Source organism: Macaca fascicularis, chromosome 7 (assembly GCF_037993035.2).
Source record: "Macaca fascicularis isolate 582-1 chromosome 7, T2T-MFA8v1.1".
Classification (NCBI taxonomy): Eukaryota; Metazoa; Chordata; class Mammalia; order Primates; family Cercopithecidae; genus Macaca; species Macaca fascicularis.
The window spans coordinates 175,623,408-175,695,496 of NC_088381.1; the positions used below are offsets into that span (position 1 = coordinate 175,623,408).

At 42.4% G+C, this 72,089-nt stretch overlaps 2 long non-coding RNA genes, 1 pseudogene and 3 gene segments (V, D, J or C); 1 reads left to right on the forward strand and 5 right to left on the reverse strand.

The window, feature by feature from the left end:
* Positions 1–20,823: 20,823 nt before the first annotated feature.
* On the reverse strand, positions 20,824–21,382 carry LOC141407378 (immunoglobulin heavy variable 2-5-like). The segment is given in 2 exon segments: positions 20,824–21,233; positions 21,320–21,382. Coding segments are annotated over 2 exon segments (456 nt in total).
* A 4,618-nt stretch (positions 21,383–26,000) lies between these two features.
* LOC135964467 (immunoglobulin heavy variable 3-49-like) lies at positions 26,001–28,254 on the reverse strand. The segment is given in 2 exon segments: positions 26,001–28,023; positions 28,130–28,254. Coding segments are annotated over 2 exon segments (468 nt in total).
* A 1,090-nt stretch (positions 28,255–29,344) lies between these two features.
* Positions 29,345–38,524, reverse strand: LOC135964471 (uncharacterized). Its single transcript, XR_010576978.1, has 3 exons — positions 38,390–38,524; positions 34,392–34,563; positions 29,345–33,641 (listed from the first exon to the last, which is right to left on the reverse strand). It is a non-coding gene; the product is annotated as an uncharacterized lncRNA (long non-coding RNA).
* A 2,511-nt stretch (positions 38,525–41,035) lies between these two features.
* Positions 41,036–41,708, reverse strand: LOC135964469 (immunoglobulin heavy variable 1-24-like). The segment is given in 2 exon segments: positions 41,036–41,517; positions 41,603–41,708. Coding segments are annotated over 2 exon segments (363 nt in total).
* On the forward strand, positions 41,243–45,746 carry LOC135964470 (uncharacterized). The gene is made up of 2 exons (XR_010576977.1): positions 41,243–44,887; positions 45,547–45,746. It is a non-coding gene; the product is annotated as an uncharacterized lncRNA (long non-coding RNA).
* Positions 45,747–59,626: 13,880 nt separating this feature from the next.
* Positions 59,627–62,377, reverse strand: LOC135964468 (homer protein homolog 2 pseudogene; annotated as a pseudogene).
* Between the last annotated feature and the right edge of the window lie 9,712 nt (positions 62,378–72,089).

The following is a 72,089-nucleotide window of genomic DNA, read 5'->3' on the forward strand; positions in this document are numbered from 1 at the left end:
TGTCTCCATTTCAGAGAGGGCAGGGTCAAAGGATTCCTGGGTCTGGATGCACAGGGTTAATCTGCCCATCACTCTTTCTCAGTCTCTAATGTGGACACTGTCCAGGTATCTTCATTGCAGAAGACATTATCGACCAATAAAACCAGTAAGAACATAAGAAATACATTTTCAGAGAAAACAGACATCTGTCTGTAATCAGTACATTTAGAGCTGCAAACCACTGTTCCTGACAATGAGGCAAAGTTAAGTTAAAATGAAAAAAAAAATGTGTGTCTACATCTTGTCAGGAAGGAGTTTTATAATTATCATTGTATTGATATCATTTTGCCACAAAATTATTCAACATTGGATATATGTGCTTGTGTCAGGAAACAGTCAATGTGGAAATGTGTGTACTTATCCGAGTGAAGAGTTCTCTTGGAGACATGTTTGTTTGTCTGAGACAAGAGTTCACATGAGGAAACGTCTGTTTTCTGAGGAAAGAGTAATTGTAAGGACATATGTGGTGGTCTGAGGGAAGAGTCCATGTGGGGACATGTGTGTTTGTCTGAGGGAATAATCCACATGAGGAAAGGTGTGTTTATCTGACAGAAGAGCCCGCATGCTGACAGGTGTGTGTACCCATCTGAGGGTACATGCCCATTCATGGATAGTGTATGTCTGAACTGAGCTGAACTTTGGGGAAAACTTTTCTCAAACAAGGAAAGAAAAGAATGTTTGGGGTTGTTTCCTTGTCAGGAAGAAAAAGCCTGGGCCACGTAGAAAATTGATTTTGTCTTAATTAAAGGTCTTCATTGAATGGAAACATCATATATGCAAGTCAGGAAAATTACTTCATTCTTTGCTGCATGTATCTCATAACATTCCCACACTCCCAAATACGTTATTAGATAATTTTATAGAGTGTATGTTTAATCCAGGGGTTAATGAACTGCTAAATATATTTTAATTGTATATATTTAGGTTTATATTTTCCATCACAAAATTATGAGCTTAGACAAATTAATTGTGTCACGTCTCAACCATTGCATATCACTAGAATATTCTTACTCTTCTTAAACAGAGCCTGTTTTACTCATTTTACACCCACCCTCTAAATTCCTGGAATATCCTGTTTACTTGACTATAGTTTTGGCTTTTACAGAATTTCAAACAAATGAAACGATACCGTGTAATTGAAATGACTTCACAAAAGAAAGTGGAAAATGAAGTTGCTGACCTAAGTAACTATGAAAGTGAGGAGATTCTGTAAGTTTTAATTGTAAACAAACCAAACATAAGCACTCTATTGTAGTAGATAAATATGTTTCTTACAAGGGTACGACTTTACATTTCTGATGCCACTCTGCATGTATCCTGAAATTGTGCAGCTAAGTAATAAAATGGCATGTGGTGGGATGGGGTTCCTCACTTTGCAGTGGGTGGTTATAGACAGTCAAGGAAGGAAGACTAGAAAGGTCCATGTTGTAGCATAGTTGGGTGGAGAGTCCAGTGTCTTCTCATTTTTAATGTAATCAAATTACAGAAGATTAGATACATAAACAGTTTTGAAGTGTCCATAAACATGGTTCATATAAACATGCACATTTACTAGGCCAATTGGTTGAGAGGTCCTAGAAGTACTTACACCACATCAACAACACACATATCCAGTATCACAATATTTTATTTTAATATTATTCTTTAAAATCAGAAACAAGCAACCTTTATAAAAATGGCTAATTCTATGTATGAAAAAGGTAATATAGAAAATGAGCTTAGAAATTATTATAACATCCAGGAAACAGGGAAGTGTTCAAAAACAAAAGGATGAACTGTGCCGTAAGGATGCAGGATCCAAACTAAATCAGCGCCCAGCACCTAATAAAGCTGTGGCAATTTGAACAATAAAATGAATAATGTAGCATGGATCTTTTTCAGAGTATGAAATAGACAACCATATACCAATACGGATATTAATAGATGATTAAATAAATAAACAATGGGAAGAAGAACGCATCTCCTTACAGAAGTGTTCCAAATATCTCAAGCGGAGAGTCCTTCAATCAATAGGTGAAGACTAAACACTCATGCGTTGATTGTGGCCTGAGATTAGAGACATGGAAAAAAAAATCACTAATAGTATATTTCATAGTGCGACTTCACATATAATGGCAAATACATGATCTATGAATGAATTTTTTTTTATTTTTTTGGTCTAAATTTGTGCAAACACACACAGGCACACATTTTTCCGCAATACCCACTGACAAAGGCAACCACAGACTGGGAGAAAATACTTCCAAGTCACATATTTGTTAAATCATTTCATTTGTTTTTGTTTTATGTTTGTTTGTTTGGAGATGGAGTCTCACTCAGTCGCGCAGGCTGGAGTACAGTGGCGCGATCTCGGTTCATTGCAAGCTCCGTCTCCTGGGTTCACGCGATTCACCTGCCTCATCCTCTGGAGTAGCTGGGAATACAGGCGCCCGCCACTACACCTGGCTTATATATATATATATATATATATATATATATATATATATATATATATATATATAGTATTTTTAGCAGAGAAGGGGTTTCACCGTGTTAGCCAGTTTGGTTTTGATCTCCTAACCTCGTGATCCTCCCGTCTCGGCCTCCCAAACTGCTGGGATTACAGCTGTGAGCCACAGACCCCAGCCAATTCTTTTAATTTGTTAAATGACTTTTATAATCAATATGCAAGAAAACTTACAACTAATCAAAAGAAAACAATGCAGTTAAAAATGAACCAAATATCAGGAGAGGCATCTCACCAAAAATTATATAAAAACCGTTAAATATATAGGCCGGGCGCAGTGGCTCACGCCTGTAATCCCAGCACTTTGGGAGGCCGAGGCGGGTGGATCACCTGAGGTCGGGAGTTCGAGACCAGCCTGACCAACATGGAGAAACCCCGACTCCACTAAAAATACAAAATTAGCTGGGCATGGTGGCACATGCCTATAATCCCAGCTACTAGGGAGGCTGAGGCAGGAGAATTGCTTGAACCTGGGATGCGGAGATTGCGGTGAGCTGAGATCATGCCATTGCACTCCAGCCTGGGCAACAAGAGTGAAACTCCGCCTCAAAAAAAGAAAATTGTTAAATATGAATTTTTTATTAAGAACATGTGCATTTAAATAAAAATTAGATACCATTACTCACCTATTAGCATGGTTAAAACTCACAATTCTCATGATGATAAATGGCAATATGAATGTGGAAAAACAAGAAATATCATGCATTGATGGTAGGAATTCAAAATGTCACATGCACAAAATGAGATTTTTTGGCATTTTTTAAGTAGAAACAAAAATAGAGTTAAAATGTGAACTTGTGTTTGGGTTCCAAAATATTTACAACATTGATTCAGAGATTGATATTTACAAAGATCAATTCAGAGGAAGTTCTGTATCAGATTTCTTAATTTGATTCATTCGACTATACCTGAAATTTGCTTACAGAATAAATGTTATATGAAACAACTCTCAGATAACTAAAATCCCGTCCACTCAAGCCCTTGTCCAAGGTTCTGTCGCACCCAGTGCATAACATAGCTGGTAAAGGTGTATCTGGAAGCCTTCCAGGAGACCTTCACTGAGGACCCAGGCTTCTTCACCTCAGCCCCAGACTGCACCAGCTGCACCTGGGAGTGGGCACCTGTGGGGTGGACACAGGAATGGATGAAAGCCCACTTGACTGAACTCAATCCCCTTCTCATCACTGGGACTTGGGAACCCTTACATGTGGCTGCTGCCACCAAGAAGAGGATCCTCCAGGTCCGGTCCATAATGAGGAGCTGTGCTCTCAGGGGCTTCTCTGGGGGAGGGATATGGTTATTGGGTGATGCTCTCAGGGCCCAGACATGTCCATATTTACCTCCATGGATCTCAGGTTATTTGTATATTCAGGAGACAGAGCATTTCATAGCTCAAGACCTGATCCAGGATAAGAAACGGGAGATGCATGACAGATCAGCCTTACATGAGTGGGATTCTGATGGTCCAAGCCCTAATCCTGCTTGAAGAAATGGATGCCCTGCTCCATTTACAAACTTTTTGTGGCCAGACACCCTTTCACTGAAAAGCAAACACCCAGAGGACATGCTCCTCACTGTGAACCCACATTTGAGTAGCATGAAGACCATATGGATGATTTCTGGAACCATCATTCTTCATGACACTGACCAGGTGCTGTGACCCCATCCTGGTCGAATCAGGCACCAGCCACAGCTCATTGGTGACTCTGAGAAAGTGAGTGCTCATGTCCCACGTGAGTGTCCAGCAGGTCCTTCTGAGATGTGCTGTGTGTTCCTAAGACAGAGTCTCCAGCACCTGCCTGGCTTCCTGATCCATCCAGATCTTCAATAGAACCACCCTTGATTTACAGATTTGCCTGTGATTCATAATTAGAGTTGATTTTCTCATCTCACGGACAATAGGAATCAAAAGATGGAAGAGAACTTTGGAGTTCTTTATGAATTCGGTACTCCAAAAATAATTGTCAAGGAATTCGTGTTTTGAATAAGTCTGGGTTTCATTTCCTACTCCATTTAATAGAATTTCATGAAGTTTTTATGTACTTTCAGTTCATATTCATAGATCCTCATCTTTACATATTGGTTTCTGACTCACTGGGTCTGTGTACCTGCCACACTCTCAGATCCATCACTGCCCTGTCAAATGCACAATGTGGGCAACATTACCTAACACTGAAATCTGGCATTTTTATTCATGGGAATAGAGTGACTCCCACAATTCTGTATCCATTCAATTAGTAAAACTATTCCTATCCTTTATATCATCACTATTAAGATATTTATAGTCCTGGAAACTCACTTTAGAAAATAGTTCTCATTACCTTAAATTATATGAATGGTTCTGATATAACAGGATATTTAAAGGCACATCAGCAACTTGTTGAACACATAGTTTTTGTTGTTGTTGTTGTTGTTGTTGTCGACAAAGGAAGATACCTGAGAGGAAACTTCCTCCCCATCCTTTTGTACACCTGCTCTGGGGTTGGAACCTGTGCTTGGTGGCTCCTGAGTGCCCCCTCCAGCCCAGCCTTGCCTTGCAGTGAGGTTTCTGCAGTGGCTGTGACCTTGACCAGGCATCTCCAGGGGAAAAGCTCAACTTTCGTCTTTACTGCCTTTTGTGGTTTCAGTGCCCCTGGACTATTTTCTTACATCTTAACCTGGATTATCTTACATCTTACCTGGACTATTTACCTGGATTTGCTTACATCTTACCTGGATTAACTATTTGTTTACATCTTACCTAGGCTATTTGCTTACGTTTTACCTGGATTATTTGCTTACATCTTACCTGGACTATTTGCTTACATCTTACCTGGACTATTTGCTTACATCTTACCTGTCTATGGACTATTTGCTTACATCTTCATACAATCATGGAAGAATGGGGGAGGGATCTGGAATGGCAGATTTGTCTTTCTTCACATAGGACAAGGTGCTGGAAAAATTCTTCCCTGTAGGATCTTTTGGAGAAGGCTCTTGGCATATTTTTCAGGAATTATAACTCCCCCACTTCTGACCCATAGGAAATATATTTGGATTGTATTTTTTTGGAAACCGGAGGTTTCTGGAGGGAAAGTCCAGAAGACCGAGGAGTGTACGGCCCTCTGGAACTTTCACTTCACCCTAGTCTATATCTGTCTTGCAGACGTCTATAGTGCTTACCATGTAAGTGCCCTTTATGTACATATATGTGTGTGTGTATATATACACACAAAAGTGCAGCTTTTGTTCCAGCAAAGCAAGTGTCAACTGCCATTCTGGACACACTTGTCTCTCCAGTTTTGCGAGTGGGCAATTTTTGATTGGAATTTCATTCCTTTGATGAATTCCCGAAGGCACTGAAGATCAGATTGTGCAGACGCCTCTTGACATAGGAATGAGGTGATGACTTTTGTAATCTTTACATTTTGGAGAAAAGACCAAAAGTACAACCAAAGGTCCTCTTCATGTGTTATTGGAGGCAGGATTCTAACCTGATTACATAGATGTGGCACCTGGTTGGACATAAATGAACAGGCAAGGAAACAGAAAAAGGACATGGCACAACGTTTATGAAAAAGTCTCAGCAATTTTAATTTTCTTCTGAGGAAGCTGAAATTGTGAAAGTAAAACAGTGTGACTGGACATGTCTCAGGTGAAGTTGTGCTCTGGAAAGTATCTGCAGTCCTGGGCTGGATCCAGTAGGTGCACTCAGGCCCCAAATCCTAAAGCAGGGACTTGTATTCCTTAAACAGATGATATTCCAAAGAGAAAGCTGTTCTCAGGTGAGCTGAAGAGCAGGGAGGAGGAGATGGAGGTGTCCTTGGCTTCCCAGAATTGCTGAAACTTGAAGACCAAGGCCACCTCCTCATAGCTGGAGCAGAGATCCACCTATGAGTACATCACGTCGGCTCTGTCTTCAGGAATCTTGGGCTGTGGGGGAGGTGAAGGAATGTGATTTATTCCTTTCTGCTAACGCAGTGTGCTTCAGAGAAAATGAATTGAAAATTTAATAAACATGCTTTTTGCCATAGTAAGGGAGAGAATATGAATAATTCATGGCAATGCAAGTGGTCACTTCAGAGCTGGCAGAAGGAGCAAGTACACAACTGAGAGAAGGAAGCGCCTTGCCCCAGGAAGCAGGTGCACTAAGACCATCCCCTGAGAACTGCCCTCCAGATGCCACGTGTCAGTGGAACCTGGGCCCGTGCCTGGGATTTGCAGGTAGTGTGGAGAGCAGAGCACAGCTCCATTCCTCCTCACTGTGTGACCTAGGATGTGACCTCTTCCTCTGAGCTTCATTCTAACTAGGTGTTAAAATCAAATAACAGCAGTAACTTTACTTGTAAACTTTCCGGTAAGAGCCAGTGATGATCAGAATTGTTATCACTGTTGTTGCCCAAACCCTCAAATATAAAAATACCTGTGTGACCCCTCGTCTCAGACCTCAGATGACCACCTCGCAGAGAGCACACCTGCTTTGTTTCTGTCACAAACGTGGTATTAGAACTGGAAAGCATGTGTACCTTGTTATAGAATTTCTATCTTAGTTATGTTACACTGGATGAAGTTAGAATTAGTGAGAGTTAGAAATTTGGCTGATGGGATGTCTAAGCAAACTGTCTATGGTGTGTCTTCATTTCTCCCTGCTTATTATAGATAATGTGAGAGGAGGGAGAAAAATTAAAGAGGAAACTATTGACCAATAGTCAGGTGTTTGATAAACAAAGGAGGTTTTCACATCTTCTGTAAACCCCATTAAATTAAATAAATTAACGAACATTAAGACATTTTTCTGCATTTTGGATGCATGTCTAATACAGACTTAGATTTAAATCCAAAAAGAGATAACACAGAAAATGGAAATTCGGCAGCAGATCATTTTGCCGAAAGGTAGATTTAAACTAGTTTGTAATTTTACCTAGATATTCAAAGAATAAACCCCAGATTCAAATAAGAAATGATAAAATTTCAATGATTAATGACTGGTTGAGAGAAGCTTGAACTAACAATATTTTGATGAATCATACATCAATAATAAAACTTTATCCAGTGGTCCAAATTTTCAAGGGGTTGCTTGAGTAAATAGTTTCTTTTCTTTTTCCATTTTATTTATTTATTTATTATTATTATTATACTTTAAGTTCTAGGGTACATGTGCATAACGTGCAGGTTTGTTACATATGTATACTTGTGCCATGTTGCTGTGCTGCACCCATCAACTCGTCGGCACCCACCAACTCGTCATTTACATCAGGTATAACTCCCAATGCAATCCCTCCCCCCTCCCCCCTCCGCATGATAGGCCCCGGTGTGTGATGTTCCCCTTCCTGAGTCCAAGTGATCTCATTGTTCAGTTCCCACCTATGAGTGAGAACATGCGGTGTTTGGTTTTCTGTTCTTGTGATAGTTTGCTAAGAATGATGGTTTCCAGCTGCATCCATGTCCCTACAAAGGACACGAACTCATCCTTTTTTATGGCTGCATAGTATTCCATGGTGTATATGTGCCACATTTTCTTAATCCAGTCTGTCACTGATGGACATTTGGGTTGATTCCAAGTCTTTGCTATTGTGAATAGTGCCGCAATAAATATACATGTGCATGTGTCTTTATAGCAGCATGATTTATAATCCTTTGGCTATATACCCAGTAATGGGATGGCTGGGTCACATGGTATATCTAGTTCTAGATCCTTGAGGAATCGCCATACTGTTTTCCACAATGGTTGAACTAGTTTACAATCCCACCAACAGTGTAAAAGTGTTCCTATTTCTCCACATCCTCTCCAGCACCTGTTGTTTCCTGACTTTTTAATGATCACCATTCTAACTGGTGTGAGATGGTATCTCATTGTGGTTTTGATTTGCATTTCTCTGATGGCCAGTGATGATGAGCATTTTTTCATGTGTCTGTTGGCTGTATGAATGTCTTCTTTTGAGAAGTGTCTGTTCATATCCTTTGCCCACTTTTTGATGAGGTTGTTTGTTTTTTTCTTGTAAGTAGTTTCTACCTCCCCTACCTGTGATTTCTGGCAGAATCTATCATCCTCTAAAACCCAGGGACCATTAAGAACAGAGACAGAAGCTTGAATACTACGAAGTTTTGAGACACCCAAATTGCTGCCTGGACTGATTAGTGAGGATGATCTCTATAAGCCTCGTCTTTGAAGAGTGTATGGTGGTTTTGTTATAACGAACAGGTAGCAACAAAGACAGTCAAGGAAAATGAAGGAGGAGGGGAACATGGTCTAAACAGAAGAACAACATAAAGATCCAGAAACTGACATCAGTGAAAAGGAAGCATATGGATTACCTGGAAGAAAATTAAGTAAATATTAGAAACATGTTCAATGAGCTAGTGGCATCATGCAAGAACAATGTGAGAATTTTAATACAGATAAAACATTTAAAAGATGACTAGGCAAAAATATTGATACTGAAGAATACAATAAGTCAGACCAAGATTTTTTAGAGGATTTTAGACCAGACTAGATTAAGTAATAGAAGAAACAGTAAACTCAAAGAAAGATCATTTGAAATAGTAGAGACAGAGAAGAAAAATTTAAATGAAAGAAATAAAAAAGAGTTAAAGACTTATGAGTCAGAAAGCACAGTGAAAATGAAATTATGCATTGAGGAGTTACGCAAAGATAAGACAAAAGCAGTAGTGAAGGAAGAGGGTGAGAGAGAGACAGAGAGAGAGAGACAGAGCAAGAGAGGCAGAAAGGTTTTTAAAGAAGGAATAGCATAGAAACTTTCTAAATCTGGAGAAGCAAATATTTGTCCACATCCATGAAGCTCTATACATTTTAAATAAGGTAAACCAAATGAGAAAAATCAGAGATAGTTTGAAACCACATTGCTAAAGGAAAGGTTTTTGAAAACGGAAAGAAAAAGAGCAGATTTAGCAGAATTTTTCAGTTCAGAATGGAGAGGAATTATACTCTATAATGTATGGTTTATTGATTGAGATCATTTCTGAGAAATGTATTTCTACTCAGTGTCATCATTGTGCAGGCATCATAGGGAGAACTTACACAAACCTACAAGGAATATCCTACTGCACATAGAATATGTGGAATAGCACAATGTTTCCAGACAACTAACCTGTACAGCATGTTACTGCACCGAACACTGCAGGGAACTGAAACACCATGGTAAGTATCTCTCTATCTCTAACACATCTAAATATGGAACATCCTTAGTGAAAATATGGTATTACAATGTTATGTGGCCACAAACATATATGCGGTCTATTGTTGACAGAAACATTGTTAGGTGGCCCATGACTGTATTCCAATTGCTGAAAAACAAAGAAAACTCTGCCAACCAAGAAACTTTACCATGTAAATCTTTTTGTAAAATAAAGGATAGGTAAGACCTTTCCCAGAGAAGCAAAAACTAAAGGAGTTCTTCAACTCTGGGCATGCCTTAAACACCAAAGGGTCTCAATTAGGTCTGCACAAAAATGACATTGCTGCATCAGCTCCATTCTGGCCTCTGCCATGTGACAGTTTTGTGTGAATTTTCTTTCTGCTCTCTCAGGACTTTTTTTCTCTCTCAACTTCTAACTCCATTCTCCTTTTAATTCTCAGTTTGTTGAAATGATTCATATTTAACTAAGAACACTAAAAACTTTGGAAAAAAATTCCATCTTAAACTCAATAAATTTAATTACCTGTCTTCACGGATGCCCATCTGTTCTTTTCTTGTTTTCCTATGGTATGTGGCCCTTGTTTCTACTTCAGTCCAGTCCTTATTTCCATATGCATGATGCGTCCAACCGTCACACACCCAGGACCATCTTGGAGGAAGGGACCCTACCATCTGCCTCGTCAGCCTTCAGGTGCACAGCGGCCATTCCTTCAGCTGTTGTATGTGCTTTAGGGCTTTTCATTTAAAAGTGTGTTTCACTATCTCCCAAATAAAGTTCCTGGACCTTAAAAAGTGATGTGGTGTTGGGGGCATTGACAACCTAATTTCATTGAATGTCTCTTCTGCCCTTGGTAATAGAAGAAGACTGGGAAGAACGGAACAAAACTCAGACCTCATGTAGCTCCTCATTTAGCAATACATTCAGTGCAAATTTAGAAAGTTGAAGACATTGAGTAATGTTGGTGTGGTTTTCTGTGGCATGCTAAGGAGACAGCAGAAGATGGTCAGTGGTCAGTCTCCATCCAGCTGGTACCCATTGTCCATTAGTTAGGTCGTAATAAAAGATAAAAGACAACTTTTGTGACAAAGCCCCAAGGGCTTCATTAAAACACTTTGCCCAGAAATTGGTCAACAGGGACATGACAAGTTTTTATATCACAGCTACTATTTTTTGCCTACTTTATGTAGAAATCTGAGAGATGTAACCAGCCTCAGGGTCTGATTCTCCATCCAGGGGACAGCACTAACAGAGTTATGAGTTATGTGGTATTAGTCTGTCTGGGTCTTCATAAGAAGACAACACTGAGTGGGTGGCTTAAACAACAAATATTGATTTTTTTACAATTCTAAAGTCTGAATGTTGAAGATCAAGGTGCTGGCAAGGTTGGTTCTTGGTGCGGCTTCTTCCTGGCATGCACTGGGGCACCTTCTAATACACTGCGTGTCCACATGGCCTCTTCTCTGCGTGCACGTGAAAAGTGAGAGGTCTCTGGAGTCTCTTCCTCTTCTTATAAAGACAGCACGTCTATTGCATTAGGTTCTCACACTTCTGAACACATTTAACCTTAATTGTATCATTAAAATTCCAATATAGATCCATTGAATTTAAGGTTTCAGCATATGAATTTCAAAGAGGGCACAATTCAATTGATGACACAAACCAAGAGATGGTGAGAAGCATTAGAATAGATATTTTTTTAATCACTAAGGAATAATGGGCCATGCAGGAACTTGTAGGAAAGTTCCTAGTAATCGGTGAAACCTCAATTGTAAGAGGAAAATGTGCCTTCCTCCTTTCTTTTCTGGCAGAAGAATGTGAGGAAGCAGAACCACAGATATCAAAGAAAGAGGAGCCCTGGGGACAGCTGAGGTGCTGGTGAGGAGGGAGAGCACTGAGCAGATGAGGAAGCCCCGCCCTCCCTGCACCTGCTCCTGACCCGGCCTCCTGCTCTGTGGGCCCCGCGCTCCCCCTGCTGGTCCTGAGCGGCACCTGCGCCCGCCCCCTCCGCCTCCCTGCAGGGAGGTTTGTGTCTGGGCTCACACTCACCTCCCCTCACTGTGTCTCTCGCACAGTAATACACGGCCGTGTCCGCGGCGGTCACAGAGCTCAGCTTCAGGGAGAACTGGTTCTTGGACGTGTCTATTGAAATGGTGACTCGACTCTTGAGGGAGGGGTTGTAGTCGGTGCTCCCACCACTACCATAGATACGTCCAATCCACTCCAGTCCCTTCCCTGGGGACTGGCGGATCCAGCTCCAGTAGCTACTGCTGATAGAGCCACCAGAGACAGCGCAGGTGAGGGACAGGGTCTCCGAAGGCTTCACCAGTCCTGGGCCCGACTCCTGCAGCTGCACCTGGGACAGGACCCCTGTGAACAGAGAGACCCACAGTGAGCCCTGGGATCAGAGACAGCCTCCCATATCGTCATATCTGCATCCCCGAGACACTCACATCTGGGAGCTGCCACCAGGAGGAGGAAGAACCACAGGTGCTTCATGTTCTTGCACAGGATGTCCGTGACTCTCAGAGAGCATTTCCCATGTGAGCTGGACCCTGAATTTAAGGAAATGTCTGGTGGTTTCATGTGGGTGCCTAAGTGAAGATTTGCATGTGGGTGGTGCCTTTGTATGGAGAGGTGAAAAGGGATGAGGGAGGCCCCAGTCTTTCCTACAAACACAACGTAGGAAATATTACTTATCTCTGAAGTCTGAATAACTTTTTCATAGGGATATAGTGTCTCCCCTAGTTATGTGCCCATTGAATTAAAAAACCATCCATATCCTTCATATTCTCACTATTCAGATATTTATTATCTTATAATCCCACTGATAAATACTGTTCTCATTGATTTTTGAGGTATATAAGTGGTCTATATGAATTAGAATATTTAAATGATTATCAGCAACTCGTTGAACACTTAATTTAGAATGACTTGTTGAATAAGGAAGACTCAAGCCCGGGAAGAATATTTCCTTTTATTTATCTCCAACAAATAAGTGAGAACATAAATATCTGGTTTTCCATTCCTGAATTAGTTTGCTAAGAGTAATGACTGCCAGTTCCATCATATTCCTACAAAGGACATAATTTCATTCTTTTCTTAGCTGCATAGTATTCCATGGTTGTATGTAGCACACTTTTCTCTATCCATTCTGCCAGTAATGGGGATTTAGGTAATTCCATGTCTATGCTATTGTGAATAGCGCTGCAATGAACCTACTTGTTTATATTCCTTTAGGTATCTGTCCAGTTGTAGGATTGTTGGGTCAAATGAAACTCCTGTTTTAGATTATTTGAGGCATCACCACACTGCTTTCCACAATGGTTGAACTAATGTATATTCCCACCAGAAGTGTATACATTTCCCCTTTTTTCTACAGTCTTAAAAGTCTGTTTTTTTTTTAAGATTAACCATTCTAACTGATGTGAGATGGTACCTCATTGTGGTTTTGATATGTATTTCTCTAATGATAGTGATATTCAGCATTTTTGCCTATGCTTGTTGGCCACATGTAGGTCTTTTTTGAAGTGTCTTTTCATGTCCCTTGGTCACTTTTTATTTCTTGAATGTTTGTTAAAGTTCCATGTATATATTGATATTGGACCTTTGTCAGATGTATAGGTTGTAAATATTTTATTTCCCATTCTATAGGTTGCCTGTTTACTCTGTTGATGGGATTTTTGCTATACAGAAGCTCTTTAATTGACTTAGGTCCCATTTGTCAATTTTCGATTTTGTTGCAACTGCTTCTAGCATTTTCATTATAAAGCATTTGTCAGTTCTTATGTCCTAAACTGTATTTCCTATGTTATTATCCAGAGTTTTTATAGTTTTAGGTTTTACGCTTAGATCTTTAATCCACTTATAATATTGTTTCAGTTGATGTTGAAAACGCATTTGATGAAACTCAACATCCTTTCATGAAAAAAAACATAAAAAATGGGTATAGAAAGAACACATCTCGACATAATAAAAAGCTGTGTTCCAGAGACTTTCAGGTAGTATTATAATGAATGAGAAATAACTAAAAGTCTTTTCTCTAAGATCTGGAACGTGACAAATTTCCCACTTTAACCACTGGTAAAGCATAAATCCTTCTGCAGCCCCCATAGCCGGCTCTTACCTGCACGCGCCACCTACTGGCCTGGTGTTCAAACTGCATGACCTAATACAAAGCCGCTACCACCAGCGTACAGCAGGTGAAAATGAGATTAGCTTCTCAATACTTCTGTGATTCCAGCTCCGCAAAAGACCACGGGTCTGCTCACATGCCCAGTGTGTTACTACTAAAGCTGGAATTTGAAAAAGCCACCACACTAAAGCTCTTAATAACAAAATAAATCACACTGAGTAGATGCCTCTCACCTGGCCATTTCCATCAAGGCTGGTGCTTTTGCTTGCCAGGCTCGGTGGCTCGTGTGTGTCCAGCTTGGTGCCCTTCTCAGGGCCTAAGCAGGGAACTCAGGTCACTGTGCATTTCATAGATCAGTCCATCGCCTGAGGCAACAGAGAGCTTCTCCTTGTGCACAGATATCAAGTGTTTACTCATCTGCTTCTCCCGCAGTCGGCTCAAATCTGTAAGGCCACCTAGTAACATGAAAGGTGAACTTAACCCAACACAAATCTCAGAAACAAATGCATCCCAAATGAGAAACAGTTCCTGAGGCCTCCACTATCTAGGACCTGCAGGAGGCAGTGAGTCTACTCACAGGTCCAGTACATTGGTACTAAAACCACCATTTCAGAAAGCCACTAAATAAAACCACCATTTCAGAAAGCCACTAAATAATGCCTATCTAGCCGGGCGCGGTGGCTCAAGCCTGTAATCCCAGCACTTTGGGAGGCCGAGACGGGCGGATCAAGAGGTCAGGAGATCGAGACCATCCTGGCTAACACAGTGAAACCCCGTTTCTACTAAAAAATACAAAAAAATAGCCGGGCGAGGTGGCGGGCGCCTGTAGTCCCAGCTACTCGGGAGGCTGAGGCAGGAGAATGGCGTAAACCCGGGAGGCGGAGCTTGCAGTGAGCTGAGATCCAGCCACTGCACTCCAGCCTGGGCGACGGAGCCAGACTCCGTCTCAAAATAAATAAATAAATAAATAAATAAATAAATAAATAAATAAATGAATAATGCCTATCTATAGACAACGAACTCTTACAGAGTCATTGCCACTGAGTGAACAAGAACCAAAATCCAAAGACCCACACAATGTACATTATATTCACATTCTGAAGGGAATGAAATATTCATCAAAATCAGAATGAATTCAAAAATAATAAGAAGAGACAGGTTAGCTAAAGAAAAGGAACCAGAGAAGCAATTATGGAAGTATGAAAAAACAGAGTTACAAACACCCAAATATTACATTAACTCTCCAGCAATAGAATCTAAACAACATGACATATTAGAAATGTCTGATAAATAATTCAAAATGTTGATTTTAAAGAAGCTCAATTAAACCTTTTTCTCTAGTGGCTCAGTACGCACTGGCACTGAGACAAGCACTGTGAGGACAATTGCAGCCCATCCCCTGATGAACTGACCCCTGTTCCACAAGCCGTAATCCCAGCTTTGATTGAACATTTGATATGAGGAACTTTCTCCTGATGAGAGACCACTCACCATGGCCTGGCTCTGGCCGTTTACAGAGGCTGCACACTGAGTGCCTCTGTGTCTCTGCTTCTGCTATTTGCACATAGGGCCTGTCTGTAATGAATTTAAATGCTCAGTCACCACTGGTGAGTGAACAGGGCTCATATGCTACATGCATGTTTGTTCAGTATGCATGTGTCAGCACCACCTCCGTGAACATCAGTAGCCCCTCCTGTAACCTGTGGATTATGTCTGTTTAGCCAACACGTTCAGCATAAAGCTTCTGCCCAACCCCTTCTTGGGAGTGCCAGTCTCTCATCTTTACCCAAACTATGCTTTCCAGCCTGTGGGATGGCTGTAACCCTTGATAAAAATATAGTCTCAGTTTCCTAATTTGTAGATGGTGTTATTTTTAAATATTTAACACAACTGAAGATTAAATTCAGAACTTCATCTAATTACGAGACTACTTTTGTAAAGTATGACAAACTATGGATATCCTATAAGGATTTTTATATACCCGATAAGGACCAGTGACATTTTGAAGCAAGAAGCTGACCTGAGACCTTCAGAATAAACTGATGACTGTAGATATTGAAAAGGCTCCCCCAGGACATTGATTCAGCACCCCTGCCTGTCTCATTCCTTCTTCTCTTTCTTTTTATTATATGCTTATCACGATAAAAAATTATTTTCTTTAGGTCTGTTTGCTTTTCACACATACTGGACCCTTATGTCTCTTTTTCACCTATTTTCTTTTTTATTATTATTAATACTATACTTTGAGTTCTAGGGTACATGTGCATAACGTGCAGGTTTGTTACATATGTATACTTGTGCCATGTTGATGTGCTGCAACCATCAACTCGTCAGCACCCATCAACTCGTCATTTACATCAGGTATAACTCCCAACTCATTTTCTTAAGCTGCTAGAGAGAATAAAGTGTCAACTCCCTTATCTGATGCCAGTGTGAAGTTTAAATCACACAAACTCCTTCTCCTGAGTAGAAACGCCCCCATCCCACCCCCGACACCACCACCAAATCATTTTAAAGCCCTGATCCAGCCTGCTTTCCTGTTCCATTGAGGAAATTCCAGCTTGGAATGTCTTGAGAGGCCTGTGCTGCTCTCAGCAGACAATAACAGTGTTGGTAAATCTTTCCATGATCACCTGAGATGTGAGTGTGGCACTGTCAGACTTGACACCCACACTAATCATTGGTGGGGTCTCTCTTCCTTGGCATAGGGTCACCTACAATTGGAACTGTGGGCTTGGAGCCCTGACAGTGACCACCAAGGGGGCTTTTCTTCTCTTGCACTGGATGCGAACTCCCTCTGCCCCAAAGCCCGGCATGCACTTTATCCTGCCTGCTGCCCACTGGCCCTTGGAGTTCTGTTGAGCTGGGCTGCAGTGTTGAGTTAAACACCGCACCTTTTCTAGACTTAGCTGACTAAATTCAGAAGCTTTGATAACTTACTGACACTGAGAAACAGGAGTTAAGTGACTGGGTGACTCTGCCTTTGGTGCGTGTGAGAAAATTTTTCTCTTGTTATGATAAATATTTCTTCTTTACAGACTTCACAGGAAGAACAGGATAAGGAATCCAGAGAACTGCCCCAGAGGAAACTGTTTCATGGAGAGGAAGCCACAGGGCTGACAGGAAACCAGACCTTAACCCCCATCTGCGCCTGCCCTGAGTCTGGCTCTTGTGCTCAGTGGATCCTGAGCGCCCTCAGGTGGCTCTGTTCCCCCTCCAGGGATACTTGTTTCTGGATTAACACTTACATTTTTTTTTCTAATTGTGTACCCAAAATGGAGACAGAGTAAACCGTGAATCCGTGCATCTCAGAGAACACAGAACAGCAGAATAATACGCTCTGTTCCCGCCCCCCCACCCCCTCCACCCACACACACATTTAGCTAAATATTATTAAAACTGCTGAAAACCAAATGGAAATAGAAATACACACAGGCAAGTGGAGGTGAGTAGAGCGGGCGTTCCTTCCCAAAGAACAGAAAAGATGACGACAGCGTTCTTCTATTTAAACCTTACAAGCAACAGGAAAATTGATGGTATCTGCAAAGTGTTGGACGAAAAGTCAACTCATTGTTTTATAACCCACAGATGTTCTCTAAAAAGTGAAAAAAAATTGTATTTCTCTTTGACAGCATGAGGGGCTCAATGAATCCATGTCCCCATGAGACCAGTGAAAATTATTTTGAAACTTTTGAAAAATTACAGGGTTTGGAAAGGCTCTAACAGCATAAAGTAAGTGAAGAAATATTTATTCAAGAAAATCTATAAAACTCAGTAAGTCCAGTCATCGTATTTCATCTAAGATGCTCTTACTTCCTTCCACATCCCAGCTCAGCATGACGTAAACTCCACTGTAGACAGATGCATCCAGGAAGACAGGACACCTTCTTCCAGCTCCCACCAGAGGAAACTCTTCCCCAGGGGCCAGGACATTGGCCCTCTGACCCTGCCCACAGCACGTGATGCTGAGGCTCAGTTCTGGACAAGAGCTACTGAGAGCCAGAGACTCACTTCTTCCATGGAGCCCCACTCATGGATGGAGGCTCTGCCTGGGTCCAGTGCCACTGGAAACATTGGGTCCCTGATTTCTAGCTCTGTCCTTTGGCAGAGGTTCTGCTCCACCATAACCAAAGTGTTGGGAAGGTGGGAAGCTTCTGCCCGACCCTCCACTTAGAGCTCAGTTCCTATGCTGAGGAAGGAAAAAGCTCAACTATATCTCCACCTGCAGAAACTTGGTTGTGCGTGGTGTCCCAGGGGAAAGGGAGTGCTGGCATTCAGTTATAACGTATGATCCTTAATTTGGTCCTAAACATCCTAACTTCAATAACAGCAGAATATGGGAAAGTTCAAAGCCTGCCAGTGCTCTCAAAAACAGTGGAGGGTGTGGTGGAAGGCCCTTGGAACGAGATGGGTGGATGCATGGGAGATGCAGGCTAAACTACAGGGCTGCTGGTTTGCAGGAGAGAAGTGAGGAGCGGGAGAGCTGGGTGAAGTTCTCTTGTGGTTGGAAAATATGCCGGACACTGTTCAAATTAGCCTTTGTTTGTTTGGTTAAGTCTGTGAAGCAATTCAAACCTCAGAGCATGATTGAAAATAGTAGGATTTTTCATCTGCATGTGGCGGAGCTCAACATCTGGGCCTGGTCAGGAAAGAGGCAGAGAAAGCCCAGCCCAAACCACTGACACCTGAGGATGACCATGGTGCTGACAGCTGTGTCCCTTTGATCTTTGCGACTGATTTCTCTCACTTAGCATCATGTCTGGAGTTCACCGGTAATGGTTTATGTTTCGGTCACTTGTTATTTTTTTATTGCTGATGGTGTTCAATTGATAGATGCTTCCTAGTTACTTCACCTATTCAAATTTTTAGACATTTATGTTATTTTTAGTTTCTAACACACACACCCCCACACACACAATATCTTGAATATTTGAATAGAAGTTATGTGTGAATGTAAGATTGTATTTCTCTGAAGCAAATATTCAGGAGTGGGATCTTAGGGTCAGGTGTTAAGGGCATGTTTGATTTTAGAGAAAACTAAAACTTATTTTCCTGAGTATCTGCTTCATTTTGCATTCCTGTTAGCAATGATTTAAACTCTAGCAACCTGGTATGCTCACTGGCATTGGTGTTATCTGTATTTCCTCTTCATTTCAGTCATTTTAAAAAGTGTGTGGTGGTGTCTCATTGTGGGCTTGGTTTGAATTTCTCTAATGGAAAATCCTGTTGAGAGCCTGTTTATGTGCTTCTGTGTCGTCTGCACATCGTCTTTGATGAAATGTCTGTACAAACCCTTTTCTAATTTATCCATTGGTTGTTTCCTTTTTATTCACAGTTGAGTTCTGAGGTTCTTATTATAATTACATTGGTGGTTATATGACTTGCAAACAGTTTCTCATCTGTAACCTGGCATTCATTTTCTTATAGTCACGTGAGTAGAAAAAGTTTTTAAATTTAATGAAGTCAACCAATATCAATTTCATTTATTGATCATATGTTACATTTCAATTTTAAAATCATTGGTCTGAAAGGAATGAGACACATCCCCCATATATCTCCCAACTTCCTGAGCCCAGCACAAACACATTCCTCCATATTTCTTTCAAACTTCAGAAAAACACCACCTGGGAAATCTCCGATAAGGACGCAGCGGGAACCAATAAAAAATGCTAAATGTATAATATTAACCAATTGTAATGCTGTAACCGAGAGAATTCCCTTGTTCCCCTGTAACTTTACATATCCTGTTTACCTCGGGCTATAAAAAGCAAGCACTCGCATTGTTCGAAGCCCTCTTGTATGCTGTGGGATGGAGGGACCAAGTTCGAACTTGCAGTAAAGATCCTTGCCGCTTGGCTTTGACTCTGGACTCTGGTGGTCTTCTTTGGGGAACAAACAGTCTGGGCATAACAGGTCAACTCTTAATTATTGTATATTGTGCCCATTATGTCATGTCTCATCATGCTCCTACCTTCTGCCCTCCCATCCTTCTAAGTCTCCAATGTCTATAATTCCTCTCTACATATCCTTGTGTACACACTGTTTACTTCCCTCTTATAAGTAATAACGTGTGACATGTGACATTCTGTTTGTTAGGTAGTTCACTAATTATATTGTCCCCTAGTTTTATGCATCTTGCTGCAAAAGACACAGTTTTATTCCTTATTGTGGCTGACGAGTATTGAATTGTGCATACATGCTATATTCTTTTATTAAATCATCCGTTGGCAGATACTCTGTTTGACACATGTGCTATTGGGAATAGTTTTATGGTAAGCATAGAAGTGTGGGTACCTTTTGAAATAACGGTTTATTTTCCTTTGGGTAGTTACCCAGCAGTGGGATTGTTGGACCAAATGGCAGGTCTATTTCTAGTTTTCTGGGAAATCTCCATACCATTCTCCATAGAGGTTGTCCTCGTCCACACCCTGATCAACAGTGTCTGAGAGTTGCCTTTATTTTCCATCCTCACCAACATCTGATATTTTTGAGTTTTTAGTAATAGTCATTGCAACTGGTGGAAGATGATATCTTATTGTGGTTTTAATTTGCATTTCCCTGATAGTCAGTGATGTTGAGCCTTGTTTATATATTTATTATCATTTCTATGTGTTCTTTTGAAAATGTCTACTCATGTCCTTTGCTCATTTTAGTGGGGTTATTTGGTTCTTGTTGCTGTTGTTGTTGTAGAGTTGTTTGAGTTCCTTGCAAATACTTCACATTAGTTCCCTGTCACAGGCAAAGTGTGCAAAATTTTTCTGTCATTCTGCAAATTGCCTATTCACTCTGTGGTTATGAAAAAAATTCTTTAGGTTAATTAAGTCTCCTCTGTCTTTTTTGGGGGGTAACAGGAACCTTTCATGCTGAACTTTTGTCAGACAGGTTACAGCTTCTGCTTGCATGAACCACTAGCAGGGGACATGCCATTTATTAGTAAAGAAGAGGGAGGAAGACAAGGGTCTGAGTCAGGTGGGGATAAGAAACCCAGGCCCTGGCAGGAAAAGGCATCTCAGCCACTCTTTCCTGTTCTGTAGAGGTGGGGAGGGAGCATCACTGAGAAGCAGCCTGGGTTCTTGTACAGGAGGTGCCCTGGGCTGTGTCTCTGTGCTCCCCGTGCACAGTAATATGTGGCTGTGTCCACAGGGTCCATGTTGGTCATTGTAAGGACAACCTGGTTCTTGGAGGTGTCCTTGGAGATGGTGAGCCTGCTCTTCAGAGATGTGCTGTAGCGCTTATCATCATCCCAATAAATGAGTGCCAGCCACTCCAGGGCCTTCCCTGGGGGCTGACGGATCCAGCCCACACCCATTCCACTAGTGGTGAGTGAGAACCCAGAGAAGGTGCAGGTCAGCGTGAGGGTCTGTGTGGGTTTCACCAGCGCAGGACCAGACTCCTTCAAGGTCACCTGGGACAAGACCCCTGTGGAGAAAGCATAAGAAGATGAAGCCCACAAAAAAAAGAGCAGATATTTCACCCCTGAAGTAGTGCTTGACCACAGCACTCACAGGACGGGATGGTCAGCAGCAGGAGCGTGGAGCAAAGCGTGTCCATGGTGGGGCACAGGAGTCACTGAGCCAGTCCCGGTGCTCGGCTTTTCAACCCAGAGGAGGGTGGAGCTGGTGGAGATTTGCATCCCTCATCTGAGCCCTACTCTATGGGGTGCACTCAGGTCTCAGGACTCAGTAGGGGAGTGCATCTGTGGTGAGGCGCAGTGAGCCCTCAGGTGTGGGCGTCCACGTGTGCTCTCCATGGAGGACACCGTCTCATTTCAGGACCATGGTTCTCAGTCAAGGCTGTGACACTCCTGTTTCCACAGACAGGATCTTCTTGGATGCTCACGCAGGGGACATGCAACCTTCTGGTTTCAGTCCTAGAGGATTAGAGTAGAAATCAAGAGAGCTAGTGTTCTTCTTCCCTTCAAGAGAAATGAAGGTGGGCATCTGGGAGAGCAGGGGGCTCCCCACAAGAATTCCGATCAAAATCCTCTTTGATTAGGGGGAAAGTGATGAATTTTTTTAAAAAAAGTTGGAGAGAATAAATTTTAAAAAATCCAAATAATTATGTAAAGAAGTGTGTGCTTATCAGTGTGTCTGCACACAGCTGCATTCCTACAGGCAAGTTCCAAGAATAATCGATATTGTCCTTGTGCCCTGTCAGCTCTATGGAGAGAGTAGGCTGCAGGCGTGACTTCCCTTTTCTCAGCCCATGAATGAGCAGACGCTTTGGACAAGGGAACTGGAAGACTTTTGAGGGAGCAGCTGGCTGACTGGTGCAGCCTTGGTCTGCACCTGCACTGGGTGTGGTCTCTGCGCTCACAAGGCCGTGGACACTCATCAATGCAGGTTCAAGGAGTTAACTGCAGAGTTATATTCACTTGTGGTTTTCCTTGTAACAACAAACTTATAGTTAGAGATGATACAGTGAGTGGTCTCCTTAGGGTTGGATGCTGTCAAGTCAAAGAAGACAACCCTAGATTATAGTCAAAGGTTCTCCGGCTGGTTCTTTGCCGCACCTGCTCCTAAATGGTGATCTGTCTTGGCTGAGTTCTAAGCTGCTCCTGTGCGCCCTCTGCTGTCCATGCAGCCCAGATAAAAGAGGGCTGGGGGATCTGCTTCTGAGATGCCCAGTCCTACATCTCGTTCCAGGTCAGGAGCTCAGACAGTCCTGGGGGCTGAACCTTGGATGTCTCCTGTGAGACCTCACCTGTGCACTGAGCTTCCTCAAAGCAATGTGACAGGGTCAGCTTCATGGACCTTACTGCAGGCGATTTTCCACAAACATAATTGTATTTCATCTATATAATTAAGGAACCATGTTCATCGGGGTGTAAGTGACTGACATACACACACACGCACACGCACACACGGACACAAACATAAACAGTATGGAAATTCATTTACATTTCCCAAAAACTGGACACATTTTGTATTATTCCTGATGAGTTTATACAAACCTGAGGTTTGAATCAGAAACTAAAAGATAACATTTTGTATAACCAAAGTTACAAATCAATAAGATGAGAAAATGGGGTCAGAATAATCAAGATTGAGTTATTACCTGCAGTCTAATGGTGATAAGTGACATAATGGAGCTGTGATGAAATGGGCTTCCAAGTGCTCTAATTGTTAACTTCTCGATTACAGCTGACCAGCAATCTCTGGCAGTAGGGAAGCTAGATTTTCCGCACATGGGATAGCCCTCTGACTCCATAAAACTTCACTGGGCTTCTCTGTAGGCTCAGAGGTGTGCAGACTCCTACCCCAGATTCTACAGTCAGACAAATCTCTGCTTTTTCCGTAGGGACACAAGAGATAGTGTGGAAGAGGGCCAGATGTACTCTACTCAAGGTCTCTGCACATGGAGAAAAACCAGTGAATGTGGAAAATGCATGGTCTCGATCCTTTGAACAATCCCTGCGAAAAACTCAACTCTGTGACAAGATGTCATGCAGAATTAAGAAATAATGCAACTTGTAAATTTGTTTGAGTTCTTTGTAGGTTCTGGATATTAGCCCTTTGTCAGATGAGTAGATTGCAAAAATTTTCTCCCATTCTGTAGGTTGCCTGTTCACTCTGATGGTAGTTTCTTTTGCTGTGCAGAAGCTCTTTAGTTTAATTAGATCCCATTTGTCAATTTTAGTTTTTGTTGCCGTTGCTTTTGGTGTTTTAGACATGAAGTCCTTTCCCATGCCTATGTCCTGAATGGTACTACCTAGGTTTTCCTCTAGGGTTTTTATGGTATTAGGTCTAACATTTAAGTCTCTAATCCATCTTGAATTAATTTTTGTATAAGGAGTAAGGAAAGGATCCAGTTTCAGCTTTCTACTTATGGCTGGCCAATTTTCCCAGCACCATTTATTAAATAGGGAATCCTTTCCCCATTTCTTGTTTCTCTCAGGTTTGTCAAAGATCAGATGGCTGTAGATGTGTGGTATTATTTCTGAGGACTCGGTTCTGTTCCATTGGTCTATATCTCTGTTTTGGTACCAGTACCATGCTGTTTTGGTTACTGTAGCCTTGTAGTATAGTTTGAAGTCAGGTAGCATGATGCCTCCAGCTTTGTTCTTTTGACTTAGGATTGTCTTGGAGATGCGGGCTCTTTTTTGGTTCCATATGCACTTTAAAGCAGTTTTTCCAATTCTGTGAAGAAAGTCATTGGTAGCTTGATGGGGATGGCATTGAAACTATAAATAACCTTGGGCAGTATGGCCATTTTCACGATATTGATTCTTCCTATCCATGAGCACGGTATGTTCTTCCATTTGTGTGTGTCCTCTTTTATTTCACTGAGCAGTGGTTTGTAGTTCTCCTTGAAGAAGTCCTTTACATCCCTTGTAAGTTGGATTCCTAGGTATTTTATTCTCTTTGAAGCAATTGTGAATGGAAGTTCATTCATGATTTGGCTCTCTGTTTGTCCGTTACTGGTGTAAAACAAACAAGCCCATCAAAAACTGGGCAAAGGATATGAACAGACGTTTCTCAAAAGAAGACATTCATACAGCCAACAGATACAGGAAAAAATGTTCATCATCACTGGCCATCAGAGAAATGCAAATCAAAACCACAATGAGGTACCATCTCACAACAGTTAGAATGGCGATCATTAAAAAGTCAGGAAACAACAGGTGCTGGAGAGGATGTGGAGAAATAGGAACACTTTTACACTGTTGGTGGGATTGTAAACTAGTTCAACCATTATGGAAAACAGTATGGCGATTCCTCAAGGATCTAGAACTAGATGTACCATATGACCCAGCCATCCCATTACTGGATATATACCCAAAGGATTATAAATCATGCTGCTATAAAGACACATGCACACGTATGTTTATTGCGGCACTATTCACAATAGCAAAGACTTGGAATCAACCCAAATGTCCATCAGTGACAGACTGGATTAAGAAAATGTGGCACATATACACCATGGAATACTATGTAGCCATAAAAAAGGATGAGTTCGTGTCCTTTGTAGGGACATGGATGCAGCTGGAAACCATCATTCTTAGCAAACTATCACAAGAACAGAAAACCAAACACCGCATGTTCTCACTCATAGGTGGGAACTGAACAATGAGATCACTTGGACTCAGGAAGGGGAACATCACACACCGGGGCCTATCATGGGGAGGGGGGAGGGAGGGATTGCATTGGGAGTTATACCTGATGTAAATAACGAGTTGATGGGTGCTGACGAGTCGATGGGTGCAGCACAGCAACATGGCACAAGTATACATATGTAACAAACCTGCACGTTGTGCACATGTACCCTAGAACTTAAAGTATAATAATAATAATAATAAATATAAAAAATAAAAAAAAGAAATAATGCAACTGAAGTAAATGTGAAAATTACAATTGTGTGCAGGTGCACACTTTTTCATATATTTTCCAATAAAATACAGTAAAAGCAGGTGTTCTCTATAAAAATTCACAAATGGTGTGTTGACCCTGAGAATGGTGACCCTCCCTCCCTCCACATACAGGCAGCAAAATGCAGGTGGATCAGGTTCCCAGCCGCTGCTTTCTGACATCTGTGGCATGGCGTGTGCTGAGGCCCATGCCCTGTGGTCTACTCTAATGAAAGGACTGACTGCACAGTGATTCCTAAGGAGAGCCCTCTCTTGGAGTCATAGGGATCCCCTGAGAGGTAACCCTGACTTTCACGAGACTCAGTTACCTTTTGCAGCTTCCTTGCATAGCACAAAAATATAGGAACCTTCCACCCAATCCTCCCTCACTGTCTCCTTCACTCAGGGACGGGCTTCCATCATATGCCATCAGCTTCCCAGTCTCATTCCACCCCTGGTGCATTTTCACTCAAGGGGGTGAATGTACTTCTTATAACAAGGCAGGGAAACGTCATTCCATCTTGGAGCTTTCTGCTTGGAACAGGAATAATTGCACAAATGTTAGCAGAAAGGGGTCCCAATTCGGGGAAAATCCACAGAGTAAAACAAGTTTATTACATAAGTAAAATAATGAGACTGGCTGCTCCAGAGGCAGAGCAGCAGTGTGGGCTGCTGATTGCCGAAGTTACGGTTATTTCTTCATTATATGTTAAACAAGGGATGGATTACTCATGAGTCCCCATGGCAATTCCTGAAGCTGAGTGTCCCTCCCCACCCCCTGCCGGCCCACCCCGTCCTTCTTAGACCACACAGGGAAACTTCCTGATGTTGTCTGGACATTTGTAAACTGTCTTGGAGCTGGAGGGAGTGTCTTTTAGCATGTTAACGCATTATAATTAGAGTATAATGAACACTGAGGACAAACTGAGGTCACTTCAGCCACTGTCTTGGTTTTGGAGGGCTTCGGCCAGCTTCTTTACTGTAAGATTTATCAGCAAGGTCTTTATGACCTGTATCTTGTGTAGACATCCTATCTCATCCTGTGACTAACTTACTGCCTTAACTTACTAGGAATCCAGCCCGGCAGGTCTCAGTCTTATTTTCCCTAGCCCCTATTCAAGATGCAGTTGTTCCAGTTCCAAAGCCTCTGACACACAAAAAAAGTAGCAAAAGTATTTATGAGCACGATTATATTGCCAAATAAAAAATAAAATATCATAATGACAACTATCAATTTTACCTGTCATCTTGACTAGACCACAGTCTCATCTACTGAATCACACACTAGCTTAGGTGTTGCTCCCATGGCATAACACAGGTGTTAGGAGAGCCTGCCATTATGTTTTCTTCAGTCATGAAGAGTGTTCTAGATATTCGAGGTGGGGCTGATTCAATCACAGCATAACAGAAGACGATGGGGCTCGTGGTGGATGGCAGATGCAGGTCTTCCCAGGAATTCCAGCTTGTCTTTCCTGAGGGCCAGCAGTATTGACCTGAGGCTGCCTAGGCAGACCCTACAATTACTGTTACCCAGAGTTCACATCCTCAGCTCTCCTCAAAGTCACGCGTGAGAGTCCCAACTCTGTGACAGTGTGAGAAGCACAAGTTCAGCTCTACATCAGTATCCCATTGGAGAAAACTAGTATTATTCCCTTCATGACTAAAGTCCACTTCATTTCCCAAATGCCTCCATGCACAGAAGACAACAGAAGTGTCCAGGGAATAGCAAGTGAGAAAGTCCCCTCAGCCTACCCAGGTTCTGCAGACCCGAGGCCTGGGATTTTGACTACAGAAAACACATAGTCTGTTTTTAAGGCAGCGAAGAAGAAAGGGAACTGTGAGAATCAAGTCTGCAGAGAAGGAAAATGGATTAGCAGAAAGAGGGTGAACTGAATCTGTCTGAGTCAGATGTGCCCAGTTTTACAAGACAAGGGGGGATAGCTGTGAAAACCATCAGGTTTCAAGGACCCCGACCCTGGGCGAGCATCTCTCTTGGCTCCTATCAGAACTCAAAGCCTGTTCTAATCAGAGATTCCCATGGAGGTCTCTGCCCTGGGTCTGACTGGAAAACACTCTCCAGATTTCCCTGGATTCCTCAGGACTCTCGTCCTGTTGACCACGAAAGGATTATTTCTGCCCCCAAAGTGACACCCTGGCTTCTGTGGAGGTGAGGATGTGTCCTCCTGTTACAGAAACAAAGAAACAAAAAGGACAAAAAAAATATTGCATTTACAGACATGAACTGTTAGTACAGATTGTAAATCTGGAGACGTTCCCTGGGGAAATTTGACAATGAGGCGGCCGCAGACCATGACAGGAAGCCAGGCCTTAGCAGCACCGGCTCCTGCCCTGGAGACAGCCCCGAGCTCAGTGTCCGGGCGCCCCCTGGTGGTCACGGGGACCCCTGCAGGGAGGTTTGTGTCCGGGCGCCCCCTGGTGGTCACGGGGACCCCTGCAGGGAGGTTTGTGTCCCGGGCGCCCCCTGGTGGCCCCGCGCGCCCCTGCAGGGGGGTTTGCGTCTGGGCTCACACTGACCTCCCCTCACTGTGTCTCTAGTACAGTAATACACGGCCGTGTCCTCGGTTTTCAGGCTGCTCATTTGCAGATACGCCGTGTTCTTTGAATCATCTCTGGAGATGGTGAATCTGCCTTTCACAGACGCGGCGTATTCTGCTGTCCCACCATAAGCTTTGCTTCTAATGAAACCTACCCACTCCAGCCCCTTTCCTGGAGCCTGGCGGACCCAGTCCATAGCATAATCACTGAAGGTGAATCCAGAGGCTGCACAGGAGAGTCTCAGGGACCCGCCAGGCTGGACCAAGCCTCCCCCGGACTCCACCAGCTGCACCTCACACTGGACACCTGCAAACAAAAAGACACCACGCTGGTCAGAAACTGCCACTCATATCCACAGTTAGCCTCACTCATGTCTCCTCACACTCAATTTTTCTACTTCTCCATGAATCACCTTTCCAAATAGCAACAAGGAAAACCCAGCTCAGCCCAAACTCCATGGCTGGTGGTCTGTGTTCAGTGCTGATCACCAAGTGGAAACTCCTGGGAATCCCAGGCTGGGTCTCCTCTCCCAGAGCTGCAGAGTCAGGGCTGGGCTGGTTTTCATCAGCAGAGGGAGGACGGTATTTGCATGTGTCCTGCTATATAGCAAGCTCTGGGGTGGGACGCCTGAGGAGAAGGCAGTACCCGGATAATATGACTGTGCCTTGCAGGAATTTGGTGACAATGGTGGTACTTGGAAAATATGCTGTCTTATTATAAAATTATGCTGTGATAAACTCTTTGAACTGATAACCCTATTTTATTTTTACACATTTGTGTAAATTATGTTTTGTCGGAGTCAATGGTTTCTCCATGAAGTAAACCACACATGGAAAAAGGGCAAAGTATGTGTCTAAGAGCTCCTGTCTGGGATGAGTAAGCCCAGGTATCTGAGGCTGTGCTCCTCATCACTGGCCACGATTACCCCCTGAACCAACTCCAGGACACAGCTGCGGGTGCCTCGTGTGGTTGTGGAGCCCACTTTCTGTAGTGAGAACATGTGTGATTTTGCTGTATTCTAGCATTCATCTAAAATACGGTGAGAACTAGGGTTAAGGTAGATAAGTTCTTAAGTATTTCTGAAATTTAATATACATTTTTCTGTCTTTCTATCACGCCTTCGGTGTCTAAATTTCCATTTGTTTGCTTGTAATAAATTTTGTAAGTTTTAGTTTACAGATAATAAACTTTCACATATTTAAATTGCACAATTGATAAATATGATGTAACCATCATTGTTATCAAGGTGGACGAGAGAATTCTCAGCATTTCCTTTTGTTCTTCTACACTGGCAAATCCTGATCTATACATTGCTGCCAAGTCATTTAGTTTATTAGAATGTATAGAAATGACATAACGCAGTATATATTCTTATTTGCTTGGCTTATTTTACTTAACATATATTATTCTATATTTTACCTTGTAGTTGGATATAGCAGACGTTTATTTATTACAAATTTTGGGTAACATTCTAGCAAACAAATGTACCACAATTTGTTTTTCTATCAAGCAGCTGAACAATATTTGAATGTTTTATTATTCTGGGTCTTACTAAAAATCTGCTACTAAGCTTGGAAATGCACATAGAAAGGGAATATATTCTTATTTTTTACAACTGCATCAACAATAACATAAACACAGAAGATGGAACTTTGCAAATTTTCTTTAATGCTTTCAATAATTAATGTTTCAAAACACACAAGTCTGAAGTTCAGAGAGAAGCAAGTTCTTATAGAGAGTAACAAGAAATTTGTCAGCCTACGCAGTTTGTCAGCCTAGCTTGTCTTTCTTCACTCTCTGCTAAAATAGGCTAGAGACATTAAGATTAATATGTAACAAATTTGAAAATTAGAACAAGTCCCAAGTGAAGTCAAAGTTACTGTGTGGTTAATAATGTGGTAGACAGGAGTCATGGCTGGATACTAAAAGAGTGTTCACATCTATTTTATCTAGATTAGTAAAATATCTTGCATATCCATTAGGTAATAGCCCCACTGAGAGCCTTGATTTAACATTATTTCTTGACGAATAACACCTTGATAATAGAAGTGGTGGTTATTAACTAATAATTTATATTATTAGTACAAACTTCATTTAGGATAAATTCCTCTATCTGATGGAAAATCAGCCCAGAAGGCAGAAGTTATTGCACTTGTTAGAGATTGTCAGTTAACTGAAGACCAGGATTAAATACAGAATTTTAGACTGTGCTGCAGGCAGAGGAGGTTGTTAAATCTTCTGGAAGCCCCATCGAAATGGACCACAAGAAAAGACACTTTTAAATAAATTCTTACATTCTAGAGACCTCACATATAAATTTGAAATGGAATGCAAGCAAAGAGAAAAAAAACTAGTATGGAAACTAGAATAATGTTATGGCGCATCATTTCTACAAATTTTCAATCTTAACCTGGTGTGTAGTATTATCTAAACGTAGACGGCATTGCCATTGTTCATATCATACAGGATCAATCCCACTCACAATATTCTTAATATGTTGAAAAAATGGCATCACTAAATTGAAAAAACATAACAACTTTAATAAAATATGGAAACTCTCTTGGCCAAGAGTTATCCCACTAGCATATGGCATCAGGGTCCCTCCCTCAGGACACAACAGTTACTACCCTATAACTCGGGAGCTGGAAGATTCAAACATTTAGAAATTTTACCCTCATTGCTCCCCTTCATCCTATTGCATGCATGTGTTACACAATATTGAAAGTAATTTTTGTATTATACTCACTCCAATCACCAAAAGTTTAAGGTTGCCTTTTTATGTCTTCTGACAGTATTTTGTGATCTTCAACTATGAAATTACATATGTTGGAAAAAAAATCAGGAAAAATTCTGCTGTTGAAACAAATCAGAATAAATTTTATCAGGTAGTATTAACCAAAACGCTGCAGAAAAAATTAAGGCAGTCAATTCTTGGGTTGATATTTTGCAACTAAAGAATCAGTTCAGATGGAATGTGGTGGCTTATGTCTATAATTCTACCACTTTTAGCAGCAAAACCAGGGGAATCACATGAGACTAGGAGTTGAGACCAGCTGGGCAATATTGAAGACCCCATTTCTATGAAATAATTTTTTTAAACAAATCAGCTGTGTGTTATGGTGCACCCCTCTAGTCCTTGCTACTCAGGAGGCTTATAAAGAAGGATGGTGTGAGCCAGAAGTTCAAGGTTACAGTGAGCTATGGTTGAGCTACTGCACTCCAACCTGTGTGACACAGTGAGAACCTATCTCTAATTATAACAATAATAACTAAGAATTTTACATAATTGTAAGGCATCTCAAATAGAAGGTATTAAACTGAATATCCTCAGGAATCCTCTGGCACTTGTGATGTTTTGGAGCAGACAGCTCACCTAAGACACTTGGAATAAGCGGATAATTTTAGATAGTGAAAACCCTCCACACAAGACACTGAAACAGGACTCTTGCATAATCCCCTGCCCCGTGCCTTTCACCTCTTTCTCCTCATTTTCCTCCTTCTTTTCATTATGACTTGCTTATTCTTCTTGTTTTGCATTCACTTGGTTTTTGTCCGCCCATATTGGACATTGATCTACTTTTATTCATGTTTTTATAGTAGCTACATAGAATAAGTCATCAGACTATTGCTTTGATGTCTGACTGCTGATAACTAAAGGCTCATTCCTCCATCATCTCCTTTCTTTCTGACATGAGGTGAATCTAGTTGGCAATCACAGGAACTCCCTCATTTGATGCCATTTGGGGGTTCAAATCCCAGAAACTCATTTCTGTGAGACAGAACCCTCACTCTGCCTCCACCACAAAGCCACTATAGGATCCCTGAGCCAGTCTCCTTTCTTGCTCTATTGTGCCATTTTGGACATTCCTGAGAGACCAGCACTACTCTCCGCAGACACCTCCAGAGGTAATTAACCTTTCCATATTCTTGTGGGGGAGTGTGTGGCACCGACAGATGTGACATCCACACTACATTTCAGTTGAGATCCCTTGGACTTTTTATGGTGTCAAATAGAACAAATGCTGTGAGCTTGGAGTCACGGCTCCTAACCACAGGATACACCTGTTCCCTGAACCAACTCCAGGACACACACAGCCGGACATGCCTGGTGTGGTTTGATTAACACCCATTATGTAATGAAATCATGACAATATTTTGTTGTATTCTAGTGTTTCCCTAAAGATATAGGTCGGCCTAGGGTTTATTCATGTGTATATCCAGGAGTCTTTGATTTCTCATATATGTTTAATTAAATCTTTATGTGTTGAGAAATTTAAAATTTCTTCAATTTGATGAGTGAAGTCCTTATGCCAATGTTCTGTGATTTTCTTTTTTTATTTCTCATATATTTTATTCATCTCTAACTTATTTTCTACCAAATTATGTGTGTTTAAATTTGGAATATTTTAATGAGGTGAAATTAGCAAATAATAGACCTCCCATAAGGTGTACAATTTGACAAATAGTGACATAACCATTACCTTTCTCAACACAGGAAAAACTCAACTACCCTCAAAATTTCCTCTTGTTTTCCTGTAATTTCTGGTTCCTACACTTTCCCTTCTCACCCCATGCCCAGAGTCTACTACTGGTTTGCTTTATGTAACTTTAGATTAGTATTAATTTTATAGAATTTATAAAAGAGGAATTGTATGTATGTACTTTTATTCATTTGTCTTATTTGACTCATCATACGTACTTGTGAATTCACCCTTGCTGTTGAGCATATCCAGCAGTACCTGATTGTAACAGTGGGTGTTTTTCCAGTGAATGAATTTACCACAGTTTGTTTATGATTAAGCTGCTGATTAATATTTGGATTGCTTTCAGTACCTGGGTTTTTTTTTAAAAAAAAGTTGCTGCTATCTTGGAGAAATACACAGCTGAGAAACACAACGTTCCTATTCTTACAGCAATATGAACATCAGCTAAACTGGAAAAGCTGCACTATAATAAATTGTCTTCAATACATCGGGTAATTGAAGTTGTAGAATTTTGTGTGTGTGAGAGCTTGTGAGTGAGAGAAAACGAGGGACGAAGTGAGAAAGAAGAGAAAGAGATCCTACATAATTGACCATAATTTGTGAGGTGCTCAAATAAATACAGGGACTCAGAGTCTTCACGGAAAATGTCCACATAAGATGGAGAGGACGTCTCGATGCACCTACATATGGTTATATGTTCATATAAATTCCACTTTCTGATAACACAAAGAATCACATACATGAGAATAAATTGGGTGTCCAGTGGTGAAATATGATGGTGATGCCAAATCCCATCTCCAGCACCTTGTCCCCCCATTGCACCTGCCTTGATGTGTCCTGAGCGCCCCCTGGTGTCCTGAGCGCCTCCTGGTGTCCTGAGCGCCCCCTGGTGTCCTGAGGGCTCCCTGGTGTCCTGAGCGCCCCCTGGTGTCCTGAGCGCTCCCTGGTGTCCTGAGCGTCTCCTGCTGCTCCTGAGTTTCCCCTGCAGGGAGGTTTGTCTGGGCTCACAATGTCTTTCCCTCGCTGTGACTTTAGCATAAAAATTCTTGCTTGTGTACTTGTTGCTCAGGGAGCTCAGCTGTAGGAAGAAACGTTTTTTGGATGTGGATCTGGAGATGGTGACTGGACTCTTGAGGAGTGGGTTGGAATGTGCACTCCCTCATGACCTGTGCACCTGATTCACTCCGGTCCCTTCCCTGGGGCGCTGATGGATCCAGCTCCAGATGGAAGCACTGGTTGTGATGGAGAATGCAGACATGGCACAGGTGAGGGAGAGGGTCTGTGAGGGCTTCATCAGGCCAAGAGTGCACTGAGAAACACAGTTGTTGGCATGCACAGGTTCTGAAGAACATGTTGAAATTCACAAATATACATATTTTGATGAGAATGAAGAGTTCATTTTTTTTAAATGTCTTGGTCCACTAGAGAAAATAGTAGATTCTGAGGATAGAATTAGACATATATATGGTCACATTTTTTTCTTCAAACTTTCAACCAAATAAGAAATAGAAACTGCTGTCAGGATAATGGGCATTGTGTTATTAGCTCTATCTAAGATAACAGTGATTTTCAGAATAAAGTTGACATCTGACAGCCTAAAGTATGACCTAATACTGAATCCAACATTAGACCTGAGCAGCAATAACTGGCAGTGGAGGTCTACTTACGTGAGGAAACATCTGACTCTGCAAACTTCACATGGGAATCTCTGCAGGCCCTTAGTTGTACAGGACCCTCTCCTCCCTCAGACTCAGAGTAAGGACAATGTGCTCTTTATCCGAGGGAAGTGAGGATTAGCGGGTGGAAAGAACCAAACTCACTCTAATCAATATCTCTGTACTTGGACAGAAACCAAAGTTTAAAAGAAACCATGAACTTGGGGTAAAGTAGGAAATCATGATTGTTTGCAGGCTGCCTGCTTGCTTCTCCGTGTTATCTAAGAGAACCAAGTATGACCACGTTTTCTTATGTACATATCCATAAGCGGTGTTTCCACTCTGAGAACAGACCTCCCATACCTCCAACATCAGGGAGCACCTGGACCAGGCACCCAGCACAGCTTTCTGACATCATCACCCAGTTTTTGACAAAGAGACACCTGGAGCTCCTCCCAAACAATGACTGAGCACACAGCAGATTCCTGATGGGCAACTATGCAACAGGAAGAATGAATGGCCTAGATGGACTTACCTTGGACTACAGCGTTGTTAGGAAGCTCCACCAGACTCCCACCCTTCTCCAGCACTCGTTGTGAGATTGACATAGTGGACTGGCAGTGTCTACAGCTTCACCCAGCCTCCCACACATTTTTCTGCCTCTTGCCTCTCCCTCAGACTCCACCAGCTCACCTCACACTAGACACCTACAAACATAGGGACATTTTGGTCAGAAACTGCCACACATAATCAATGTTTTTTTTCACTCATATCCACTCACACTCAATATCTCTAGTTCTCCATTATTTGCCTTTTAAAATCGCAACAGGAAAAACCCAGCTCAGCTCTAACTCTGTGGTGAGCCATGTGTGTTCAGAGCTGATCATCAAATCAAAACTACTGGTAATTCTGGACTGGGGCTCTTCTCCCAGAGCTGTAGGGTCAGGGCTGGGATGGTTTTCATCAGGAGAAGGAGGGCCCTATTTTCATGGCTCCTCCTTTGTAGCAAATGCAGAGGTGGGAACCCTGAAGAGAGTCCAGAGCAGATACGAAACTCCTGGAGGGGTTTAGAGGTGATGGCAGCATTTGGGAAAATATAATTTCTTATTATGTCATTTTCCCATTAAAATTACTAAGCACATATTATTTTGTTTCTATTTTATGCATTTGTAAAAATAGAAATATAACTGTATTAACAAACTTTAAGAAATATGAAGGGATAAATAGAAAACAATAAAAGAGAGGAGACTTCAATACCTCGTCCTCAATCATGTATATAATGTCCACAAAAAAATTCTTAGGAAGCCACTGGACTTAGACACCACTGTTGGACAAACTGACCTAATAGACATTCCAACCAAGTGCAGCGTAATATGCAGCTTCCCATGCATGCAACAGATATTCTTCATGATAGGTTATATGTTAGAGAAAAAATGACTCTCAGCATTTAAAAAAGTCATGCCAACCGTTCTCTAACTTTTTCAAAAATTCGTGAGGTGCCAACCTTCTCAACTCTTTCTAAAAGGCTACAATTACCATATTACCAGTAATAGACAAAGGCAAAAGAAGAAAATTCAACCTCAGACAAATATTCTTAATATATACAAACAAACTACTCCCAAATAATAGTCAAGTAAGCTCTACAAGATTTTGAAAGTATCATACATCATGACAAACTCGAATTTATTTTTGAGATGCACGGGTAATTCAATATCCTCAAATCAATAAATTTGGTGTGCTAACATAAGAGAATAAAGAAAAAAATGCCATTAACTTCTCACCAGACACAGAAATAACATTTAAAAATACAAGATTTTGTAATAAAAACTCTAAAATGTACGATCAGAAGAATATAACCTGTACATAATAAAAGTCATTATGAAAAGTCATACATATTATCATACTTAATAGTGAAAGGTTAAAATATTTTGCTATAATATCTGTAACATGATAAGAATAAACTTGAAGGCATTTTACTTCCAGATTTCAAAAGTAATTACAAAAGTAGAGCAATAAATAAATATACAGAGAGAACTCAGAAATAACCTGATGTATCGATGGCAAACTGATTTTCAGCATGAGAACCAACAATATACGATCAATAAATCAAAGTCTCTCCCTGAGAGGGTGTTGAAAAACTGGACTTACACATGCAAAGAATTAACAATTTTATGTTAGAATAAACACAAAAATTAACTCCAAATGGGCAAAATAGTTAAATGTATGGCCTGAAATTGTAAAAAGTTTCCCCACCCAAAAATAATATTCTTAACGATTTCCTATATTTCACATTATAGGCACAGACAACAAAAGCAGAACTGAACAAGTGGAACTCCATCAAAACAAAAACATTCTGCACAGCATGGAAAAAATTCCAACCTACAGAATGGGAGACTATAATGGTAGCCGCACATCTGAGAAAGTGGTAATATCCCAAATATACATGCATCTTCCGCAACTCATTAGCAAAATCATAATTGTCTAAATGTAAAGTTGTCAGTATTTCACCTTGAAAAAATTAGGGACATAGATCTCATGTTAAATGTTCTTTTCTATGGGTAATCGTAAGTTTCACGGTATACATTGTTAGGGTAGATTTTGTAGTTATTCAATCCAACACTAATATAGGTGGTACTGGTGAATTTACTTAATAGATGTTATTAAAACCATCGTCGGCCCATCGTGGTGTTTCACAACTGTAATCCTAGCACTTTGGGAGGCCCAGGCAGGTGGATCACCTGAGGTCAGTGGTTGGAGACCAACCTGATCATCATGGAGAAACCTCACCTCTACTAAAAATACAAATTAGCTGGGAGTGGCAGCACATGCCTGCAATGCCAGCTGCTCGGGAGGCTAAGGTAGAAGAACTGCTTGAAACCAGGAGGCAGAAGTGGCAGTGAGCTGAGATCGTGCCACTGCACTCCAGCCTGGGCGACAGTGTGAGACTCTGTCTCAAAATAAATCAATAAATACATAAAATAAAATAAAAATAAAAGCTGTCATCAGCTGAGTCTAGGTTGTAGACTGTCATTGATAAAAATGGGTGGGTCTGATTCCATCGGAGCAGAACTGGAGAAAGTGAAATTCTGTGGTGATTCAGCAGCTTCACCTCTTTCTGGAACTTCCAACCTGCACTTACTGATGGACGATCTTATGGACACTGGATATTCCTAGACATCTCCAAAAATTTTCAACCTTTATTCTCACAGAAAAGTGGCGTGTTCATCTGTAGTGTGTCAACCCTAAATAACGGACAGAGAGAGACCCTAAAATAGAATAATACTTATTCTAGGACGTGTATTACAATGGAAATCTGTATGGGTGCATTCAGGTTGGTAATGGAAGATGAAGAATGAGGAAAAAATGTGGAGGGTTACACAAGCCGTTTGGAGATGATTATCCTGGGCCAGAAGAATCAGTAACAGGGGTGACATCGGTGTGAGGTTGAACAAGCAGTTGCTGGGCAGATATACTTGGAGAAGTAACTCTTAAGGTTGTGGTTGCCTTTGTGCAAGGCTGTGGTTGTGCAGAGTCTCTTTACGATAGTTCTGTTATCAGGAACAGAACCCTCCTTCGTGACCTTACCCAGCTTCATTTATTAGGGGTTTTTGGTTTTGCTTTTTTTTTTTTTTTTTTTTTTTTTGGGATGGAGTCTCGCTCTGTCGCCCAGGCTGGAGTGCAGTGGTGGGATCTCGGCTCACGGTAAGCTCCGCCTCCCGGGTTCACGCCATTCTCCTGCCTCAGCCTCCCCAGTAGCTGGGACTACAGGCGCCGCCACCACACCCGGCTAGGTTTTTGTATTTTAGTAGAGACGGGGTTTCACCGTGTTAGCCAGGATGGTCTCGATCTCCCGACCTCGTGATCCGCCCCCCTCGGCCTCCCAAAGTGCTGGGATTACAGGCCTGAGCCACCGCGCCCGGCCAGATTTACTAGGGTTTTAACACAAGTGGCTCCATCTTGATTCTGATAAATTTCACAAGCTCTTTCTAACACTTCTGAAGCAGATGACTCTGACAGTGTGCACTGTTAATTCAACATCCACATCCCATTTGGATCAAATAAGTTTACCCCCTTCACTATTAACGGCCAATTGCATTCCCGGATGAGTCTACACACAACACAGTGGAGGGTCCTGAGCAGATGGGGAGGGAAGGAAGTCCCATCAGCCTCTCCCACGTGGCTGCAGGAGCCACAGCCTGAGCCCCACCTGAGCTCCAAGAAAATGCCTTGAGCCCTGGAATGTAGACCAAGGCGACCATTTCTTTCTCAGGAAGAAGGAAAAGCATATAAAAAAGGAAGAGCAAAGACTACAAAGAAAGAACATGGAGTGGGAGCAAAAGGAGCACCAGGTCAGGGCTGATGCTGATTGGATTTAGTGTCAGGAGAAGGGTTAGACGCGAACCCTGTAAGCTTCCACATGACACTGACCCTGGCCCAGCCTCTCTATTGGCTGCGATCAGAATCCCTGAAGAGTGTTCCAGTCTTGGAATCTCCCTGAGGTTTCTGTCCCGCGTCTGATTGGAGAAGACTCACCAGGCACCGCTGAGCTTCCTCAGGACTCTGATCCTGGTGACCATGGTTGAGAACTTCTCATCTCTGTAAGCTCAGTCTGCATTTGGTGCATGGGAGATTATGTCCTCATACGGAAACAACCTTCTAAAACTATGTAGAGATGACATTAGGAAGCACAGAATTATAAACTTAGAGAGGTTCACTAGAAAAACTGTCAGAAGAAGATGAAGTCCCACATCCTGACAGGAAATCAGCCCCCATCTGCACCTGCCTCTGGGGTTGACTCTGATCAGTGGATCCCGAGCGCCCCCCGCAGCTGATTTCCCCTGAGCGTTCCTGCAGGAAGGTTTGTGTCCGGGCTCACACTGACGTCCCCTCACTGTCTCTCACGTGGCCGTGTCCTTGGCTCTCAGGCTGTTCATTTGCAGATACAGCGTGTTCTTGGCGCTGTCTCGAGATGGTGAATCAGCCGTTGACAGAGTCTGGGTAGCTTCTGATACTACCAGTAGGATTACTAATACCTGAGACCCACTCCAGCCCCCCCCCCCGGAGCCTGGCAGACCCAGCTCCCGTAGTCACTTGTCACTGAGAGACCCGGGGATACGCAGGGAGTGGAGAAGAGTTTGGGGGATACTATCCATCAAAGAACCGATCCAACCTCGTTGACGTTCCCATGGAAGGAGGGCTTAAATGTTTGTTCACAGAGAATGGTGGCTTCTGTCAGGATTCTCACGGCTTTCAGAAATAATTTCTAATAAGAAATGTCATACTTTGTTTGGAATTGATTTATTTTTTATGATTTATTTTCCTCCTCTAGGCAGCACCACAGAAGAATGTTCTCAGAATCCTTCCTGATCCTCTATGAGTTCCTGGTGCAGCTTCTGGAGGAAAAGCCTGCGTGGGGAGGGAGCCCTCCTCATGTGCAGCCCAGAGGCTGTCCCATCACCTCACCCACCACTGTCCTTCAGTCACTCCCTGAACACTTATGAGACAACCTTCTGGAAACGTGGTATTTGGCAGTGTCTTTCCCAGGTAAGAAAATACTTCCGTTCTGTTTATCCCTGCAGGCCCCTGTCCCTTCCTGGAGCACGGGTTTCAGTTGAGTGTGTGTCGGTGGATACTTGGTGGGAGGAAGTTTATGTGCATCTTTTAATCTTCCAGGGTGCACCTGTCACGGGGTTGACACTGACAAGCGCGCGATGGGCTTGCTCAGCTGGAGGATGACAGGCGTTTTTGTAACCTGTGACCCCTGTGAGGCTCTCTCGCTGCAAGACCGATCAGGCTCAGGCCTCTGGCTAAAGTGCAGCCAGCAAAGGATACAGTGCCCAACCCTGAGAGCTCCTTCCAGGTGCCCAACCACTTTGTAAAGGAAGCTGTTTTCCTGCCTGGATCCTACAGATGTTTCTGCATTTTCTGCACAAAGGACTTTGATCCAGAAACACCCGCCAAGAGCTTATAATGTTTTGAATCCAACTGTAGGGCTTTATTCACGAAGGCCCTCGTGACCCAAGTCTCCACTTCTCATTAAAGGACATTAATTATGGGATTCACCAGAAGCTGCTGGCTTTCCGAGGCACAGACCTGCCTCTACACCAGTGTCCCCAACCTTTTTGGCACCAGGGAACACTTTGGTGGAAGAGAATTTTTCCATGGATGACGGCGGCCCGTGGTTTTGGGATAAACCTGTTCCACCTGCAATCATCAGGCATTAGATTCTCATAGAGAGCGCTCAGCCTAGATCCTTCTCATGCACAGTTCATAATAGAATTCGATGGGTGCAGCAAACCAACATAGCACATGCATACCTGTGTAACAGACCTGTACGTTATGCCCATGTACCCTAGAACTTAAAGTATATACATCCATATATATACACACATATATAAAGTATTTGGCTCGTAGGAGAATCTAATGCACAGCTGATCCGACAGAAGGCGGAGCTCCGGCAGCAATGTTCGCCCACCCACACTCATCTCCAGCTGTGTGGCCCGGTTCCTAACACACTACACACCTTAATGGGTCAACAGCGTGGGGACTGGGAACCCCTGCTGTAAATACCCAGAAACCTTACCCTTGGGGAAGGGACACATAAAACCAGGAGAAAGGGGAGCACCAAGTCGATGTACATTTTATGGATCCTTGAGGAAAGAGTGCGAAGAGGAACAGCCCCACCCACTTTCTCTCTACCTGGCATCGTTCCCAGTGACCCACCTGAACCTGGGGTGCTTCAAGATAGTTGAGGCTTGTCACACCAGGGACCACCACAAAAGGAAACCACCAATGTGTCTGTGGAGGTTCATCGCGGTGACTGATTTGTGACTCTGGTGCACACTGTTGATAGCAGAGAAGCCCGAGCACGACGTGGGGGCAGGAGTACACGAGAACTCTGTTTTTCCTACTCAAATTTGCTGTGATCCTACAACTCCTTCAAAATAAGTTCAATGTAAAAGGAGGGGCAAAGATATTTTGGAAGAAATTTCGGCCACTTCTTGGAAATTATATTTAGTCTGACCATGTGATCAAGCAGTCCTGTTCCTAATGGTTTACCCACCTGGTTTTAAAATGTATGTCCCCATAAAGCCTCCATGGGAGTGTTTGCATCGGCTTGATTGATGGCTGCCTTTCCCACTCTATGAGTGTTACTTATAGGGTGACGGTTGAAAATACTATTTCCTATATAATGACAGTGTATATATCTTTCCATTGCTTGTTTTACTCAATTACTTAACCCATTTTCTAAACATGTTTAAACCTCATAAATGCCATCAACTTCTCAGCCCCAGCACAGCTGCCTCCTCCCTCAGGGTTTCTGACACTCTCAGGATGTGGTTTTCACACTGTGTCTCTCGCACAGTAATACACGGCCGTGTCCTCAGATCTCAGGCTGCTCAGCTCCATGTAGGCTGTGTCTGTAGACGTGTCCTCGGTCATGGTGACTCTGCCCTGGAACTTCTCTGCGTGTATTATTTCACCATATACAGTATCAACACCTCCCATCCACTCAAGCCCTTTTCCAGGGGCCTGTCGCACCCAGTGCATGGATAATTCGGTGAAGGTGTATCCGGAAACCTTGCAGGAGACCTTCACTGAGGCCCCAGGCTTCTTCACCTCAGCCCCAGACTGCACCAGCTGGACCTCAGAGTGGGCGCCTGTGGAGAGGACAGAGGAGTGAATGAGACACCACTTCACTGGACCCAGTCCCCTCATCAGCCCTGGAACTGAGGATTCTCTTACCTGTAGCTGCTGCCACCAAGAGGAGGATCCTCCAGGTCCAGTCCATGGTGAGGTGCTGTGCTCTGGGGCTTCTGTAGGGGAGGGATGTGGTTGTTGTGTGATGCTCTCTGGACAAGGACAGATCTGTATTTACCTCGGCAGACACCAGTGCATTTGCATATTATGAGGCAGGTATTTCATAGCTCAAGCCACCCCACCCTGAGGAAGAAGATAGGTGACACGTGGACCACGCCACAGCGGGATACAGAGCTCCATGCCATGATCATTGGTTAATGATATTTGTTCTCGGACATGCTCAGATGTCCATGAAGACAGAACTCGTCTTACAGAAACCCAGAATCTCACAAGACATGGTCCTCAATGTGATTCCTTGTTCCTGTGGCTCACTGTCAAGGTGAACTTTTCCTGAGCCTTGCCCTCTGCACAACCAACGTCTGGGATGAGTGTCTCTCTCGATAGTAACACCCACTGAGTTAATAAAACAACCCCTCAATTCCTGACTATAAATACATTTGAAGGGTCTAGACATTTCTTCTTTTAAAGGTGGTTTACATTAATTTTTGAATTAGGTATAGACTACATACACAAGAGAATGCTTGTATATGTACACATCAGTACTTGCTAAATATTTATTTATTTAACACATCAGTACTTGCTAAATATTTATTTAACTTTTATGTCATCATTGCTTTGAAATAAGGAATATCCAGTCCCTAAGAGGAAATACCTCCTCAGTCTCCTGTATTCCTGCTCGAGGGCTGGATCCTGTGCAGGGTGCATCCCAAAACCCACTGAAGCTCAGCTTCCGCCCTGCATGGAAGTTCCTGTCTGGTCTTACAGAGAATTATTCCCCCAGCATCTCAAGCCTAGTAAGAAGTGGCTGTGCCCTGGCTCAGAATGCTCCTTCAGCGACAGCAATTACTTCTCACAACAGCTCTTAGAATAGAAAATAGGCCTTAGAAAACCCAACATAATCTACAGGGAGACCTCAGCACAGCAAGCGAGGAATGACTAAAGCCACCAGGGAGCCCCTTCCCTGGAGCTCCAGATGCACTGATACGGTCCAGACACATGAGAAGTCATGGAACTGATGACAAATTTGGGGCAGCCTCTTTTTTATGATTCTCTGGTTGAAGATCACGTCAGATTATTACTTTACACACAGACCCTATGTCTCAAAGTCCCCCACCACACACACACACACAGACACAGACACACACACACACACAGATCCTATGGCTCAACGTCCCCCACCACACACACACACACAGACACAGACACACACACACACAGATCCTATGTCTCAAAGTCCCCCACCACACACACACACACAGACACAGACACACATACACACAGTGGCATATTTGCACAGTAACGAGCCTCAAATTTGCCCTTCTTCCTAGTGTCTTGCCAAAGAGAAGTGCTTCCAACTCTGACCCTAGTCCTGTTATGTTTGTTTTTGTTGCTGTTGTTTTTGTTTTATTGTTTTGTTTTTTCCAAACAGAGCTAAAACAAGCTCAGTACCACAGAGATTGGGAATGTGTCTTCCCCTTGTTTTTGCCAGTTCTCACCTGGGAACCCTGCAGATGCCCCACGAGATGCAGATCTAAGGCCACTGAGGGAGAGGGTCGTGACCTTGGTCCTGAAGCTGTTGGTCTTAGAGGCTTTAAATCACTTCACTCTCCTTGACTTGTTCTCTCCCACTGCCTTTGGTTTCCCTGAGTTCTAGTCCTTGGACAGAGTCTGTGCATTGCCACACTTTTCTCTCTAATCCAGATTAATCATGTTGTTGAGGAGGTGATTATTGGGTAGGGGAGCAGTATATATTCTTGAAATTGAATTCCAATGGTTTCTTGCTGTTCTTTCTCCAAGTTTCACCATTTACAAGCAGTCTCCAGTGGTACAGCAGATTTTCCTCCATCCTGTACTCCCACTCCTGGATGCAGCATCCACAGATAATTTTCTTGAGTCTTATCCCAGTTATTTTATTAATTGTACCCCATTTCCATGACACAGGGAGGCTCAGATGAAGCTGTCTGGGACGGAAATTAATCCCTTCCGCTCACATAGAATAAAGATCTTGAAAAGTATTTTTTCTCTGTAGAGTCTGTCTGGAGGAAGATCTGAGCATATTTGTCAGTGAATAGTTCTCCTGATGACAGAGCCATGAGACAACTTATTGGGATTGTCCTCTTGAGGACCCAGACGTTTCTGGAGGGAATTCCATAACAGTGTGGGGTGTGTGGTCCCCAGGAGATCTTACCCTAACCCTATTCACATCTGTCCTCCAGATATTTATGAAATTACCATGGAACAATTCCCGCCAGTTTGTGCTGCTAACCAAAGAATCACCCAATTTATAAATTTAGAAAGGAGATTTTATTTCTGGTAAAGAGTTGATACTGCAGGGCAGCCATCTTAACAGGTTGAGAAGCAAAGCCTCCCACAGAGACTGTGAGCAGGCACTTCAAGATATGGAGAGATGAGAAATGAATTCAAACAAATGGATTGGCCAAGTGGACACATTCAGCAGGCTATAGAAGGAGCTATGGATATTCACATGGCGTGCAGGCTCCATATGTAATAAGCAAACACACATGCTACATGCATTTCAGGTTTGCGTTGGGGTGAAGACTTAAGAACTAAATGAATTGCAGTTGGGCCCTGCACATCAAAAGGGCTTTGTGCAGGGACAGAAAGACACACAGTGCACAGCCTCAAGGAATTGGCCAGGACAAGTCCAAGGTCAGTGGTTTCTTCTCAGAGAAAGTTACAGAAATCCAATTGTCCAATCAATGCTCTATTTATGGCTGTGGAACAGGGGCACAGCTACCCGATGCCTGGAGTTCCATGAGCTGCAAATGTTTTAATATTGCTTGTCTCAGGACTAGTGCTCGTTTAACTGTTACAGAAACAGAAAAACCCCTGTGGAAGTTACAACATATTCTATTTTTTTTAACTGTAGGGATGATTGACTAAATCCTTGCCCGGTGTGACCTTAGGTCTTGTTTACAATTTGGTATCTTATTGCCACAGAAAGTTTGTTCCATCAGACTGGTGATCACTATTGTAATGTCTTTCTAGCTTTGGGGTCCAGGTTTTCCTGCAATTTCATTTCTTCAACTCATATAAGAAATCATTGACAATCAATTTTCCAGGCTTATATTCTTGTAAGAATGTGGGTGATGATTGACATGCTCTTTACATATTAAAGCAGAAACCAGAAGTAGCTTCAGACATCACCAGTGACCTGATAGAAGCAGCAGGAATCTCATCTCATTAAGTGTAAGTGGCACCACACATGTAGCTGAACGTGCAGGGACACAGGATACCCACAGCACAGGACACATATGATAAGTTTTCATATTCTGGGGCTCTGCTCAGGAATCTGGAATTCACATGGCACTACAGGGATGAACTCCGTTGTCTCTCGGGTGATACTGTGTTTTGGAAGCTTATTTCCACTCCTGCAGTGGATCCAGTAGCTGTACCTGGGTCAGCACCCCTGAAACAGAAACTCTCATTAATTAAACACAGGACCCACCAATAAGAAAGCTGTCCCCAGGGAAGGTGCAGAGCAGGGACCTCTGTGTTTGGGAACCTGCGGCTGTACAGGGAGGTCAGGAGTGTGACCCATTTCCTTCTCCTCCCCCTGCTGGCTGCACCAGGAGCTTTACATTGCAAAGTATATAAAATAGGTGATAGTTATAGGGAAATGCAATACAAAGAGGAAGGAATGAGGAAACCGACATGAAATTAAAATAAATCTAATACATTAAATAAATGTAAAACACTATAAGAGATTATTATGGAAAAGACAACAAACAAATATTAAACACCTATGTGTGTATGTGTGTGAGGTAATATTCTTGTAAACTGAATCATAATTTATGTATAAAGTTCTTCAAATTGATACAGAATATTCGCATTTGATTCCCAAAAAGATGGAGAAGGATCTGGCACCAGGACTCCAGGGCCATGCTAGTGATTTCCCCTCCTATACCCTGAGGACACGGTGCTTCCAACTCTGAGGATCAGGCTGCTGAAATTGACTGTGTGAGAAGAGAAAGTGGGATTTTCTGTGGGAAAAGACTGGTGTGAACACAATTTTCAAGTAAATAAATTCATTATACCATGAGACACACTTCCATCATGTTCACAGTGTGTGGATTTTGACATTAACATTATTATTATCAATATTGTAGGGATGTTCCCTGGAAAATGATCAATTGTTACAGAATCAACTTGAGTCGTTTTCATTTCAGTTTTTTCACACTTCCAGCTAAATTCACCAAGTTTACTGTGTTAGAGTTTGGAAAGTTCAGGGTATGGGTCACCAAAATGTAGTGGAAGGTCTCCCGATGGTTTGATATGGTTCAGCTAAAGGAGGACCCAGGATTTATTCAGAAGCTCCCCTCCTTGTCTAGTCCACATCTACTCCTCAGTGAGCCCATTCCTACCTGAGTCCTGAGCATCTCTGTGGTCCTGGGCAGTGCACATCTGGGGCATCTGCTTCCTAGTGTGCATCCAGAGCAGAAGTGCTGCTGTCCCTAAGGCTTGAGAGGGAACTGGGCCTCTATCGACCCAGGAGGCCCCACCCTGAGCACTGGGATTCCTCCCACAAGGAGACAGAGTCAGCTGAGTGCCCCCCACTTCACACAACTACTAGGAGGCAATTTTAGTCAAATTCTAACACACTTTGACTATGCAATCCAGCAATCATGCTTTTAAGTGTTTATCTAACTGACTTTAAAAGTATGTCCACAAAGAAAAGCACACATGAGTAATTACAATAGCTTCATTTATATTTTCCCAAAACTATAAACCTTCAAAAAGTTCGTCTGTAGGTGAATAAACAATCTGGTACATTCACATAATGGAATAATTTTGCCATTATAAAGAACAGCTATCAAATCACGAAAGCACATGAATGAAACTTAAATGCATATTTTTAGGTAAAATAAACCAGTCTGATAAAGCTACACAATATATAATTTAATTTATCTGATAATCTGGAGAAGGCCAAACATTAAACAAAGTAAAAGAAATTTGTATTTGCTAGGAATTTGGGTAGAAGGCGAGAATGTGTAAAAAACAGAAGACTTTAAAGGATGACAAAATTATCACATGTAATACTGCAGTGGTAGATATGTGATGTCATAAATTTGTCAAATTCCACACAATGTACAGCAGGAAGTCTAGATCTTACTTTATAAAAAATTAAAAGTAAATAAGAGATTAAGGATCCCAACATGGAATGCAGACTATACAGAAAATATCTGATGTCTGTATAAATGCATAAAACCATTTCACTTAATAAAGCAGGTCAAAAAAGCTGCTAAATAGCTTTAGAAGTAATAAAGTGAATAATACTAAAAATTAAAGAAACTGCATGTCAGCACTGTCTAGTTGATGTGAAATTCCTCTAGTTGATGATGAAGTTCCACAAAGGAGCGCAGCTTGCCAATTGTGATTCTATGCTACGGGAATTCCAGAATTAGACAACACAGGGAATAGATAATGTGCATGGTGCAAGCTCATGGTAGATCTACCATTCTGGGGTCAGGAGGATGGTGGCCCTCTTCTCACAGCTCCAGTAGGTGGTGCCCCAGTAGGGACTCTGTGTGGGGGCTCCCACCCCACATTTCCCTTCCACACTGCCCTAGCAGAGGTTCTCCATGAGAACCCTACCCCTGGAGCGAACTTCTGCCTGGACATCCAGACTTTTCCATACATCCTCTGAGATCTAGGCAGAGGTTCCCAAACCCTAAATTTTGGACTTCTGTGTACTGGCAGTCTCAACACTATGTGGAAGCTGCCTAGGCTGCACACAGCGTGGGGACTGACTGCACACAGCATGGGGACACTGGGCCTGCCCAATAACACCACTTTTTCCTCCTAGGTCTCTGGGCTGAGGGGCTGTGGTAAAGTCCTCTGACATGCCACAGAGACATTTTTCTCATTGTCTTTGAGGATTAACATTCAGTTCCTCGTTACTTAAGCAAATTTTTGCACCAGCTTGAATTTCTCCTTAGTAAATGGTATTTTCTTTCTATTGCATTATCAGGTTGCAAATTTTTCTACTATTCATGGTCTGCATTCCTTATGAAACTGAATGTATTTAACAGCACACAAGTCAATTATTGAATGTTTTCCTGCTTAGAAATTTCTTCCACTAGATAACCTAAAACATCTTTCTCAAGTTCAAAGTTCCACAAATCTTTAGGGCAAGGGCAAAATGCCAACAGTCTCTTTGCTAAAACATAACAAGAGTAACATTTGCTCCAGTTCCCAACAAGTTCCTCATCTCCATCTGAGACCACCTCATCCTGGATTTCATTGTACGTATCATTATCAGTATTTTGAAAAATGTTATTCAACAAATCTCTAGGAATTTCCAAACTGCCCCACATTTTCTGGTATTTTCTGAGCCTTCCAAAGTGTTCCAACCTCTGCCTGTTACCCAGTTCCAGGGTCGTGTCCACATTTTTCAGTATCTTTTCAGCAGGACCCCACTCCTGGTACCAATTTACTGTATCAGTCCATATTCATGCTGTGGATAAAGACATACCTGAGACTGGGAAATATGCACAAGGAAGAGATACAATTGACTTACATTTCCACTTGGCTGGGGAGGCCTCACTATCATGGTGGAAAGTTAAATCTATGTCTCACATGGTGGCAGACAAGAGATTTTTTGCAGAGAAACTACTCTTTTTCATTAAAAAATCGGATCTCATGAGACTTATTCACTATCACAAGAACAGCATGGAATAGACTTGCCCCTGTGATTCAGTTTTCTCCCACCAAGTCCCTCCCACCACACATGGAAATCATGGGAGTACAAGTCAAGATGAGATTTGGTTGGGGACACAGAAACAAACCATATCAATTACAATGATTAAAAAATTGTAGGTGGCATTGGTAGTCACAGAACTGTGAAATTAGGGGGATTCTCTGGGGAAATTGTCAGATGAAGAAGAAATTCCAAACACTGAAGGAAACACATCCTTAAGCTCCATCTGCACCTGTCTCTGTGGTTGACTCTGATCAGTGGGTTCTGAGCGCCCTCTGCAGCTGATTTCCTACATGTGTTCTTGCAGGACGTGTGTGTCTGGGCTCACACTGATCTCCCCTCACTTTGTCTCTAAGACATTAATACACAGCAATGTCCTCAGATCTCACACTGTTTATTTGCAGATAAAGGGACTTCTTGGAATTGTCTCTGGAGATGGTGAATCAACCCTTCATGGCATCTGCATAGTATGTGCTAGTTCCATCACTACTAATTCATGAGACCCACTCTAGCCCCTTCCCTGAAGCCTGGTGGACCGAGTCCATGTAGCAGCTACTGAAACTGAACCCAGAGGCACCACAGGAGAGTCTCAGGGACACCCAAGGCTTTACCAAGCCTCCAGAAATCTCCACCAGCTGCACCTCACACCGGACACCTGGAAACACAGAGACACAGCGATCAGAAGCTGACACACATATCTACTGTTTCCCTCACTCGAATACATCCACAATAAATATCTTCAGGTCTCCAGGAATCATCTTTTAAAATAGCAACAAGAAAACCCCAGCTCAGCCCAAATTCTAAGGTGAGTCATTTGTGTTCAGTCCTCAACACCAAATATAAACACATATGAATACTGGGACTGTCTGTTCTCTCCCAGAGCCACAGGGTCACCATATAGCAAGCTCTGGGATGGGATGCCTGAGGAGAGGACAGGTCCCAGAGAAGACCCTAGATGAGATGAGCAGGAATACTATCCTTCAGGATAACATAATGTTATATTATGTAATTATGCATGAATTAACACTTAGAAGTCACTATCTTATTTAATTTTACTTATCTGCCCGATATACATTTAATATAGTTTTTAATGGTACATTTTACAGAAAAAAAATACTTACAGAACGCAGCATTTGTGCAATGCATCCAAGACCTCATATCAGCTTAGAGTTATCCCCATTATCTGCTCCTGTGATTGTCACCACTGAGGAGTGTGTTACCCTGAAGCAACTCCAGGGCAGGGTGAGACATACCTTCTGAGGTCTGCCAAAGCACACAACTCTTATGACACCTGTGTGTGATTTTGCTGTATTTGGTGTTCACCTAAAATATATAGAAATAATCAGAGTTCATGCATGCGAATTTTGAGGAGTTGGCAATGTTTCAAGTGTCGTTATTCATTTTCATTGCTCATTCTCAGCCAATATATTCACTTGTTTTTTATTACTGATTTATTTTAGTATAATTAATAATATTAAATCCAAATTTGTACTATACAATTTGGAAATGTTGAACTAGGTATTCAATGTTTTAATCAGGACATTAAGCAAAGTGTGACCAATTCAATTAACCCCTTAAAATTTATCTCAGTTTTCTGTAATTTTATCTCATCATTCTATTACTCTTGCCATCCCATTCTCAAACAAATTCAAATTTTCTCCCTGTTATTTCAGAATAGTTGCATTACCTGTAGTCTATACAAATGGAATTGTATGATATGTATTATAATTCTTTAACATCTTTTATTAGCACACTTACTGAGAATATAGTCAAGTTATTCTGTGACTCAGACATGCCTTGACTGTAAGGCCGAGTCGTATTCCACTACATCAATATATCTGACACTGTTTAATTATTCACCTATAATAGATATTTTATTTGTCCTCTCAGTTGCTATCTTTTATATAGGAAGCAACTACTCAGTAAGGAAAAGTAAAAAAGTGAGAAAAATACAACCATATTCTACCTCATTGACGATAAGCTTGAACAACTACTAATAAAGGAAATAAAACATCTACACATCAGAGTTCATGTCACAGGGCAAGTGAAAAAACTGCAGTCTAAGGTGACAGGCGCCTGAAGGGAGAACCAGGACCCACATATTATTGCACCTAGGTCTGTTCCCACTGGATGGCATTTCTGGTAGAAAAAGACTAACCTGGATATATTTCGTAAGTGGCTTCAAGATTGATGTGCTAATGGTGTTAGAGTGTGAAGCTTCTAGTGCTTGTAGGCTTTTTCTACAGAATTGGGGAAAATTCCCAAATTCCCCATTGCTGTTGTTCTGTGTTTATTGGGGGAGAAGAACAGGAGCCACTGCTGAATTCCTGAATCCTCTTCCACTATTTCCAGGAGGCAAATCCACTAAAACTCCTCTATGGGCACTGTTGGGGTCAACAGAAACAGATTAAAACAAAGGGGGATAGGGTGGGGTGATGTCTGCAGTACCCTGGAAAACAGTGAGGAAGGAAGAGACACTGAAGTTAAATAAATATATACTAAAAAAAACTATTACCTTGGTAAACATGATTGGTTGCAGTGATCATCAGAAGTAAACTGAGTTTCCAGACATAGAAGAGATAAAGTAAAGGCCCTTGGTGCTTCCCTGCATATATACTGAGGACAATAAAAGGCTTTGACAGAAGAAGGGAAGTTGAAGAAATAGTCTGAGGAGCAGTCACCAGGAGCCAACCAGAATAGTTAAAACCAGTCCATAAAGTGGTGTTTTATCTACATGAGCAGCTGAGGAAAGTAAAAGAAAGTCAATACCATGCATATGCTGAGTTATTGATAGAAAAGCATTTACAGTTGTGTGACTGACACAACGCAGAAAACATAAATCTTTGCATGAACAGACAGTTTGGATTGAGGATACACAATTCTTATTAAAATTATACTGATAAGTCATCACTAGCATTATTGTGAAAATACGTAGGACTATAAATTGAAATGAATCTATGTTCTAAGTTGAAGATTTTGTAGGTGAAAAAACAAAAACAAGACAAAACATGAGTTACAAGGAGGAAATGCTAGAGGTCCTGGGGTAAACCTTTGCTTTACGAGGTCAAAAAATAACAAGTTCAGGCCGGGCGTGGTGGCTTAAGCCTGTAATCCCAGCATTTTGGGAGGCCGAGACGGGTGGATCACGAGGTCAGGAGATGGAAATCATCCTGCTAACACGGTGAAACCCCGTCTCTACTAAAAAATACGAAAAATTAGTCGGGCGAGGTGGCGGGTGCCTGTAGTCCCAGCTACTCAGGAGGCTGAGGTAGGAGAATGGCGGGAACCCGGGAGGCGGAGCTTGCAGTGAGCTGAGATCGCGCCACTCACTCCAGCCCGGGCGACAGAGCGAGACACCGCTACAAAAAAAAAAAAAAAAAAAAAAAAAAAAAAAAAAAAATTGCAAGTTCAAAAAGGAAACCCCTCCCTGCCCAGGGACCTAGTGTGGAGCTGCCTCCTAAGGGAGCCCTGGTGTCTGAGCGCCCCCTGCTGTCCTGAGCGCCCCCTGGTGGTTCTGAGCACCCCCTGCTGTCCTGAGTGACCCTAGTTGTTCTGAGCGCCCCCTGTTGTCCTGAGCACCCCCTGGCTTCCTGAGCTTCCCCTGCGGGTTCTGAGCCCCCTGGTATCTTAAGTGTCCCCTGGTGTCCTGAGCGCCCCCTGCTGGTTCTGAGTGTCCCTGGCAGTTCTCAGTGCCCCCTGGTGGTTCTGAGCGCCCCCTGGTGTGCTGAGCACCTGTTTTCCTGAATGCCCCCTGGTAGTTCTGAGCGCCCCCTGGTGGTTCTGAGCACCCCCGGTAGTTCTCAGTGCCCCTCGGTGGTTCTGAGCGCCCCCTGGTGTGTTGAGCGCCCCCTGTTTTCCTGAATGCCCCCTGGTAGTTCTGAGCGCCCCCTGCTGTCCTGAGTGCCCCCTGGCTTCCTGAGCTTCCCCTGCCGGTTCTGAGCCCCCCGGTATCTGAAGTGTCCCCTGGTGTCCTGAGCCCCCTGGTGGTTCTGAGCGCCCCCTGGTGTGCGGAGCACCCCTTTTTCCTGAATGCCCCCTGGTGGTTCTGAGCGCCCCCTGGTGGTTCTGAGCACTCCTTGGTGTCCTGAGTGCTCCCTGGTTTCCAGAGAACCCCTTGGCCATCTGAGTTCCCCTTGTATTCTGAGTGCACCCCTGGTGTCTTCAGCACACCCTGGTGGCCTGAGCTCCCCCTGGTTTTGAGCACACCCTGGTGACCTGAGCGCCCCCTACTGTCCCGAGCACGCCCTGCTGGTTCTGAGACACCTGGCGTGCTGAGCGCCCCCTGGTGGTTCTGAGCACCCTATGGTGTCTTGAGTACCCTCTGGTTTCTTGAGTGCCCCCTGGTGATCTGAGCTCCCTTTGTATTCTGAGCATTCCCTTGTGTTTTGAGCACACTCTGGTGTCCTTAGCACCCCCTGGTGTCTGGAGAGCCCCCTGGTGATCTGAGCACCCCCTTCTATTCTGAGCACCCGTGGTGTTCTGAGTGCCCCCAGTATTCTGAGCACCCTCTACTGTCCTGAGCGTGTCCTAGTGGTTCTGAGTGCCCACTGGTGTCCTGAGTGTCCCCACTGTCCTGAGTGTCCTCTGGATTTCTGAGTGACCTCTGGTGGTTCTGAGCGCTCCCTGGTGTCTTGAGCACCCTCTGGTGGTTCTTAGCCCCTCCTGGTGTCCTGGGTGCACCCTGGTGATCTGAGCACCCCCTTCTCTTCTGAGCACTCCTGGTGTTCTGAGTGTCCCCGGTGTTCTGAGCACCCTCTGCTGTCCTGAGCACCCTCAGGTTTCCTGAGCACCCCCTTGAATTCTGAGTAACCCGTTGTGCTATGGTTGCCTCCTGGTGGTTCTGAGCGCCCCCGGTGGTTCTTAGTGCTCCTCGTTGTCCTGGGCACCTTCTCATGTCCTGAGTACCCACTCGTGTCCAGAGTGCCCCCTGGTGTCCTGAGCTCCCCATGGTTTCCTGAGTGCCCCCTCGTGTCCTGAGCTCCCATGGTTTCCTAAGGAACCTGTCCTCACTTTTGGGATGAAATGCAGAGAGGGTGGAAGGCAGCTGGGGAAGCTGAATGCATATGATGGAAGTCGGTCCCTGAGTGAAGGAGACAGGGAGGAGGACTGGGTGGAACTTTCTTAAACTTCTGTACTGTTCTGGGAAAGTCCAGCAAGGTCACTGAGACAGAGACGTGTCAAGTTTCCCAAAGGGTACCCCCGTGAGTCCCAGTTGTGACTCTGCTCAGATCAGTGCAGAGCTCGTTCTTCTCCTGAGAGTGGAACACAGGATGTGGCTCCAGCACCAGCCGTGATAGGGACGTCAGAGGGCAGCCCTAGGCATCTGGCTGTGCTCCCTGCAGGTGGAGGGAGGAAGGTGCTAATTCAGGGCCCACACACTGTGGGTTCTATACAGAACACGCACTTTTACTTCATTTCTGTGGATAACATAGACACAATCATGCGCTCTGTAAACAATAGTGATTCCTACATTTGCGCCAATTGCTTTACTTCTTGGTTCTGCACAATGTCCTGGAACGGAGTTGCCTTTTCCATGTGGAACGTGACAAATGTTGAGGACGTGTGTTCCCCACTTCCATCGTTTTTCTCAATGTACAGAGATCCTGAGTAGCATACAGCTGGCCCTCCTTCTACACTATTCTTCTCCTCCCCACAAGAAGAGCAGAAAATTACACGAGTTTGAATCTGAGGTGGGATCTATTCTGTGCAACCTCAGAACCTGCAGAGATCCCCACCTTCAGATCATCCTGAAATTAAAATTGTCAAAACCTTAAGGAAATCTTGAACTTCCCTGGCCAAAGTTTCTATCCATAGCTCTACAGCATTATAGTCAACTCCCTCAGGGAGACATCAGTTACTAGCCTATGATTTGGTAGCTGGGAGGCCTATAAATTTACAGATTTGCCCCCAGTGCTCACCTCTGTCCTATTGCATGCATGACAAAATATTGAAAGTGATGACTGAATTTTACTGACTCCATTCATCAACAGATTAAAGCTACCATTTTCCTACATCTTTTCAACATCCTCTAACGACAAACCAGGAAATTGTATCTATTGGAAGAAACATCAGGGTATAATATTGCTCTTTAACCACGTTCGAAGGAATCTGAGCAGATACTTTTAACCACAACACAGCAGGGAAATTGCAGAATGTCATGATTTGGGTTCATATTTATAAACTGTAAATGAAAAATACAATCCTAAGACCCCAAACTGACTATATAGTCCATCTGTTGGCCTTGGGGACCCCAAAAACCTAAAAACCGGGTTTCCAACCATGACAAAACAAGAGATCAGACACGCCTCATTATACCCACTCCTTTTTGCGGTTTAGACACAACAATGACCAGCACTATGTTAAAATAGAGATCAGAAAACTGACAGAACAGACTCTCTGTGACAATAAGATGTCAAATTAGAAACAAGACCTAAGGGCATGTCAGGCAAGGGTTTTGCCATTCACTCCTGCTCTTAAAAGATAAACTATGTTTTAACTTCCAATAGGGTATTCTTTTTCTCTAGTGGCTCAGTAAGCACTGGCACTGAGACAAACACTGTGAAGACAATTGCAGACTATCCCCTGATGAACTTACCTCCTGTTCCTCAACCCATAACCCCAGCTTTGATGGAACACTAGACTGATATCAGGAACTATCTCCTGATCAGAGATCACTGACCAAGGCATGGCTCTGGCAATTTACACAGGCTGCACACTGAGTACCTTTGTGTCTCTGCTTCTGCTTTTGACAAATAGGGCCTAACCGTAATGAATTTAAATGCTAAATCTTCACTGGTAAGTGAACAGGGGTCACATGTCACATGCATGTTTGTTCAGTATGCATGTGCTAGGACTACCTCCATGAACATCCTTAGCCCCTCCTGTATCCTGTTGATTTGTCAGTTTAGCCAAACCATTCAGCAGAAAGCTTCTGCCAAACCCCTTTACCTTGGGAGTGCCTTTCTCTCATCTTTAAAAAGAGCTATGCTTTCCAGCATATGGGATGGCTGTAACACTTGACAAAAAATAAACTATCACTTTCCTAATTTGTCGATTGTGTTTTTTTTTAATTTAAAACAACTGAAGATTAAATTCAGAACTTCATCTAATTATAAGGCTACTTTAGTAAAGGATGACAAACTGAGCATTTTCATATATCCTATAGGGGCCTGTCATATCTTGAAGCAGGAAGCTGACCTGAGAACTTCAGAACAAACTGTTGACTGTGGATAATGAAAAGCTCCCCCGCCCCGCCCCAGGACATTGATTCAGCACCCCTGCATGTCTAATTTTTTCTTCTCTTTTTTTTTTTATTATGTGCTTATAGTAATAAAACTTTTTATTTTATTTAGACCTGTTTGCTTTTCACATATAGTGGACCCTCATCTCTTTTTTCACTCATTTTCTTAAGCTGCTAAGGAGAATAAAGTGTCAGGTCCTATTTTTGGTGCCTCACTGCTGATGAATTAAGGTTTATTCTTCCTCCTCCTTTCCCCCCACACATTGGAAATCTAGTAAGAAATCATGGAAGTTCCTTTATCTGATGCCAGTGTGAGGTTCAAATAACACAAGCTACTTCTCCTGAGTAGAAACTCCCACCCTGACACCACCATCAAATCATTAGCCCTGAGCCAGACTCCTTTCGTGCCCTATTGAGCCAGTTTGGAATTTTTTGAGAGGCCTGTGCTGCCCTCAGCAGACACCTCAATAATAGAGTTGGTAAATCTTTTCATATTCATTTGGGATGTGAGTGTGGAGCCGTCAGACTCAACATCCTCAGTAAACATTGGTGGGGTCTCTCTTCCTTTGCCCGGGGACACCTATAATGGGAGCTGTGGGCTTGGAGTCCTGACAGTGACCACCACGGGCCTTTCTTCTCTTGCACTGGATGTGAACTCCCTCTGCCCGAATGCCCAGCATGCACTGTATGCTGCCTGCTGCTCGCTGGCCATTGGAGTTACATTGAGCTGGGCTGCCATGTTGAGTTAAACATAGTTTCTTTTATAGATTTAGCTGATTAACTTCAGAAGCATTGAGAACTTCTTGACATTGAGAAACAGGAGTCAGTGACTGTAGGTGACTCTGCCTTTGGTGCATGTGAGAAAGTTTTTCTCTTTTTCTGACAAATGTTTCTTCTTCAGAAACTTCACAGGAAGAACAGGATGAGCAATCCAGAGAAGTGCCCCAGAGGAAACTGTTTTATGGAGAGGAAGCCACAGGGCTGACAGGAAACCAGGCCTTAACCCCCATCTGCACCTGCCCTGAGGCTGGCTCTTGTGCTCAGTGGATCCTGAGCGCCCCCAGGTGGTCCTGTGCCCACTTCAGGGAGGATTGTTTTTGGGCACACACAGACTTTTTTTCTAATTCTGTTTCCAAAAATGGAGACGAGTCAACCGTGAATCCATGCATCTCAGAGAACACAGCACAGCAGAATAACACCCCCTCCCACTGACACACACACACATTAGGTAAATCTTATTAAAACTACTGAAAACCAAAGGCAATTAGAAATACATAGAAAGGCAAGTGGAGGTGAGCAGAGGGGGCGCTCCTTCCAAAAGAATAGAAAAATGACGACAGCATTCTTCTGGTTAACCCTTACAAGCAAGAAGAAAATTGATGGTATCTGTAAAGTGTTGCAAGAAAAGTCAACACATTATTTTATAACCCATTGATGTTCTCGAAAAAGTGAAGGAAAAAAACCGTTCCATTTCTCTTTGACAGCATGAGGGATTCAGTGAATCCAGGCCCTCATGAAAGGAGTGAAAATTATTTTGAAATATTACAGGGTTTGGAAAGGCTCTAAGCTTCTGCCCAAGCCTCCCCTGAGCGCTCTGCTCCTAGGCTGAGGAAGAAAAAAGTTCATCTTCGTCTCCACCTGCAGAACCTTGTTTAGGAGCTCTGTCTCAGGAGAGAGGAGGCACTGGAATTCAGTCATAAAATATGATCCTTAATTTAGTTATAAACATCCTAACATCATTTATAACAGAATGTAGAAAAGTTCAAATCATGCCAGGGCTCTAAGAAACAGTGGAGGGTGTGGTGAAAGGCCCTTCGAAGGAGATGGGTTCATGTACGGGAGATGCAGGCTAAACTGCAGGGCTGCTGGCTTGCAGGAGAGAACCAAGGAGGGGGAGAGCTGGGGAACAATCTCTTGTGGTTAGAAAAATGCTGGACACTCTTCAAAGGAGCCCATGTTAGTTCGGTTCAGTCTGTGAAGCAATTCAAACCTCAGTGCATGGTTGAAAATGTAGAATTTTCCATCTGCAAGTGGCGGAGCTCAACATCTGGACCTGGTCAGGAAAGAGACAAGAGAGCCCAGCCCAAACCACTGACACCTGAGGATGACCGTGGTGCTGACAGCTGCATCCCTTTGATCTTTGAGAGTGACATCTCTCACTTAGCATAATGCCTGGAGTTCAACTGTAATGATTTCCGTATCAGTCTTTTTTTAAAATTATTTCTGATAGAGTTCGATCAATTGATACTTCCTACTTTCTTTACCCATTCCAATTTTGAGACGTTCATGTCATTTTTAGCTTCTAAAGCACACACACACACACACACACACACACACGCACACACACACACAATATCTTGAATATTAGAAGTTTGGGTGCATATAAGATTGTATTTCTCTGACGCAAAATTCAGGAGTGGCATATTTAGGTGATGTGTTAAGGGTATATTTTGGTTTTAGCAAAAACTAAAAATTATTGTCCTGAGTTGCTGTTTCATTTGCATTCCCGTTAGCAATGCTGTAGATTCTAGGAACTTCGTATGCTCACCAGCATTGGTATTATCTGTATTTTTTACTTAATTTCAGTCATGCATGTTGCATGTTGCAGGTGGAAGGACTTGCTCTTCAGGCCACCTTAGGTGTTGGGGACAAGGGTAGCCACATTTGACAGAAACCCTTTAGTGATACATTTCAGATCTATGCATTTTTCATATGTGTAAATTTTTTCTTATATAAATAAAATCAATATCGTGAAAATGGCCATACTGCCCAAGGTAATTTATAGATTCAATGCTATCCCCATTAAGCTACCAATGACTTTCTTCACAGAATTGGAAAAAACAACTTTAAAGTTCATAGAGAACCAAAAAAGAGCCCACATTGCCAAGACAGTCCTAAGCCAAAAGAACAAAGCTGGAGGCATCAAGCTACTTGACTTCAAACTATACTACAAGGCTACAGTAACCAAAACAGCATGGTACTGGTACCAAAACAGAGATATAGACCAATGCAACAGAACAGAACCCTCAGAAATAATACCACACATCTACAACCATCTGATCTTTGACAAACCTGACAAAAACAAGAAATGGGGAAAGGATTCCCTATTTAATAAATGGTGCTGGGAAAACTGGCTAGCCATAAGTAGAAAACTGAAACTGGATCCTTTCCTTACACCTTATACAAAAATTAATTCAAGATGGATTAAAGACTTAAATGTTAGACCTAAAACCATAAAAACACTAGAAGAAAACCTGGGCACTACCATTCAGGACATACGCATGGACAAGGACTTCATGTCTAAAACACCAAAAGCAATGGCAACAAGAGCCAAAATTGACAAATGGGATCTAATTAAACTAAAGACCTTCTGCACAGCAAAAGAAACTACCATCAGAGTGAACAGGCAATCTACAGAATGGGAGAAAATTTCTGCAATCTACTCATCTGACGAAGGGCTAATATCCAGAACCTACAAAGAATGCAAACAAATTTACAAGAAAAAAACAACCCCATCAAAAAGGGGGCAAACGATATGAACAGACACTTCTCAAAAGAAGACATTTATGCAGCCAGCAGACACATGAAAAAATGTTCATCATCACTGGCCATCAGAGAAATGCAAATCAAAACCACAATGAGATACCATCTCACACCAGTTAGAATGGTGATCATTAAATAGTCAGGAAACAGGTGCTGGAGAGGATGTGGAGAAACAGGAACACTTTTACACTGTTGGTGGGACTGTAAACTAGTTCAACCATTATGGAAGACAGTGTGGTGATTCCTCAAGGATCTAGAACTAGAAATACCATTTGACCCAGCCATCCCATTACTGGGTATATACTCAAAGGATTATAAATCATGCTGCTATAAAGACACATGCACACTTAAGTTTATTGCGGCACGATTCACAATAGCAAAGACTTGGAATCAACCCAAATGTCCATCAGTGACAGACTGGATTAAGAAAATGTGGCACATAAGATCCGGCCACTGCACTCCAGCCTGGGCGACAGAGCGAGACTCCGTCTCAAAAAAAAAAAAAAAAAAAAAGAAAAGAAAAGAAAATGTGGCACATATACACCATGGAATACTATGCAGCCATATAAAAGGATGAGTTCATGTCCTTTGTAGGGACATGGATGCAGCTGGAAACCATCATTCTCAGTAAACTATTGCAAGAACAGAAAACCAAACACCACATGTTCTCACTCATAGGTGGGAATTGAACAATGAGAATACTTGGACACAGGAAGGGGTACATCACACACCAGGGCCTGTTGTGGGATGGGTGGAGAGGGGAGGGATAGCATTAGGAGATATACCTAATGTAAATGATGAGTTAATGGGTGCAGCACACCAACATGGCACCTGTATACATATGTGACAAACCTGCACATTGTGCACATGTGCCCTAGAACTTAAAGTATATTTAAAAATATTTTTAAAATGTAGAAGTTTACAATTCAGTAAATAGTAAAATTAATATTAAAATCCTATATGAAATATCAACATTATTATAGGAATTAATAAAATGCATTCAAGTATACCAACTAAAATTAAATCCCAGAAATCAAAAAGATAACTGTAACATCTGAAACTTAATAATTAATGAGCAAATATTTCATAGAGAAGGAAAAAATTGTCAAGACATGTGGAACATGTAGTTTTTTCCAATCAAATGTCACTAAACTATACAATATTTAACCTGTCATTAGTATAAATTACCAATATTTTGTGTAATATTACAACTGAGAACAATTTTTAAAGAGAGAACGGATACTTGCATACAAATGAACTAAACGGAAGGTATTTTCAATGTTGGTCCAACCATTACACCTCTAACAATACCATGGTTTTGAGTGGGGCTTTGGAAAAAATATTTATTTTATTTATTTATTTATTTATTTTGAAACGGAGTCTTGCTCTTTCGCCAGGCTGGAGTGAAGTGGCGCCGTCTCGGCTCACCACAACCCCCGCCTCCCAGGTTCAAGCAATTCTCCTGCCTCAGCCTCCCTCTTTTTTTTAATTTAACAAATATTTATTAAGCACCTACTTTGTGCCAGGCATTGTGCTAGGCACCCTCACTGTGTGCTGTTCCCACACCCACAATCATCTGCTTAGAAATTAAAACCAAGTAATGCAACACCGTCGCAACCATACAAACTGGGGGGCTAGGGGCAGTATCGGAGATGCAGGTGATTCCCAGGATAGAATATGCACCCACCAGAAGCCTGTTTTCCATCTCTCTGTAAGTCCCCACTAAACAGTTCTTTTAAAGCTTCCCAATGTTGTTAGAGAGGAATGTTGTTCTCTCTGTGCGCCCCAAGGCTGGCACCTGGTGGACCTTCAGATACTCTGAATGCTATTGGATAAAAGGGGCCCGATGGCCTGGTGTAAAGAATATCAGTATTTGGATGAGAAAATGCTTTTTTTCATTTCATATGGTTCCAACAACCCTTATGAAAGATATAAACATCCCTGCCCTGACTATGGAAATGTTGAAGGTAGACCTGGTTGTGGAGTCAGAATCTTCCAGTTGTCCACACCCTCACAAGGCCAGAGAAGTGAGAGGAGATTTCTATTCTGGAAAGAGGTGAGTGGACGGCACAACTGGTTTGGAGACACGACAAACTGCGCCTGCATTTACAGAGGCAACGCACACAGGGAACGTCCTAGCGCCATCTGGTCTCCCACACAGGCTTGGGACTCACGGGCGGGGCCTGGGCCTTGACCAGCCTTGGTTGTCAGTGCCTGGTTGGGAGAGTCCTGCACTGAATCCCTGCAAGTCCTGGATCTTCCCGTCCAGCACCTCCAGGAAGCTCTTCACCTCCACCTCCAGGGGGCGCTGTCGGGATTCGCTCTCCTCAGCCTCTGTCTTTAGGGAACGCGCTTTGTCTTCCTGGTTTTGATCCTCTCTCTGCCGCCTCCATCTTCTCAGAGATACCGTCGCGCTCTGAGGTGAGCTGAGGTGTGAGTTCACTTTGTTTCCGGAGATCTTCCAGCTCTGCATCCTTTTCTCGGAGCTCGGCCTCCAGCTCCTCCATCCTCCTCCTCAGCTGCGTGTTCTTCTCCTTCTCCCTGTGGATGTCACGGCCTCTTCCTCTGCTCCGCGCTGGCCGCCGACTCCTGCAGCGCCGTGGGCAGCCGGGCGACGCTCTCCCGCCAGGCCTGCAGCTCCATCTCCCGCCTCTTCCCGTGGGCAGCCCCTGCGTCGAGGCCGCCTTCAGCCTGTGGTTCCCAGACTGCAGGTGCCGGTCGGCTGCAGCGGCGTGAGAGGCCTTTCCATCGTCCGTCCCGTTGACACTGGATGCCGGAGTAGAAGATGGGGCTCCATTCCACGCCCGGGTTCTTGGGATGATCACTCGAGGGCTCCATGTTCTCCTGGGTCTTGTCTTTGGCTATCATGGCCGCTTCTTCCACCTCCTGGAAATTCTCTGCAAACTTTGTCAGCTGCTGCTCAGAGGAAAACCCCAAACCAAACGCCGTGTCAGCTCTGCTGTCGGCCCAGTGCCCAGACGTCTGTGACGTGTTGGTGAAGGTCGTGTTTGGTGTGACTGTGCTGTTTATGGTCACCTTGGCTCCGTCCACACTGACGATCCCATAGCTGTTCCTTGTGACATCACAGAAGCAGGAAACGGTGACCGCCTGTGGCTCGCAGGCATCCAGTTCTTCTTGGTGTTGGGGTCAGTCTGGAAGACCCGCGTTCCGGGGTGAGGATGGGCTGTTCTCCCATCTCCAGCGCTGCTCAGGCAGCCGCTCCGACCCGGCCTCTGGTGCTCGCTCTTCACTGGCTGTGCATCCGCTCCCTGCGCAGCACATGTGCCGGCCCCTGTCCGCTTGGCTCAGCCCTGGCGCCACTCCATTCAGCCAAGTGGGCTGGGCGGGGGCTCTGGAAAAAATCATTCTAAGAGATAAACTAAAAGAATAATCTATAATATGGGACGACAGGATTCTATCTCAGAAAAAAAAACAACTGAAAATACGTAATACAAAGTCCTGAGAAGAAATCTTGAAGCACAGGAAGGTCTCATGTATAGTAAGTTGTAATATGTTTATTGTTAAAATTATTACCTTTGCGTTGTTTCGAAAAATTGAAGCAAAGCATAATGAAATTAAGTGTTTTGTGCTTATGTTGTCCAATAGCATGTTGAGAAAACTGAAGAGCCCTGTAATCCTGAGGAGGAGGCCTAATCCAAGGAGGGAGAGGCTCCCGGTCCTGTGGACACACACGGTTTGCCTGCTTCTGCCCATGTAGGAGCTGCTTCCTGAAGCCTTCAGGAGGCAGGAGGGTGAATGAGTTTCTAAGGACAATCTAATCACATCGTGACGGGGAGAAAAACATTCATGACCTAGAACGGATAAAAAATGTCTAATTACAATTTCATTGAAAATTGAAAAACTCTGGTTGTATATATTTATAGTGAATAAAGTTATGTGATGATTTATGAATGCAATATGGAATAATTGATTCGAACTCATTGACATATATATCACCTTAAATCCTCAAATTTTTATTTTTGTGTGTGTCACAAGGACATTTGAAATTTGTTCTTGGCTGTTTGAAAATGACCAATACACTTTGTTTAAGGTTACAAATAGACATCAATTTATGTAAACTATAGGCAATGATTGAAAGGAATTGTGGATTGCTATAATTTATGTGTTTCATTCTTTAGGACATATTTTATATATTTTTATAATTTTACTATAATATTAAATATAAAAGACTACACATGTATGCATAAGTTTGTGTATTTACACGTATGTCTATAGATGTAAATTAATGTCCCTATAGCTATGTAGTAGCTAATATCAACATATGTTAACAAAACTCTAAAAGAACAAGTGCAAATTATTACAAAGAATTATTTCTCGATGTATTTTTAAAAAATACCCCTATATATAAATTAAAAATTAATAAAACACAATTCCCAATAAAAAAGTTCATGATAAATAAACATAGTAAAATATCGCAACTTAATAAGACTCCAGAGTCCTGCAAAAAGTAGCCTGCCTCCTGCAGATGAGAAAGGAAACCTGCATAGCCCTGCAGGGAGGTTTGTGTCTGGGCTCACACTGACCTCCCCTCACTGTGTACAGTAATACATGGCTGTGTTCTCGGTTTTCAGCCTGTTCATTTGCAGATGAAGTGTGTTCTTGGCGTTATCTCTGGGGATGGTGAATCGGCCCTTCCCGGAGTCTGTGAGGTATGTGCTACCCCCATTAGGATTAACTTGTCTAACCCACTCCAGCCTATTCCCTGGAGCCTGGCGGACACAGTTCATGTAGTAGCTACTGAAGGTGAATCCTGCAGAGGCTGCATAGGAGAGTCTCAGGGACCCCTCAGGTTTTGCCAAGCCTCCCCCGGACTCCACCAGGTGCACCTCACACTAGACACCTGCAACAGAGACACCCTGGTCAGAAACTGCTGCACGTATCCACTGTTTTTCTCACTTATGTCCGCTCACACTCACACATCTCTAGTTCTCTATAGATCACCTTTTAAAATATCAACAAGGAAAACCCAGCTCAGCATCAACTCCATGGTGAGTTCTCTGTGTTCGGTGTTGATCACCGAGTGAAAACACCTGGGAATTCTGGGGCTGGGCTCTGATCCCGGAGCTGCATGGTCACAGCTGGCCTGGTTTTTATCGGCAGAGGGAGGGCCCTATTGGCATGTCTCCTGCTATATAGCAAGCTCTGTGGTGGGACAGCTGCGGAGAAGGCAGTGCCCAGAGCAGATGAGAGTGTCCTAGAAAACACTGAAGGTAATCCTGGCTCCCTGGAAAATATAGCTTCAGATTTTGTGATTGTGCCTTGATAATCATTTAGCAGACATCAGCTTATTTAATTTTTACATATTTGCAGAATGTATTTAATGCAAGTGTCAATGTTACATTTTTAGAGAAGATAAATTACAGAACAGAGCAGTTGTACAATGTGTCCAATATCACACATCTGGCCAGAGTTAGCCCTATTACCTGTGTCTGTACCTCTAAACGCCGGAAGAGACTGCTCCCCTGAGACAACTCCAGGCCAGTGTGGGACATGCCTAGAGAAGTTTTCAGGATGTCCCACCTGTCATAACACCTTTACGTAATTTTACCTTTTCTAGTGTTTACCTGAAATACACAGTCAGTGTTCACATGTGTGTATTTTCAGTAGTCTGTGATTATTCATGTGTCCATATTCATCTCTTTCTTGCTCTTTCTCAGCCAATATATTCATTTTTGTTACTGCTTTATTCTAAAACTCAGTCAATAATGAAATCAAATTGATAGTACGGAATTTGGAAAATGTTAATATATGTGTGCGGTTGTTGAATCAGCACTTCAATCATGTTTTAGCAATTAAATTAATCTCTAATTTTTTTGTCTCACTTCTTTGTAATTTTATTTCACCACCTTTTTACACTCACCACCCTATTTTCAGAAAAATTTAGATCTTCTCCATGTTAATTTTGAATAGTTTCATCTTCTACACTTTATACAAATGAAGTAACATGAAGTTTCCTGTGAATTCTTTAGCTTCCTTCAGTCAGCACAATTATTTCATAATGTCCCCATGTTCTTATGTGAATGAGTCATGCCTTGATTTCAATGGTTCATTGTATTTCAGTACATGAAACTTCTCAAATTGTTCAACAATGCACCAAATAAGGAATATTTGATTTGTTGTCTTAGTTTCTGAATTTTATTTAGAAAGCAGATACTAAGCATGAGAATAGAAAAAAATGAGAAAATGATGATCTTATTCTAACCTCATTAACAAAAAACTTTAATGACTACAAAAGAATAAATCCTTCAACATATCTGAGTTGATGTCACAGAGAAATAGAAAAACCTGAAATCTGAGAAAATAGGGGCCTGCAGAGAGACCTGGGGTCCATCTATTAGAGTAGGTCTAATACCATGCAATGAATGGGTCAGGTCCCACTCATTGCATGGTATTGAAGATAGGAAAAAGCTAACCTGGAAATGTTTAATCAGTTGCTTGAGGACGTGTGTACTAATGGTACGAGAGTGTGAAACTCCCAGACTAGCAGGCTTTTCTTACAAATTTGGGGAAATCCCCAGACAAGTCACCCACCTGCTCTCCTGTGGTGTTGACTGAGGAGGAAGAACAGCAGCTCCTTTCAATGCTGAATCCCCATTCACTACATGTGGGAGACATTAAATTTTGTGTCCTGTGGGCACCGGTAGAATCAACTAGAACGTAAGGAAACAGGACACCAAGGAAACTCTACCAGGACACACTTCCCATCTCTTTCCTGAAGAATGAAATCCTGAATCTGTGGGGTAAGTACAGTGGGTCAGAAGCTGAGGACACTGATGAAAAACCACTGTGGCTGGGAAGAGGCACTCTGACACTTGGCGAAGGGAAGGAGCAGGAACGCTTGTAAGACCATGCTTCAGAGCGAGTCTCACCACCCGTAGCTAAGAAGGAGGTTCGGTCAGAAGTTTGGAGAATGTCCTGCTGTGTCCGAGCCCCTTCACCACACAAACAATCACCAAGTACAAATGTCAGTGGGATGCACCTGCCCCAGCTGAAAGACACAGGCTCTCTCTGGGGAGAATAAAATGTGAAGACCCAAAGTCAAACGGACCAAATGCACGTATCACTGGAGGAACCTGAAGTTTTTGTGAACAGAAGAAGCTGACTTCAACTCTGATAGCCATGGCAACAACACACTTGAAACCCAGCCCTGACTAGATTCCCAGAAATGTGGTTATTAAAAGCCCAGCAGAATGTATTGTGTGATCATCTCCAGGAAGAAAATAATAAATATAGGAAAATAATTACAAGGGAAATGCAAACTGGAATTCTACGTGCATTACAATTTCATTAAAAGTGAAAGGCAAATAAAATTATGTCATAAAAAAGATCTTGAGACAATTTGTCTGCACATTCATGTTTCAGGGCACAATTTTACAAAGTTTCTCTGCTAGTAGCCATGTGCTATGAGTTCAAAACATAGATCTATACAAAGAAATTAAGACTGTGAAAAATGGGAAAATCAAGATGAAGTACAGTTTTATCTTTGTAATTGCTATAATATAGAACAGTATACATCAGTAAAAGATTACATATTATATTTTATAACATTGTTAAGTGCAAACTGAGAATAAACCAGAAAGAGTGGTGAGAAGGAGGAATTGAAAGCACACAGTTACACTATCTCTGTACTTCATATCAAGGCCATCACAGTGTTTGCATTAGAATCGAATTACATACAGTTCTTATTGTAAACCTTATGGTAACCAATACTATATTTATAAAAAGTGAATTGTATAATCTGTTAATAGAGAAATAAACATCATTATAAAATGCTAATTTAAACAAAGAATGACAGAAACAAATATTAGTTTAAAAAATAGAATTCATTATAGTTGTTTTAAAAAAGAAAGACCCAACTATTAGCTATGTACAAGAAAGTTATCCTACATATTCACAAATAGAAAAAGATGGGAAAACATGGATTATGAAAATATGAACCAAGAGAAAGCTATACTAGCTGTGTAAATTTCACACAAAGTAGACATCAGAAAAAACACTTTTAGGACTTAACAGGGATTACATAGGATAAAGTTACAAGTTTTTAAAAAGACACCAAAAAAGACTCACCAAAAGTGTAATAGATGAAGAATGCACCATTCTTTGTGATTTCAGAACAAACGTGATAACAGAAGTAAAGATGTCAGTGAGACCATGCATGTAAGAGTGCACGTAAAAACTTCCTCTTGAATTTCTCCCTGTTGCCACCACACCAGCCCTGGTCCTGGAGCCTGCTGGACCAAGCTGATGCTACAGTCAGTGAAGGTGAATCCAGAGGCTGTGCAGGAGAGGCTCAGTGAACCGCTGGGCTGTACAATTTTTCCACCTCAGACTCCACCAGGGAACTTCACACAGGTCTTCTGCAAACAGAGAGAACAGACTGAGAACAGCCCCATGTGGAGCAGCCACAGCTGGACCTGATTCATAAAGGCCACTAATATTGAGGGTGATGAGGAGGGAAGCCCAGATCAGTGCAGACCCCATGGTGTGGACACTGAGGAAGGGCACAGACATGGAGTGGCTCCTCCCCAGGGCCTGAAGGAACAGGGGATGAGCTGCCTTTCATAAGGAGGGGAGGGGACACATTTCCACATCTTTCTTTTTGTGGTCATGGGTGCACTGCTCAGCATTGCTCATCCATCCTCTGCTTCTACATTTCAGGGAGGGCAGGGTGAAAGGATTCCTGGTTCTGGACAGGGTTAATCTGCCCATTACTCTTTTTCATTCTCTAATGTGGATACTATTCAGGTATCTTCATAGCAACAAACATTATAGACAAAAAAGACAAGTAAGAACATAAGAAATACATTTTCAGAGAAAACAGACATCTGTCTGTAATCAGTACATTTAGAGCTAGAAACCAGTGTTCCTGACAATGAGGCAAAGTTAAGTTGAAATGAAAAAAAATACATATCTACACCTTGTCAGGAAGGAGTTTTATAATTGTCATTCTCGTGAGATCAATTTGCCACAAAATTATTCAACATTGGATATATGTGCTTGTGTCAGGAAGCAGTCAATGTGGAAATGTGTGCACTTATCTGAGTGAAGAGTTCACATGGAGACATGTCTGCTTGTTTGAGACAAGAGTCCACATGAGGAAATGTCTGTTTCCTGAGGAAAGAGTAAATGTAAGGACATATGTGGTGGTCTGAGGAAAGAGTCCATGTGGGGACATGTGAGTTTGTCTGAGGGAAGAATCCACATGAGTAAAGGTGTGTTTGTCTGACAGAAGAGCCCACATGTTGACAGATGTCTGTACCCATCTGAGGGTAAATGAAAGTTCAGGGACAGTGCATGCCTGAACTCAGGGAAAACTTTTCTGAACCAAGGAAAGAGAAGAATGCTCTGGGTTGTTTGCTTGTCAGGAAGAAAAAACCTGAATCACGTAGAAAATTGATTTTTTAAATTAAAGGTCTTCATTGAATGGAAACATTGTATATGCAAGTCAGGAAAATTACTTCATTCTTTCTTGCATGCATCTCATAACATTCCCACACTCCCAAATACATTATTAGATAATTTTATAAAGTCTGTATTTAATCCAGGGGTTAATGAATTGCTAAATATATTTCAATTGTATATATTTAGGTTTACATTTTCCATCACAAAATTATGAGCTTAGATAAATTAATTGTGTCATGTCTCAACCATTGCATATCACCAGAATATTCTTATTCTTCTTAAACAGAGCCTGTTTTACTTATTTTACACCCACCCTCTAAATTCCTGGAATATCCTACTTATTTGACTGTAGTTTTGGGTGTAACAGAATTTCAGACTGATGAAACTATACCGTGTAATTGAAACGACTTCACAGAAGAAAGTGGAAAATGAAGTTGCTGATCTAAGTAACTTTGAAAATAAGGAGGTTCTATAAGTTTTAATTGTAAACAAACCGCACATCGGCACTCTATTCTAGTAGATAAACATGTTTCCTACAAGGGTATAACTTTACATTTCTGATGCCATTCTGCATGTGTCCTGAAATAAGTAATAAAATGACATATGATGGGATTGGGGATTCCTCACTTTGCAGTGGGTGGTTATGGACACTCGAGGAAGGAAGGTTGGAAAGGTCTTTATGGTAGCATAGCTGGGTGGAGAGTCCAGTGTCTTCTCATTTTTAATGTAATCAAGTTACAGAAGATTAGATACATAAACAGTTTTGAAGTGTCTGTAAACATGGGTTCATATAAACATGCACATTTACTAGGCCAATTGGTTGAGAGGTCCCAGAAGTACTTATACGACGTTAACAACACACATACCCAGTATCACAATATTTTATTTTAATATTATTCTTTAAAGCCAGAAACAAGGAATCTTTATTAAAATGGCTAATTCTATGTATGAAAAAGGTAATATAGAAAACGAGCTTAGAATTTATTGTAATACCAGGAAGTAACAAAGTGTTCAAAAACAGAAGGATGAAGTGGGCTGTAAGGATGTAGGATCCAAACTAAATCAGCTCCCGGTACCTAATAAAGCTTTGGCGATTTGAACAATAAAATGAATAATGCAGTGTGGATCTGTTTCAGAGTATGAAATAGCTATCCATAAGCCAATACAGATATTATTAGATGATTAAATAAAGAAACAATGGGAAGAAGAACACATCTCCTTACAGAATTCTTCCAAACACCTCAGGAGGATAGTCCTCCAATCAAAAGGTGAAGGTTAAACACTCATGAGTTGATTGTGGCCTGAGATTAGAGACATGGGAAAAAAATCACTAATACTGTATTTTATAATGAGACTTCAGATATAATGCCAAATACATGATGTACGAATTAGTTTTCGTTTATGTTTTTGTCTACATTTGTGCAAACACACACACAAACACACACATTTTTCTGCAATACCCCCTGATAAGGGAGAAAAAGGCAACCACACACTTGGAGAAAATACTTCCAAGTCACATGTTTGTTAAATCAATTTTTTTAATTTGTTAAATGACTTTTATAGTCAATATGCAAGTAAACTTACAACTAATCAAAACAAAACAATGCAGTTAAAAATGAACCAAATATCAGGAGAGGCATCTCACCAAAAATTATATAAAAATTGTTAAATATGAATTTTTTATGAGGGAAGTGTGCATTTATATAAATACTAGATAACATTACTCACCTATTAGTGTGGCTAAAACTCACTATTCTCATGATGATAAATGGAAATATGAATGTGGAAAAACAAGAAATATTATGCATTGATGGTGGGAATTCAAAATGTTACACGCACAAAATGAGATTCTTGGCATTTTTTAAATAGAGATAAAAATAGAGTTAAAATGTGCACTTGTGTTTGGGTTCCAAAATATTTACAACATTGATTCAGAAATTGATGTTTACAAAGATTGATTCAGAGGAAGTTCTGTATCAGATTTCTTAATTTGGTTCATTCTACAATCCCTGAAATTTGCTCACAGAATAAATGTCATGTGAAAAATCTCTCAAATAACTAAAATCCCATCCACTCAAGCCCTTGTCCAAGATTCTGTCGCACCCAGTGCATAACATAGCTGGTAAAGGTGTATCTGGAAGCCTTCCAGGAGACCTTCACTGAGGACCCAGGCTTCTTCACCTCTGCCCCAGACTGCACCAGCTTCACCTGGGAGTGGGCACCTGTGGGGAGGACACAGGAATGAATGAAAGCCCACTTGACTGAACTCAATCCCCTTCTCATCACTGGGACTTGGGAACCCCTTACCTGTACCTACTGCCACCAAGAAGAGGATCCTCCAGGTCCGGTCCCTAATGAGGAGCTGTGCTCTCAGGGGCTTCTCTGGGGGAGGGATGTGGTTATTGGGTGATGCTCTCAAGGCTGAGATATATCCATATTTACCTCCGTGGATCTCAGATTATTCATATATTCATGAGTCAGAGCATTTCATTGCTCAAGACTCTGATTCAGGATAAGAAACAGTAGATGAATGACACATCAGCCTTACACGAGTGGGATTCTGATGGTCCAAGCCCTAATCCTGCTTAAAGAAACGGATGCCCTGCTCCATTAACAAATTTTTGTGGCCAGACACCCTTTCACTGAAAAGCAAGCACCCAGAGGACATGCTCCTCACTGTGAACCCACGTTTGATTAGCATGGAGACCACACGGAGGATTTCTGGAACCATCACTCTTCATGACACTGACCAGGTGCTGTGACCCCATCCTGGTCCCATCAGGCACCAGCCACAGCTCATTGGTGACTCTGAGAAAGTGAGTGCTGATGTCCCACGTGAGTGTCCAGCAGGTCCCTCTGAGATCTGCTGGGCGCTCCCGAGACAGTGTCTCCAGCACCTGCCTGGCATGGTAATCCACCAGGATCTTCAATAGAACCACCCTTGGTTTACAGATTTGCCCCGTAATGCATAATTAGAGTTGATTTTCTCGTCTCACAGAAAATAGGAATCAAAAGATGGAAAAGAACTTTAGAGTTCTTTATGAACTCACTACTCCAAAAATAATTGTCAAGGAATTCGTGTTTTGAATAAGTCTGGGTTTTATTTCCTACTCCATTTAATGGAATTTCATGAAGTGTTTATGTACTTTCAGTTCATGCCCATAGATCCTCATCTTTACGTATTGGTTTCTGACTCACTGGGTCTGTGTACCTGCCACACTCTCAGATCCATCACTGCCCTGTCAAATGCACAATGTGGGCAACATTACCTAACATGGAAATCTGAATTTTTTTATTCATAGAAATATAGTGACTCCCACAATTCTGTATCCATTCAATTAGTAAAACCATTCCTATCATTTATATCATCACTATTAAGATATTTATTGTCCTAGAAACACACTTTAAAAATAGTTCTCGTTGCCTTAAGTTATATGAATGGTTCCGATGTAACAGAATATTTAAAGGCACATCAGCAGCTGGTT